Source organism: Diabrotica virgifera, chromosome 3 (assembly GCF_917563875.1).
Source record: "Diabrotica virgifera virgifera chromosome 3, PGI_DIABVI_V3a".
NCBI classification, from domain to species: Eukaryota; Metazoa; Arthropoda; class Insecta; order Coleoptera; family Chrysomelidae; genus Diabrotica; species Diabrotica virgifera.
Genome location: NC_065445.1, coordinates 215,101,595 through 215,173,683, shown reverse-complemented (window position 1 = coordinate 215,173,683; position 72,089 = coordinate 215,101,595). Strand labels below are relative to the sequence as shown.

The 72,089-nt window shown below is 33.1% G+C and overlaps 1 protein-coding gene and 1 long non-coding RNA gene across 3 annotated transcripts; one reads left to right on the top strand and one right to left on the bottom strand.

Annotated features, from left to right (window-relative positions):
* The first annotated feature begins 27,470 nt into the window (after positions 1-27,470).
* On the top strand, positions 27,471-37,023 carry LOC126882364 (hatching enzyme 1.2-like). Of its 2 annotated transcripts, XM_050647256.1 has the most exons (3): positions 27,471-27,971; positions 34,162-34,284; positions 36,716-37,023. In XM_050647256.1, exons 1-3 carry the CDS (start codon positions 27,572-27,574, stop codon positions 37,021-37,023), a joined length of 831 nt encoding a protein of 276 aa, XP_050503213.1. In that variant the 5' UTR covers positions 27,471-27,571. The 2 variants fall into 2 exon arrangements, 1 of the variants encoding a protein (XP_050503213.1); XR_007697297.1 differs by lacking the exons at positions 34,162-34,284; positions 36,716-37,023 and adding an exon at positions 35,031-35,257 and having other exon boundaries at positions 27,474-28,778.
* LOC126882365 (uncharacterized) lies at positions 28,825-36,586 on the bottom strand. The gene is made up of 2 exons (XR_007697298.1): positions 35,275-36,586; positions 28,825-29,021 (listed from the first exon to the last, which is right to left on the bottom strand). It is a non-coding gene; the product is annotated as an uncharacterized LOC126882365 (long non-coding RNA).
* Positions 37,024-72,089: the final 35,066 nt, after the last annotated feature.

The following is a 72,089-nucleotide window of genomic DNA, read 5'->3' as shown; positions in this document are numbered from 1 at the left end:
TCAGGTTTTGTGATGTTATACGAAGTAGTTTAAAAGATAATTACGTTTTTTTTTTCAAATTTCATAGCAATATTCACCCCCTGTATAATTGTAGTGATTTGACATCAGAAAATCAGTTTATGTTCAAGTGATTTTTAATATAGTCTATTATTGATAAAAATTATTAATCTAGCAAAACGTTTAATTTTAGCTAATACAGGGTTGGTCGAAACTGAATGAGTGTTTTCTCAAAGTTTGAGAGTATGAGTTTTCTCAAACGGAGCAGCCTGTAATGCCTGTAATGAGCACTGTAATGAAATGCTATTGTATGGCACTTGATTATTTGCCACCCTGCCAGTGAGAACTGAATTTATTTTTTAAATCCCTAACTTTATGTCTTTAATTATTTTAAATATTGTAAACGATTAAAAAACAATTAAATTGAAATGAATAACCAGTGTATATCTTCCACATTTACTTCATATTTAACGTAGCCTGTACCATAACATTGCACAGATTATTATCCCTGTATAGCAACGATATACCATGAATGTGAATTCATACTTGAGAAATGTCCTATATCCAGTCTCACAAAAAAAAGGGATTCTTCAAACATAATATATATGCAGACAAAATCAGCCAAAGTGATTTGCGATATCTAATTAAAGGCCGTACCAAGTTGGATTTGTTGAATATAGTATGAAAGCACGACGATACTTTAGTGATAAGCGTATTTTTCGTAGTAGCTATAGTATGTTGTTTTATTTTATATTATGTATTACCTATATTAAATTTGTTTTAGTATGTTTCGTTTATCTAAAAAAATGTAAAACAAACAAAAATTCTGTTTTTCTTGTAGTTGTTTTTTCGTATAGATTGATATTGTTTTATATTGTAGTAAATTGAATTTAGTTTTATTATGTTCCGTTTGTTTGTAGAATTATATTTAATTAGATTTGCTTTAATTACTAAAATAAATAAATTTTCAATTTCATTTTATGTATTTGTGGAAAAGGAAACCTAGCATTAGCGGCCACATTTGTATAACGGCCAATTGTTTTCTATTTTTAGTTGCGGTTATTGGCAGGTTTTACTGTACCAATAATATTTTATTAAATTATGAAATATTATTTAAATAAAAAATTTATAAACTTGACAAAAGAAAGTTTGCTTAGAATTTACTTCTCTATCTAATTATGGGGTTATTTTGAATAAAATGGTGTTCACCCATGAGAAGGGGTAAAATCCACCCCCAGGATAAAAGCGCAAGTTGGTACCACATCATTTTTGTTTCTTGAGGTATCCTCTAACTACTTACCAATTTTCATGAAAATTGATGGAGGTTCAACGAAATCAGGGGTGAAAACCTTCAGTGACTGCCTTTTTGGAAATATAAAAGAATAATTTTTTCGTGATTGTCGATTTGCTAATTTTCTGATTTTTGGTTGCTATAAGGTTTGAAAAATTAATAAAAATTATAAATCATGCACATAAATGTAAAAACATATTTATTTTACTTAATTAAACGAGATTGCTTGAGCCAGAATGCTGAAATCTGCATTTTTATCATTAAAAAAAAGGTGGATTTCACCCCTAAAATGCAGAAAGCGCAACTTGTTGCCATATCACTTTTGTTTTTTGAGGTATCCTCTAACTAATCAACAATTTTCATGGAAATCGATGAAGGTTCAAAGAAATCGTGGGTGAAAACATTCAGTGACTACACTTTCAGAAATATAGAAGAATAAGGTTTTCGTGATTTTCGACTTGTTAATTTTCGGATTTTTGGTTACTATAAGGTTTGAAAAATTAAAAAAAATGTAATTCATGCACATAAACATAAAACAAATATTTATTTTTCTTAATTAAAGATTATTTGCGCCATAATGGGGAAATCTGCATTTTTTACAATTTAAAAAGTAGGGGTGTATTGCACCCCTAAAATGCAAAAGCGCAAGTTGATGCTATATATTTTTTATTGCTTGAGGTATCCTCTAACTACTTACCGATTTTCATGAAAATCGATGAAGGTTCAACGAAAAAGGAAGTGAAAACTTACAGTGACTGCACTTTAAGAAATCTAAAAAATCATTTTTAAAAAAGTGGTGTATTTCACCCCTAAAATGCAAAAAAGCGCAAGTTGGCACTATGTCACCTTTATTCCTTGAGGTATCCTTTAACCACTCACCAATTTTTATGAAAATCGATGGAAGTTCAACGAAATCTGAGGTAATAACTCATATCCACCTTCATTGACTCCACTACTTGCGCTTTAAGAGAATATGTGTTTTGTCCAAGTCAGTCGTCGATCCAGGTGCATTTCTAGGTATTTGGCTCTATCAGATTGTGGAAGTTGACAATCAATAAATTGAACAGGTAGGCACGTTTCTCTGCGGAGGGTAAACGTCACATGTGTTGATTCCAATCCATTTTCTTTAATACGCCATCTTTTTAGCCCGTTTTGGACCTTGTTTAGACTAGTTTGCAGGTTCCCAAAGGCTGACGTTAGGTCAGTGTGGGACGCCAAAATGGCTGTATTATCGGCAAATGTCGCAACAGTGGTAAGTATATCGTCGTTTATGAAGATCTTTTCTTTTACTCTATTATTTTTTTTTTCTACTATTTAACTCAACCAAACATGTTTTCTTTCCCAATTTTTTCGCGATGTGTACTGTTACTTCAGCGCCTATTTCTGTCCTGATAAAGTGTTTCATCGTCTCCGCAATTCTTCCTGTCCATTATTTTTGAAGTTATACTTCTTTAGACGCGATTGAGGGTGAAATTTTATTAATCTGCGCGCATGCGCACACAGACAGTATGGAGTTCGTTACTAAATGTTTTAATGTATGTATGTATCTGTCCAGAAAAGGTGTGGAAAGGATATATTAGTGTATTTAAATATATTTTTCTATAAACGTGTTAAAAATGCAATTTATAGCACTCCATAGGAGCGTTAAAAATTCTACTTTAAAGCACCAGTGCTTTAAAAATTTTAAGGCACTGCAGTTAAAAGTGAATTGTCAAATTGTGAAAAGTCAAAATATTTATATTTCATTTATTAACATTAATATTAATAATAAAACTTGCGCAATTTGAAAAAGGTGGGTTAAAATGTTTTTTAAATTTAATTTAAACTGTATTATTGTTTTTTAACGTTTGTAGAAAAAAACTATTAAAATTTGTTAGAATATATAAAATATGTTATTCTATAGTTGTTATGATTTACGTATTGACAGTATAGGCAGTTTTGATGTAATGTCAAGAAACATATAAAAATGGAATGTCAGTCAAGTTCAAGTAAAAGTTTTTGTAGGTATTGTCCCGTAATTGAGAATGAATAAATTATAGTTGTTGATATATAAGACGTTTGTAAAAAAAATATTGTATGATATAGTATATTTTTTATTACAAAGTATATTTTTAAGGCACTTATGTGAATTGCAGAATGAGCGAAGCGAATCTTTCACATACGTGCCTTAAAATTGTGCTTTTAACATTTATATCATAATTAACTATTATTATAATTTTTGTGTATTTGGACTTATCTACCTCGGGAATAAGATAATAAGTAGGTAATATTTAAAGTATTTTATAATTCACTTTGTATGTTTGTCACTATGTCTGAGAAATCTTGTAGCCCGTATAAACAAAAGGGAATAGCTCAGTGGTAGAGCGTTGGGCTGGAGATCAAGAGGTCCCCGATTCAAATCCTGGTGTTTTCTAATCTGTTTTTAATTTTTGGTATTGTTTTAATAAAAATTTTTGGAAAGTAGTAAGTAAAAATTAATTTAATCTTTAAATAAAATACAAATAAACTGTCCGAAAGTATATCTATTTCATTGAAATCTTATTTAGAAGTATAACTTCTTACATGCGTACAAAGTACACACACATTCTTTTTTTATTGTGAGGCCTCGCACTACTACATTTTTACTCGTTTTTTTTTTTCTATTTTTTCACTCTTTCTTTCATGAGAGCGAGTTCTTTTTTTAGTTGTTTCTTTTCTTTCATGGCTTGTTCATTGACTTTCTTCAGATCTTGTATTTCTCTTTTGTATTCGTGTTGTTCTAATTTAATCTCCTTAACTTATGACCTACATTTTTCATATCTTCTGCATGTTCATGTAGTTCTTCCTTTATTTCCTTCATGCCATTCGTTAGTTGTTTTATAATTTTCAGCATTGCTTCTAGTAAGTTTTCATTTTGTTCTTCTTTTTTGAGTGTTCTTAATGTCTTTGTGTTCTTTTAAATAAATTAATTTCTGACTCTGACTGAAAAAGGTATTCTTCAAAAAGAATTCTGCGTGGTCTTACCGAAGATTCAGCCATTAGATATCAATTTTTTTATATATAGATATTATACCAGGTATTTCAAAAAATATTAATTTCGCTCAAGGATAAAATATTTTTATTTTTCACAATATTGAAAGTTGTTATTCTAAAAAATTGTTTGGAATTAAAAACTATGCTCTACTATAATATGCACTTACATCTAGGCTATTGATTATATTCAAAATAAGATAGCTAAAAGGAACTACAACGTTAACGGGGTTTTATTATTTCATATGGTCAATGGACATCTATGTATAAAAAAACCGCGGAGTGCTACCATTTATAGGGGTGCGTTTTTGAGAAATGGGCACAGGTTATATTAGGGTGAGTTCTATGCACTTTTGGTACAAACATAGCTACATAAAAATTGTTCCTGGTTAAATTTTCTATCTAAATATCACTTTTTAAAGTCAATGATCCTTTTTTTACAAAAATATATTCAAAAGAAAAAGCACAAAGAAACCCAAAAGAGAGAAATTTTGTTTGTTGTCACATAACTTTTGTCCACGAAGATATAGGTATAGATATTGCTTTACAGAAAAAAATCCTACATATTTCTTCTTTAAAATGTTGTTTAGTAGAGGTAATTAGGATTTATAGTTTTCGAAATATGATTTTTCACAGTTCGCCACTCACAGCAATTTTGGGCAATTTTCCTTGTTATTTCGCAAATATTGTTCTGTAACTTTTTTCTACGTAACTTTAGGTATATGCAATGGTACACGTAATAGGAATAGAAATCAATTACCTTTAAAATGGTCTACTGTATAACGTTGTACGACTTTTTTTTAAAGAGATTATGGTTTTTCAAGGTTTTATACTTTTAATGATTTTTTATTATATATTTATTATTTATTTACTATTTATTATATATGTATAATATAATATTATATTATATATTATATAATATATATTATATATTATATATTATATATTATATATAATATAATATTATATTATATATTATATAATATATATTATATATTATATATTATATATTATATAATACCCAATATAAAAAAATATTATTCTCTACATTTTTTTAAGATTATTTTTGAAATTTCTCATTATAACTTTTTTTTTCTTGTTCATGAATATACTATATATTGCTCAATAAAGAGGGCTTACTTTCTGTTCTTTAAAATGGTGTATCATCTATATTTAAATAATATGTAATGGAAACCGAGTTATTCTTTGATATTTTTGTACCTGTATTATTTAAAATTATTTCTTTTACAAAAATTACATAAACATTAGTCTTAGAAAACATCACTTCAGTTAAAATTATTTAAACGTTGACATTTAAAAAATTTTCAAAATCAAAGTCCATCTCTTCATTAACATCAGCTTCAATATCTTCCTCTGACACCTCAGTTATCTTAGAGTTCCCACAATTAGTACCCATGCACATGCACCCTTTGCAGAATATTGAACAACTAATTCCTATCTTCCAACAACCGCAGTTTTTGTACACTCTTTGGTACATTTACATGCTATTTTTTCAAGCAAAGGTTGTGGTGCAAGTGCTTTGACAGTAAATATTGGAATAAATCCATATTTTGAAGTTTGCCCGGCCGAGGCAAGTGGATCCAAAGTATTACCTATAAAAAATAAGATTCAATCATAACACATAATCACATAAAAAAAGTTATAATGAGGAATTTAAAAAAATAATCCTATAAGCAAAAATCGTTGCAAGTACTTATTACATTTTGAAAAAGCATATTATCTTATTCAAAAATATTCCTAGAATTTTTTATAATACACTATTTTAAAGTAAACAGAATAAGCTTTCTTTGTTTATTATATAATATATACCTAAATGTAGAAAAAAAAGTTATAATGGGAAATTAAAAAAATAATCGTAAAAAATATAAAAACTCGTTAAAAGTATAAAGTCTTGAAAAAGATAACCTCTTTAAAAGAAGTGGTATAACATTATAAACTAGAACATTTTAAAGGTAAGTAATTGATTTCTATTCCTCTTACATGTACCATTGCATATGTCTAAAGTCACGTAGAAAAAGTTACAGAACAATATTTGCGAAATAACAAGGAAAATTGCCCAAAATTGCTGTGAGTGGCGAATTTTGAAAAATCATATTTCGAAAACTGTAACTCCCAATGACCTCTACTGAACACCATTTTAAAGAGAAAATATTTAAGTTTTTTTTCTGTGAAGCAATGTCTATACCTATATCCCCGCGGACAAAAGTTATGGGACAAAAAACAAAATTTTTTTCTTTTGGGTTTCTTTGTGCTTTTTCTTTTGAATATATTTTTGTAAAAAAAAGTACGTTTCACTTTAAAAAGTTATATTTAGATAGTAAATTTAACAAGGAACAATTTTTATGTAGACGTGTTTGTACCAAAAGTGCATAGAACTCACCCTTATGTAACCTGTGCCCAGGGACTAATTCACCCATTTCTCAAAAACGCACCCCTTTAAATGGTAGCACTCCGCGGTTTTTTCATATATGGAGATTCATTGACCATATCAAATAATAAAACCCCGTTAACGTTGTAGTTCCTTTCTATAGTACATAATCAATTGCCTAATCCTTCTAATGAAAAAAAACGTTGAAATTTTTTCTCAGATTAGGGATACTCAACAACATTTTGATGTATAACTATTTTATTATTAATTTTTCGAATAAAAGTTATTCCTCATAAAAAGATCTACATAGCCTAAAATCTGAGATTCAAACATAATATATCAAATTTTATTAATTTTATACGAGGTAAATAAAAAAATATGAATTTCGCTCCAGAGTAAACAACCTTTACAGTTCACAATATTTAAATTATAAGGATCTAATTGCAGATTAAAACATAGTTTTTAATTCTTAACAACCTTTCATAATAGCAATTTTGCATATTGTGAAATTAAATATACAGGGTGTCCCGAAAAGATTGGTCATAAGTTATTCCACACATTCTGGGGTCAAAAATAATTCGATTGGACCTAACTTACCTTAGTACAAATGTGCTCATAAAAAAAGTTACAGGCCTTTGAAGTTACAAAATGAAAATCGATTTCTTTCAATATATCGAAAACTAATAGCGATTTTGTATTGAAAATAGACATGTATCATTCTTATGACAGGAACATCTTAAAACAAAATTATAGTGAAATTTTTCCACCCCATAAAAATTTTATAGGGGTTTTGTTCCCTTAAACCCCCCAAACTTTTGTGTACGTTCCAATTAATTCATTATTGTGGTACCACTAGTTAAACACAATGTTTTTAAAACTTTTTTGCCTCTTAGTATTTTTTCCATAAACCAGTTTTTATCGAGATCCGGCTTCTTTTTTAATATGTTTACATACAAATTTTATGGGGGTTTTGTTCCTTTAAATCCCCCAAAAATGTTTGTGTTCATTTCAATTAAACTCTTATTGTGGTACCATTAGTTAAATACAGTGTTTTTAAAACTTTTTTTCCTCTTAATCTTTTTTTGATCCGTCATCTTTTATCGAGATGTGGCTTCTTTTTCAAAATATACCTAAAGATGTAAATTATAAATAAATTTTCAGGTCTAGAATCGTACTTAACCATATAAAAATATGTGTTGGATTCGACAAATATTCAAAATATCTCGATAAACACTGGCTTATCGAAAAAGTACTAGGAGGCAAAAAAGTTTTAAAAACATGGGGTTTAACTAATGGTGCCACAATAATAATTTAATTTGAACGTACACAAAAGTTTGGGGGGTTTAAGGGAACAAAACCCCCATACATTTTTTATGGGGTGCACAAATTTCACTTTAATTTTTTTTATAAGGTGTTGATGCCATAAGAATGCCACATGTCCATTTTCAATAAAAAATTTTTAAGCGTTTTCGATATATGAAAAAAAATCGATTTTCATTTTGTAACTTCCAAGGGCTGTAACTTTTTTTGTGTGCACAATAATTGTAGATAGGTAAGTGAGCTTCAACCAACCTATTTTTGACCCCAGAATCTGTGGTATCATTTATGACCAATCTTTTCGGGACATCCTGTATAAAGTTCTCGTTATGGTAATGCTCGCATTTTTAGCTTGTTTTTTATTGGATTGATTTTTTATTTTGCCTATATGTTTTGTTTACTTTTTTGTTTTTTATTTATTTTTTTTGTCTTTTCCAATTTGTGTACAAGTTTGGTATACATTTTTCTTTATAAACTAATACTCCAAATTCTTATGTTTAAACGGTTTTGTGTTGATATAACAACTTATAAACTTCAACAAATTGTTAGAAACTATTAATCCATAAAATGATTAATTGGTTTTACTAAAAAAATTTATTTTCATAATTATTTCCTTAAAAATATTGGTCTTTATTCTCTTTTTACTACAACTTAAGTTCGAGGGTGCTATATTCTCCACATTTGAAGTTTAGGGAATGTACATACCATTTTTAATTTAAATACGTGTGAAGGTGGAAGTGAATGATGAGATCTGATTATACAAAAAATAATTCTAAATTATAGTGCAGCCGATATGTGAAACAATTGTGGATTTAATGATAGAAATACAGTGATGAGCGCGCTAATAACCGGCAAAATAGCTCAAAAGATGGAAAATGTATTAAGTTGTAAGATAAAAAGGAATGAAACTACTGGAGGTGGGATTTTACCGGTATTAACTTATAATTTACATTACCATTATGGATAGTTTCCACCTTTATACCTTTAAACGTCAGCTAGTTAACTTCGGTCATAATTCTACATAGTATGACGTTCTTTCAAACCTAGTTTCAATAGGTTATGTACGTCTTCTTCTTCTTTGGTTTATTGGCCTCTACCTGCATGAGTATTTGGCTAGTCCATCGTTTTGGCATAAAGAAAAAATCCCTTATTCACCTACAATTTAGAGTTGGTATCGGACAAATACAACAAAGGTAAAAACTTTTCTCGTTCAGGGATAACTGTCGACCATTACACAATCTGCCTCTACTTCTTCTTCTCGTTCTTTAGTTAATTGGCAATTTTGAATTATAATGGGACAAATACAACAAAGGCAAAAATCTTTCTAGCTCAGGGGCAACTGCCGATCATTACAAGATTCCGTAATGTGGCCTCGGTTTCCTTATCCTTTTTCATCTTTCTGATGACCTCAACATTTGTTATTCTATCTACCCAACTTATTTTTAATATTCTTCGCCAGGTCCACATCTCGAATGCTTTAAGTCGATCGCTTATGTCTTTCTTTAAGGTCCAGGCCTCCACCCATACAGCAACACTGAATTATCTAGTCGTACGTAATTTTTGACATATTGTTCAAATTATTTATTATTTTATCAATTTCATTTCCAATATTTTGCTTTCCTCATAACTACGTTTGACGTTAATACGACATTTTTTTTTCGCATAAAGCAAAAATCAATTGAAGACAATAGGGCTTTTCATTCACAGTCATTTGTTTCTAGCTGTCATATGTCGTATAATCTCTGTATATTAATATTATACACAGATTATACAAAAGCTCGAAACAAATGACAATCGATGAAAAGCCCTATAAAGCAAATGTAAATAAAAACAGTTTAATTCATAGTAATTTTTTTATTCTAAAATTAACTTAATTTCTATTTACCATGATTTTAGACGTCTCGGATTCACTCCTGTCACTTCAGAATTGTCGAAGGTTGTTTCAAATCCCACATTTATGACTTTATTGCAATAATTAAATATTAAAATTTGAAATTATGCAGATATTGTTTGCTTTGAATTACTTAACATTTGTGTTAGTCTTTATTAGAAATGTTTAAAGTCTTCTTCTTCATTTTATGTAGACATGACTCTGTCTGTTTTTCAATGTGCCTACCGAAGTTGTCGTTCCATCTTTTTCGTGGTCTTCCCACTGATCGTCTTCCTATTGGGGAACCGTCTCTCGCTGTCCTGACTACTCTATTTGTTGTCATTCGGCTTATGTGGTCGTTCCATTATATTCTTCTGTTTTTCACCCAGTTATTAATGTTGTCCACCTTACATCTCCGTTGTATATCTGCAGCACTGAAGTAGTTTAAAGTAAAACATGAAACGCTTACTGAAAAAACAATGTCATACTTTCGAAAATAAAAAATTCTACAAAAATAAAAAAAAAGTCCTAAATGAATCTGTTTACAAAAAATGTTCAAATAAGCCACCATAAGCAGCGGAACAATAACCCAGCCTATTGTAAAAATTCCGTCTAACATTAGATAATGTTTCTGGACTAATACCTCTCATTGTATCAGAGATCTTTTCCCGTAATTCTTGGAGAGTATTAGGCCTATCGTCCTCAATTCCATATAGTTTGGACTTGATATACCCCCACATAAAAAAATCACAAGGTGAAAGATCAGGTGATCTTGCAGGCCAGAAAATATCTCCGTGGCCACTAATCAATCTATTAGGAAAAGTAGCACTGAGATATTCCCTGACGATGCGAGAATTATGTGCAGGGCAACCATCTTGTTGAAACCATATGGAATCGAAAGGTATTGGTAAATTACGAAGGGCCGGGACAATTTGATTTTGCAGAAGTTCCAAGTATTTCCGCCCAGTCAACATACCGTCTATAAAAAATGGACCTATGACATGATTCCCTATTATGCCTCCCCAAACATTTACTTTTCGAGGACGCTGAGTACGAGCGACATAAATCTGACGAGGATTTCTTCGAGACCAATACCGAGTGTTCATTGAATTGTGACGTCCATGCAGTGAAAACGTACATTCATCGGTAAACAAAACATTCTGTAAAAAATGTTCATCTTGATGTGACATTTCCATTGCATTTTGACAGAATTCTAAACGTCGATATTGATCTCCAGGGAATTGTTCGTTGGATTTATGTAACTTGTAGGGACGGTATCCATGCTTTTTCAAAATTTTACCTACTGTAAATCTTGAAAGTCCAAACTGTTCTCCGAGAAAAGATGTTGATTGAGTAGGATTTTGTTCAATACTTGCACAAATCAAAGTGTCCCTTAGTTCTAAATCTGGGTTTACCTCTCGTCGTCTACGAATTCCTCTTGGAGTAAACACGGATCCATAATTTAAAAAATTACGTACAATAGACTGAATTGTCGATCGTGTTGGTGTTGGCCTATTTGGGTACATATCTCTAAATTGTTGTCTGATCATGTTCTCTGGTAATCCATTAGCATGCCAGACAACAATTTGCACTTTTTCTTCTACCGTTAAAACCATGATTTCCACGAATTGTTTTTTCAGCAAAAAGTTTCTGTTTACCGTAGAAAACCACTTCTCGAACTCGAAGTGTTATAGTTTAATTTAACGTTCACTAGAGCCCACTTCAGTAGTTGTATGGAGGAGAATCAGATTAGAAGTTCGGGAAATGCTTCTAAGAATCAGTGCAGCATTTTCATGTGGCAGTTTATGGAATTTAATATTATTTATTTTATACTTAGTTAATTGGCACTCAGTCAAATGGTTTCGTTATAGGTATTTGTGAATTTGGAAATGTTTAGTTTTAGGACCTGATGCTTCTTGTGTGTTTTATTATTTTAGTTTGGAATAATCGACAGTTTTAGTTTGAAATTAAATTTCGGTTTGACGTCTATTTGTGTCAGATGAAAGTTTTTACCTCTGTTTTATTTGTGCCATAACAACCTAAAATTGCCAATTAATCAAAGAAGGTGAAGAAGAAGTAGAAGCAGATTATGTAATAGTCGGTAGTTATTCCTGAGCGAGAAAAGTTTTTAACTTTGTTGTATTTGTCCGATATTAACTATAAATGTAGATGTAGATTATTAAGGGATTTTTTCTTTATTCTGAGAGAATGAGCTGGCCAAAATACCCATGCAGGTAGAGGCCAATAAACCAAAAAGAAGAAGAGGTACATAACCTGATAAATCCGAGTTTGAAGAAACGTCATACGTAGAATTAGAATTATGACCGAGGTAAACTAGCTGACGTTTAAAGTTATAAAGGTGGAAACTATCCATAATGGTAATGTAAATTATAAGTTAATACCGATAAAATCCCACCTCCAGTAGTTTCATTTCTTTTTATCTTACAACTTAATACATTTTCCATCTTTTGAGCTATTTTGCCGGTTATCAGCGCGCTCATCACTGTATATAATTTGAACCACATATACTACACATATAAAGGTTAAAATTTAAATAGGAGGCCATCTCAGATTTTGTCTTTTACAAAAATGGCGCGCATTCAAAATGGCGACTATACATGTGTGACTAATAGCACGATAACTTTTGAACGAGACGTCAGATTTCAACCAAATTTGGTGTATAGGTTCATTTTTTGATATATACCAAATTTGGTTGAAATTTGACGTCCCGTTCAAAAGTTATCGAGCTATTAGTCACATATGTATAGTCGCTATTATACTATAAGATGGAGGTCTTGAACCGGCAGAATCGGTTTACCAGAAGTTGTGTTTTTTCTGGTTTTTATGTAAAAATATGTTGTTGTTATTAGAATTGTTTCACCCTTTATATATTAATTTTTCAAAAAGTTAATACCGCCATTGAAAATAGCGTAAAATATTTTTTAGGAAATATTTTGAAGTTTTTATTTATGTTAATTACCCTTTAATAAATGCATAACATACCTTCACATGTACCTATGTGCGGTAGATGCTTGCAAATATTATAAGAATTATTGTGCATTTAACGGTAGAAGCACATAATTTGGACCACATATATTACACATATAAAGGTTCAAATTTAGATGTGAGGCCATCTCAGTTTTTGTTTCTTTTACAAAAATTGCGGGCATTCAATATGGCGACTTAGTCCAGAGAAATGACGTTTTTGTCGGGACACTTGAGCAGCCAGGTTGCAAATGGATTTTTGGGTACTATATACCTAATACCATCTAATACATTATAAATACAAAAATGCCCGTCACAGTTCGGACGAGAAATTTAGTTATTAACAAATAAGGGTCAAAAATAGGAGTTTTTTCGTTTAAATCGCTACAGGTAAAAATAGGGTAATTATGTATATTATTTAGAGTATTCGTATTTTAGTAGATCAGTCATGGTTTAAAATGGCACTTTTTGAATTTTGGTCCTATCATTTTTTGCTCCGGAAATTGCAATATAAGACTAAATTTTAAAAATAAAAAATGTGCTATAACTTTTGCAAAAATGAACTTAAGACTTTCATATTGCAAGAAAAGTTGAGTCAGACATTCCATATAATGCATAAAAATTTTTAAGACGATTCGTGAATTAGTTTAAATTTTATTCAATTTGTTTATTGCAATGTTATTGTTCAGAAAATAATAATGACATAGCAATTCTGTGGAAACCACATGCAAGAAGAATAGTTATATTTTCAAAGTGTTGAAAAAAATCATTAAAAAGTCGTTTTTATCACTCCGAAAAAAAATTAGTAAAATAGAGTCATTTTTGGCTTACAAACAATTTGAATAGCTTTGTTAATATTGACTACAGAGTAAATCTACTTTAGGATTTTAAAAGCTGGTATTTTTACACGAATTTTCAGAAAAAACTTTTTGCCTAAGTTAATTAGGCTCAAAGTTGGTCACTTTTCTTATTTAGTTCGCAGTTACTTCTATATACATCAAATTCTCCTGTAGCAGTGTACCACCATACAGTGTCTCCACCATACTAGTCCGAAACGGCTTGGCCGATTTTTATGAAATTTTACACTTATATCTTGTAGGAAGGAGGAGATGTTTTAATCTATTTTTTATACCCATAAGTTATAAGGGGGGCTGGCCCTCTGACATTTTTTTTGTATTTTTTTGAACAAAATTATCTACCTTAATTTTATATGATATAGAATTAGAAAATACATACAAGCCCTAATTTTCACTCTTTTATCACCAACCCCTATTTGTTAATAGCCATCTATATATTTACATCTATAAAATTCTCCTGTCACAGTGTTAGTTTCCATACTCCTCCGAGACCGCTTGACCGATTTTTATGAAATTATATATGTATATTTGGTAGGTCTTAGAATCGGTCGTAATCTATTTTTCATATCCCTGAGTGATAAGAGGAGTTCCCCCTAACATTTTGTAATATTAGGCGGGGATGTGTGTAGATAACGTACTCTATAAGACTACGAGTACAAACAAATTTTAAAAATTATGATCAAAATCCATCAACAAGCTCCGATATGTTTGCAGGACTAGTTTCATTTTTTGAGTGCATGGAATTTATTAATTCCCCTTCACCGAGCACGAATTAATTCCGTTCGGACGCCATTTCTAAAACTTTATTAACCACTCTGTTGAGGTTCAAAGTTTACTCAAACTTTTACACATAAACTATATATCTTCAACTTCAAAATAGTTCAAGTTAGGTTGCTTAATTGTTATAAACAAAGTAGCGGTCAATTAAATAAAAAAAGTGGCTAATTTTGACCGCAATTAACCTAGGCAAAAGTTTTTCTTTGAAAATTCGTATAAAGATACCAGTTTTTTAAATCCCATTGTAGTTTTAGGCTGCAGTCAATACTAACAAAGTTATTCAAATTGTTTATAAGCCAAAAATGACTCGATTTTAGTAAAATATTTTCTGAGTAATAAAAATGACTTTTTAATGATTTTTTTAAATGCTTTGAAAATATGACTATTCTTCTTTCACATTGTTTTCACAGAGTTGCGATATCATTATTATTTTCTGAACAATAACATTTCGAAAAAAAAAGCTCTTGCGATAAACAAATTGAATAAAATTTAAACTAATTGCCGAATCGTCTTAAAATTTTTTGTGCGTTGTGCGGACTGTTTGACTCAACTTTTCGTGCAATATGAAAGTGTTGGATTCATTTTCACAAAAGTTATAACAATTTTTTTATTTTCGAAATTTTAGTTTTGTTTGCAATATCCGAAGCAACAAATGATCGGACCAAAATTCAAAAAGCGCTATTTTAAACCTTGACTTATCTGTAATATAGTTAGGACAACCTACATAAATTAAGTTGTAAATATTTTTATCAAAATATAATGTTGTGTATTAGCCAGGCCCGAAAACAATGACTCTTGACCGTGAATTAATGCGTGAGGTTTACATATTATGTCGTGTATAAAAATGCAGCGTAGGTAAATTCAAGAGCTGTTATAATTAGATACTTGATATGTACAAATGTGTGGTATAGGTAATGATTTGTATTTGTAAACAACTATGGTTGAATCACCGTTTATACGATGTAAATATAAAGTTACCCAAACAATAGAGTTTTAATTAATTTGGACCAAAAAGACATTAACATCACACTATTTATTACATGGCGACCCTATAAATTAATTAGGAGCATCTTCTGACAATGGGCGACAAAAATTGGAAACACCGACGGCGGAAAATGGACCAGACCAGGACCCAGGAACCGAACCCAGTGAACAAAGACACAAGTGTTAAAATGTAAGTAAGAAATTTAGTCTATATTTATTGAAAATGCTTCCCTCGTATTTTATATATATATGTACATACATATTATTATTGAACATTGAATATTTATCTTTTCTGATTTTTGAATAATTTATGAAGCATCGATTTTTTTTAAGAATATCTATGAATTTTGAAACATGAAGTGATTTTTGAATTGAATATTTTTGTCGAAGTTTATTATATGCTATTATTGAATTTTAATTGAATTTTGAATTTTTATTGAATTTATTTGAAAAATCTCTATCCGATTTCGATTTTTAGGACGGTTATTTTTAAATATTTTATGGAATATCGAATTTTGAGATACAAACTGATTTTGAATATTTTTATCAAACTTTTGCATATGCTATTTTGAATTTTTATTGAATTTTTGTCGAATATGTATACTATTATTGAATTTTTATTAGCGAGTTGTTTTTAATATTGATATTTATTGATTCTATAGATACATTTTCATCCATTTTGTGTTAAATTTTGTATGAGATGAACCTGAATTAATAATTTTTGTGCGATAAATGATATATAAATGATATATAAATTATTTTTTTTTTAATGAATAATGATTAGTGATGACATACGTTGATATAAGAGCTTAAGATAAACATTGCTGTAAGCAAGAAATATACTTTTAACGAACCGACCTGATGAGTCGAGATAAGGAATTTGAAGAAGAACTATATAGATTAGAAGAAGAACTAACAATATTATAAGCTAAATATTATGAGGCAACTATAGACAATAAGAAACCCACTGCTCTTGTCAAATTAGGAAGGTACTAAGTGATTTATAGAAGCTTGAAAGCTTATTAGAGACCCACTCTGTGTTTTGAAGGGTACCTATTTTATTCATGATTATTCGTGAATAAACAACGGCCTCAAAGCAAGGGATTGAGGTTGTGAAATTTGTAAAAGAATTTGATCTAGCCAACGATGTTATACCCGCTTCTATCAAGGTAGATTGTAGAGGTTTCGTGGTTAGTATTAGTATTGAGTATTATGATTGAGGTTATGAAATATGTAGAAGAATTGGAACTGTCCTCTCGAGTAAAGCCACTTTGACTAGTCGAACGTAGGCATTGAGGGATAAGTAAAGGAAGTGATTATTATGATGTTATGTTATGAAATGATAGATGAGATTAATTATATATGATTGTTATATGAAATATGTATATGAAGATGAATTATTTACACTGTAGAAGTGTTATTATATGGAAAAAATGAAGAAATATATAGTTGTAGTACCAGACAAGAAGAAGAGATAGAAAAAAGAGAATTTTATTAAAATATGTGGGAAAAATGAAAGAAGAAACAAAAAATTTGTCAGAAATGTCAAAATAAAAAAGCCGAATTAAGAATAATATCAAATAAGTAGCTAACAATAAAACACTGAAAACGTTTGTTTTCTATACTTCTACAAAATTTATTATAACTAAGTGACTACAACTGTTTCGGCGGAGTGCCTTTCTCAAGTGATATAGTTTACAATGTGTTTGCCTTTTTAAGTCTTCAACTGAAGAGGTTGAGGAGTGGGGAGCTGTTTGTCTCGAGTTGGTCATTCAGAATTATATCTGTATTTTTCAGTTTATTAATTTCCATAGATTCTAAAAAAGATAGCTTAAGGCCTTTATTTTTATTATGTAGAATTTGAAACTCTTCATTGAAAGAATGATTATGATCTAAAAGGTGAAGTGCGTATGTAGAAGTGTCTGTTTTTCTATTGTTGAATGCCTTTTTGTGTTCTGCTATCCGTTTGTCAAAAGTTCTGCCAGTTTGACCGATGTACGTTTTCGGACAGTCACCACAAGTTAGTTTGTACACACCACTCTGTATTTGCTTTCTCTTTTGGCTTTTATTGTTCTTAATATATTTGCTTAAGTTGTTGTTAGTTCTGAAAGCTGGTGGTATTCCTTCCTTTTTTATGTATCTGGCTATCTTTGTTGTTCTTTTGTCAGTATATGTGAGAGAGCAGAAGGTACTGGGTTCTTTCTGTGGTGGTGGATACACTAATTTCAGGGCTTTCTTTTGGAAATTTGGTTTAAAATTTTATTAACTGTTTGTTCGTTATAGCCGTTGTTTACTGCTATTTGTTTAATGATATTTAGTTCTATCTCGAAGTTATTTTTTGTCATGGGAATTTCTGTCAGTCTATGTATCATGCTATGGTAGGCTGCTAATTTGTGTTGTGTAGGATGGGATGATGAATTGTGTATAGTTGTGTCAGTATGGGTAGGTTTATGATATACGGAGAACTCATGTTTGTTGTGTAGTCTGGAAATCGTTACATCTAGAAAGTTTATGGAGTTATTCTGTTCTGTTTCTATTGTAAACTCAATATTATTATGAAGTGAATTAATATATAATAGAAATTGGTCAAGTTGTCTGTTAGTTCCTGTAAAGCATATTAGTATATCATCCACATATCTACACCAGTATAAGAACTGTTTAAATACGGGACGTTTAGAAATTGTTGTTTCAAGTTGGTTCATAAATATATCTGATAGCAATGGGCTTAGAGGATTACCCATAATAAGTCCTGCACTGTTGTTTGTGTATATTTGATTATTGAATTCAAAATAGTCTTGATTTATGCAAATTTCAAGAAGGTGTAAAATTTCAGATGCAATGATCGGATTTGTACTATTATGGTCTAAAAGATTCTTAACTAAAACAAAAGTTTCTGTAGGAGGAACTTCATTGAATTTTGAATTCAATAATCAAATATACACAAACAACAGTGCAGGACTTATTATGGGTAATCCTCTAAGCCCATTGCTATCAGATATATTTATGAACCAACTTGAAACAACAATTTCTAAACATCCCGTATTTAAACAGTTCTTATATTGGTGGAGATATGTGGATGATATACTAGTATGCTTTACAGGAACTAACAGACAACTTGACCAATTTCTATCATATAATAATTCACTTCATAATAATATTGACTTTACAATAGAAACAGAACAGAATAACTCCATAAACTTTCTAGATGTAACGATTTCCAGACTACACAACAAACATGAGTTCTCCGTATATTATAAACCTACCCATACTGACACAACTATACACAATTCATCATCCCATCCTACACAACACAAATTAGCAGCCTACCATAGCATGATACATAGACTGACAGAAATTCCCATGACAAAAAATAACTTCGAGATAGAACTAAACATCATTAAACAAATAGCAGTAAACAACGGCTATAACGAACAAACAGTTAACAAAATTTTAAACCAAATCTCCAAAAGAAAGCCCTGAAATTAGTGTATCCACCACCACAGAAAGAACCCAGTACCTTCTGCTCTCTCACATATACTGGCAAAAGAACAACAAAGATAGCCAGATACATAAAAAAGGAAGGAATACCACCAGCTTTCAGAACTAACAACAACTTAAGCAAATATATTAAGAACAATAAAAGCCGAAAGAGAAAGCAACTACAGAGTGGTGTGTACAAACTAACTTGTGGTGACTGTCCGAAAACGTACATCGGTCAAACTGGCAGAACTTTTGACAAACGGATAGCAGAACACAAAAGGGCATTCAACAATAGAAAAACAGACACTTCTACATACGCACTTCACCTTCTAGATCATAATCATTCTTTCAATGAAGAGTTTCAAATTCTACATATTAAAAATAAAGGCCTTAAGCTATCTTTTTTAGAATCTATGGAAATTAATAAACTGAAAAATACAGATATAATTCTGAATGACCAACTCGAGACAAACAGCTCCCCACTCCTCAACCTCTTCAGTTGAAGACTTAAAAAGGCAAACACATTGTAAACTATATCAAAGTCCTAACAAAACAAAAATTATCTCAACCATCTCATCTGTTGGTCAACAATCACATAGTCAATTCCCCAGAAGGGAAAGCCGAAGCATTCAAAAATTCGCTTCAAAACAATTTTCAAACGCCAGATAACCCGAACTTTGATCGCATATTTAAATTCAACACAGAATACATTGTAAATGTTACTCTCAACCACCACATTCCAGTCTATGATCCTATCATGGACCCCCTCACAGACAGGGAAACGGAGAGCTTTTGCCAAATCGGCAAAAACAGCGCTCCCGGACCTGATGGCATCAACCGAAGGTGCCTCAAAAAACTTCCAGAGAGTATCATCCCTCTTCTAACTAAAATATTCAATGCATGTCTCAAAAACAGCCATTTTCCTACTCCTTGGAAAGTGGCCAACACCATCATGCTTTTGAAAAAAGGCAAACCCCCAACCGACGTGGAATCCTACAGACCAATTTCATTAATCAATACTCTGGGTAAAGTTCTTGAGCTAATCCTAAAGGAGAGGCTCAATAACTTTCTCGAAAACCACAATATCATACCAAAATTCCAATATGGATTCCAGTCAGGTAAATCTACCAAACATGCATTAATAGATTTCACTACCAAAGTCACTCAAACCATCAACGATGGTTCTATCGCCATAGCCACATTTCTGGATGTGCAGAAGGCTTTCGACCAGGTCTGGCACGACGGGCTTGTTCGGAAACTTCTGGACATCGGGCTTCCATTGCAATTTACCAAAATTGTACACTCCTACCTCCACAACCGTACTGTCAGAGTGAAAATATGCGATCAAAAGTCCACCCCCTTCACTCCACAAGCTGGAGTTCCCCAGGGTTCAGTCCTAGCGCCGCTGTTGTACATCATCTACAACAGCGACATCACTAACCAAAATATCCCAGGTACTCGGCTGTTTCTCTATGCAGACGACACGACTCTGCTCTCAACTACCTCTCGATACAACCCAAGACTCCTCTTCAGAAGAGCACAGGCTCTGTTGGACGGTGTCGGCGAATGGTGTTGTAAGTGGAGAGTCACGCTCAACGCGAACAAAACAACAACAATTGTGCTTCGCGCCCCTACTGTGTCAAATAGAATCATTCGCAATGAAGACGACCAATATCCTCTGAGTTTGTTGGGAGAAAGGCTTGTTGTTAGCCCGACTGTGAACTATTTGGGAGTACTGTTTACCAGGACTCTCAACTGGGACGCAGATCTAAAGGCAACTTTAGATAGGGTAAGGAACAGGGCCAGACTTCTCAACGCTCTCTCGGGAAAAATTGGCAAGACACACAAGAAGACTCTCATTCACACTTACAAGACCTTTATTCGACCCGTCATGGAGTACAAATCATGTATCTACTCTCTTTGCTCAAGACAAAAACAAGAGAGGTTGTTGAGGACGGAGCGCAGAGTCTTGCGTAGATGTAACTATGAGCACTGGCGATATCCCTCAAACGAAATCCATAACATCTCGAACATCCCCAAAATCACCGAGAGAATAAACTCTCTGAACAGGAACTTCACAATCAAAGTAATCAACGGCCCCCCTTCCGACACACAAGAATCTCTCAAATGTTCCTGTTCATCTTCCGGCCACGTACTCTACCGAAAGCCCAAACGCAAAAAGATTCACGTACCGTCCGCTCTAATGCAAACATGCATTGACGAACTCCCGGTAGAGTACGAAAACATCCTTGAGGCTACCCCGTTAGCCTTCCGTACCCACCTCTAACATTTCCTCTTCCTTACCCCGAACAGGGAGAAGTTGGTTTTTTGCGGTTTCCCAACTTCATTGCACAATTATACCTGTTCGTCCCAAGAAAATAGCCGCAACTATTTTCTCCACTCGAACGCTCACTGTCCACGCTGCGCTCAAAGCCACCTCCTGACCGCCGACGAGGGACGCAGGTTCGCCTGTCGTTGTACAATGGTTTCTAGGGAGCTTGGTCGAAAGCAAAGCACGGACAGTACACGTAAATGTCTATGGAACCAACAACAATCCATCAAACTTTCTTCTCTGTTGACTTCTGGCCTTCTGGACAACACCGTCTGGCATAACCCAGGATCCAAGAACACCAGGACACGGCGCTTGCCCCGGTGTGGTTTTCGGACTGTTTGCTTTGCTGCCAACACAATACATTCACCTCAAACCCTGAAGAGGACAAAATCCTAAACGGGGAAGCACATTGAACGCATTTCTTCTAAACATTATCTAGACAAGCAAATCAAACAATGTGGCATGGCAAGTAAACTATATCACTTGAGAAAGGCACTCCGCCGAAACAGCTGTAGTCACTTAGTTATAATAAATTTTGTGGAAGTATAGAAAACAAACGTTTTCAGTGTTTTATTGTTAGATAAAATGAACTTCCATCAAGTAACGGTCGAATCCATCAATTAAATAAGTAGCTAATCATTGAATTTTGTCTAAGAATTAAAGTTGTAATTTTTTTTCTCTAAAATAATGTAAATTATAAATAACTTATTTTTAAATGTATATAATGAATTCATGTTAAATTTTCGCGGAAAATGGAAGTGTTTGAATTAAGGATAGACAATATCTTACAATAAGTGTTAGTAGATAGTAAGCAAAGGGACACAGAAAGTGAAATTTTTAGACATCCAGCAACATAGATTAAATCTTTATTATAGGTACAAGAGAGTTATTGAAAGTTTTATAAAGACGTATTAGAAGTTTTTAGAGAGATTACCTTTTTATTATAGGTAACATTATTTTAAAGTTAGTAAGGAGTATATAAATAAAGCAAAAGAAGACTGAAATATGAATTATTAATGAAGTAAAGGTTACATTTTCATTAATTGATTCGAGTAATATTAGCTTAGCTTAGGACTTTTAGTTAGATACGTGATTTTTATAATTATTTAGGTAGATTAGAGTATTCCCCTGCTTATATGAGATGCTTATAGGCACTAAAAGACTATGTTAAAAATCACTACACTATTTTTATGTGGACACTGTTTTTTTGTGAATGGAGAAAAGACTAAAAGGCAAGACGGAACAAAAAGTGAATTAGTGATAATAATAAACAATTTTTTAGTATTAGAAAAAACCGGTTTAGAATAGGAAAAAGAATATACATGTTTAGGGTATTAGGATAGTTAGGAAATTTAATTTTTGGAAAATAGTATTAGGTAACCATAAACATTTTGTAAAAGGGAAAGAGGAATATATCTCATTTTAAAACAGGGAGATGTAATATAGTTAGGACAACCTATATAAATTAAGTTGTAAATATCTTTATCAAAATATAATGTAGTGTATTAGCCAGGCCCGAAGACAATGACTCTTGACCGTGAATTAATACGTGAGGTTTACATATTATTATTATGTCGTGTATAAAAATGCAGCGTACGTAAATTCAAGAGTTGTTATAATTAGATACTTGATATGTACAAATGTGTGGTATAGGTACGGTGACCATATGTACTTATTTAAGTAGGACAGTACTTATTTTTAAATATTGTCCTAATGTACTTTAAAACCTTTCTAAGGACACGCAAATGTACTTATTTTTTCTAAAAAAATTAATATTTTTATCTTTTACTATTTTAAACAAATATCTTTGTATACTGTTCTCAGTACGTTTACTTAAATTACAGCAGATAACAATAACACAAATACTAATTTTGGTGGAATGAAAAGACAAGGTATTAATAATTTATTTACTAAATTGACTAATTCTTACGGGAAACCTTTAATCGGTATTGGATGTATTGCTCACATATTCAACAATTATTGTATTCAACGTGCTACTGATGTTTTACCAATTTATATCGAAGTCATAACAGTGAAAATTTATAAGCATTTCTATATTTACACTGTTAGAGTTGATAAACTAAAGTCATTTTGTGAATCGGTCAATTATGAATACAAAAAAATGTTATCATTTTCAAAAACACGATTTCTAAACATGATGCCTGCAATTGAACGGATTTTACAAATGTTTGAACCACTTAAAGCTTATTTCCTATGATATGAGAATGGTCCCACAATTTTGGTACAATTTTTTATTGATCTCATTTCAGAGATGTGGATGTGGCTCGTTCATAATGTGGCGTCGCAGTTTCATGAAGCCATTCGGAAAGTAGAAGGTGGTAAAATAAATGCGGCAGATGCTGCCCAAGAATACTTTAATCTTAAAAACAAATTACAACATCGGTTGGACGCATTATTTTTGCCGCTTAAAGTGAGAGAATGTCTTGGTAAACTTGAAGACGGGCAAGCCGCTACTGAAAACTTCGGTACACAAGTGAGACATTTTTATACACAATGTGTAACCTACCTAGAAAGCTGGAGTACAAAATCTTCATGAGTTCAAACTTTTCAAATGGATGGATCTAGAAATGAAATAACATGAAACGATGTTTGCTATTCTCTCGAAGCTTTTAAACTGTATATCAAGGCAACCGTTTTAAATGAAGATCGACTCTTTGACGAACTGGGAATTTTGAAAGATGTGGCTACAAGTGAAAAAATTGCTGAGTGGAACAGAGAAGAAAAAAATAGTCAGGATTGATGGCTTGAAGTTTTTAAATGTGTAGATCAATTCAAACTGAAAAACTTACAAATATTATGCAAATTTATTTTTCGTCTTCCGGGTACTAGTGCAGCTATCGAGCGTTTATTTGCTGTAATAAATAATTATTGGACGTGTCGGAAAAATCACAAATGTCCATTTCCACTCTCAAGGCAGCGATACAGGAGTACACAAATTTTGATGAGACTTGTAATGAAATGTTTCATTTACTTCAGTCGAAGCCGGACCTTTTTAAATTAATTTTAAGTTCAGAAAAATATGAATGGTACAAAAAAACCGGAAGAAGATGAAGCTATTCCAGGTCCCTCATCTAAAAGCTTTTAATTACAGTCTTCTAACTTTTTTAAAGTTAATATAATGTGTTATGTTTAGTTTAATTGATATAATTTTTTATGTTTAACTACATAGTTTATTTGTTTTTATTGGCAAAAAGTTGTTTATCCAATAAACAGATACATTTTGCGTTTTTAATACATTTTTGTTTTTTTTGTACTATTTTTTCTTTAAAAAGATGTGGTCACCGTAGGTATAGGTAAGGATTTGTATTTGTAAACAACTATGGTTGAATCACCGTTTATACGATGTAAATATAAAGTTATCCAAACAATAGAGTTTTAATTAATTTGGACCAAAAAGACATTAACATCACACTATTTATTGCACATCTACTAAAAGACAAATATTATAAATAAGATGTTTAATTACCCTATTTTTACCTGTAGCGATTTAAACGAAAAGACTCACATTTTTGGCCCTTATTTGTTAATAACTAAATTTCTTGTCCAAACTGTGACGGGCATTTTTTTATTTATAATATATTAGGTATATAGTACCCAAAAAACCCATTTGCAATCTGGTTCATCAAGTGTCCGGAACATGGTATATTATTGCCTTATTTTCCTGGTGTATCTATACAATGTAACTAATAGCACGATAACTTTTGAACGAGACTTCAGATTTCAACAAAATTTGGTATATAGGTTTTTTCTTCGATGAATAAGATCGAGGTCTTGAACCGGAAGAATCGGTTTACTAGAAGTTGTGTTTTTGCTGTTTTTTATTTAAAAATATGTTGTTCCTTTTTCAATTTTTTCACCCTGTATAAATAAATTTTTCAAAAAGGTAATACCGCCATTGAATAGAATATAAAAATATTTGTTGGAAATATTTTGAACTTTTTAGTTATTTTATTAGTTATAACCATATTACAATAAATGCATAACGTATGTTCACATGTACCTATGGGCGGCAGATTCATTTTGAATGCCCACCATTTTTGTAAAAGACAAAATCTGAGATGGCCTCATATCTAAATTTAAATCTTTGTATGTGTAGCATGTGTGGTCCAAATTATATGCTTCTACCATTAAATGCACAATAATTCTTATATTATTATTTGCACCAATCTGCCGCAGATAGGTACCTACATGTGAAGATATAATATGCATTTATTAAATGGTAATTAATATAACTAAAAAGTTCAATATATTTCCTAAAAAATATTTATACGCTCTTTCCAATGCCACTATTACCTTTTTGAAAAATTGATATGTACAGGGTGAAAAAATTGAAAAAATAAACAACATATTTTTACAAAAACATAAGGAAAAACAAAACTTCTGATAAACCGATTCTTCCGGCTTAAGTGCTTGATCTTACACATAAAAAAGAAGCTATGTACCAAATTTGGTTGAAATCGGATTTTCGTTCAAAAGTTATCGTGCTATTAGTCACATATGTATAGTCGCCATTTTGAATGCCCGTCTTTTTTGTAAAAGGCAAAATCTGAGATGGCCTCATATCTTATTTTAAACCTTTGTATGTGTAGTATATGAGGTCCAAATTATATGCTTCTACCATTAAATGCACAATAATTCTTATAATATTTGCACGAATGTGCCGCACATAGGTACATGTGAAGATAAGTTATGCATTTATTCCATGGTAATTAACATAACTAAAAAGTTCAAAACAACTCATAAAAATATTTTTATGCTCTTTTCAATGCCGGTATTACCTTTTTTAAAAATTAATATATACAGTGTGAAAGAATTGAAAAAGTAAACAACATATTTTTATATAAAAAATCAGGAAAAGCACAACCTCTGGTCAATCGATACTTCCGGTTCAGGAGCTTCATCTTTTACATTAAAGAAAAAATACATAAACCAAATTTGGTTAAAATCGGACTTTTTTTGTTTAATAGTTATCGCGCTATTAGTCACATATTTATAGTTTCGTTTTGAATGCCCGCCATTTTTGTAAAAGGCAAAATCTGAGATGGCCTCGTATCTAATTTTGAACCTTTATATGTGTAGTATATGTGGTCCAAATTATATGCCTCTATCATTAAATGCACATTTGTTATAATATTTGCACGAATCTGCCGCACTATTATATCTTTTTTTGCTATACAATTAAAAAACCATGGTCTAGTAGGAATTTTCAGCTGAATACCTTTATAAAAAAATTCCTTTGGTGGAATGAATACATTTATATTCATCCAATAGTTTAAAGGTCTTCTGGATTGACTGTTAATTTTACAATATTATCCGAATCTTATGCTTCCATGGTGAGCATGTCTAGTTTTTCATTATGGATAATCCCACAATGACCACTTTATCCCAAACAAACTTAACTATTTTTTAAAAAATACTGGATCCTTTGTAAAAGGTATATTTAAAAGACCCCAATAAGGGTTACATCACATTAACAAAACGTTTTCGGATTAACAAATAATCCGTCATCAGTGTTAAAAGCCAATAGCATGCATGCGTGAGCCACCAAAAAGTTATGGGTAAAAACCCTTTAAATGTTACAAAATTTTAAATGGTACTACATATTGTTAATGTAACCGTTATTGGGGTCTTTTAAATATAACTTTTACAATGGATCCAGTATCTATTGTGATTTATTTTATACAGCCAGCTACAGGAATTTTATTTTTGCTCGTGGATTTTTTCATTATTACCGAATGTCATCAGTTCAGTGTAGTAAGACAACAGCTCAAACTCAAACCGCAGCTATGTGACATTCTAAGTGATACCAAGCAGTTAGAGAGAGTTCTTCAGTTTTTAAAAAAAAATATCATTGTATCAAAAACTTTAATTTTTTTTTATGACATAACTTGTTAATGCTCTTTAATTATACCTCTTGTAATCTTGTTTGTAATCGTCCCGTGCGAGTGGCGATAGTTGCCGAGCACGTTAATGTAAATAAAAAAAAAATATTTTTCCTTCCCCGTACAAATTTGTAAAATTAACCAATAAAATATTTAGTAAGATATAATTAATAGAACCAATACGTGGATTATGTGGTAATATTGATTAACTCATTTTTTATTTGGTATATAAAAATGAAAATAATAAAAACGCTTATAACTTTAGTAATTAAATTAGAAACCAATTACTTGTTCAAGAAAATCAAATAAAATCGAGGTTTTCGAGTTTATTAAATGTATTGTCTGTTAAAGTGCACTCAAAATAGATCAAACATTGAAGTATGTACCCTTTATTGGTTTTAGTTATATTACATATGGCCAATGGTGAGTTGAAGACAAAAACTCTTAGTATTGATGAATTCAAAGACGTCAATCCTCCTATTCCTGAATTACCCGAAAAAAGTGAAAGTGCAGACTACCAATTAAGAAATGGTTTGATAAATCCTAATTATCTATGGAAAGACCGAAGAATACCATATATAATTAACGGATATTTTACAGCCCGCCAGCTTAACATGATCGATTTGGCAATGGATCATTTCAGACACTTCACCTGCATTAAATTTGTACCGAGAACCAATGAAGATCATTATGTCCAAATTAATAATTTTGTACCAGAAAAATGTTTCTCTAATGTTGGTAAGCAACCTCTGGCTATTAATGTTATAAATCTTAGTGAAGGTTGTTTTTATGGAGTAGGCATTGTGATACATGAACTGATGCATACTGTTGGATTTTATCACGAGCAAACTAGGTTCGACCGGGATCATTATGTCACTATTAATTATAATAATATAGAACAAGGTACCGAAAATAATTTTCGTAGAAAACATGGTGCAATGTACAATCTACCTTACGACTATGATTCAGTTATGCATTATTCTCCTTATACTTTTAGTATACACGGAACGGGGGGAGGTCAACGCTTCATGACTATTGTTCCAAAAAACTTGAGTATGAATTGGCACCGATTGGGACAATATGAGGGTTTCAGTAAGCTGGATATAACAAAAATAAACATCATGTATAATTGCAAGCAAAAGACTGCTCAGTTGAATCTTGAAGATGGATTATATTATACCCTTCAAGATTATGCAAAGAGAAAATAATAAAAAACTTACTATATAAATATAGTTTTAAAAGTTATGCATCACCTAAAATTATGCTCATTTCCATCGTTGATTTTTTAGTGAACAGATGAACGGATTCTGCTATTTTTTTATTATCTTAGATTTTTCTGTGGTATTTACAAACTTTGGTAAATGTCTACTCAAACTTCTGTACTGTACTGTACTCAAAACAATGTGCATGTGAGTATACATCGAAATCGTACTAGTGTCTTAGGTTTTGTGAACATTTTTTTTGAATGTCCCTGATATCTTCTTTGTATATGTTCTTTGAAAAAAAAATATACAGTTTTATTGTTTAACATGTGTTTCAACTGAAACAAAAGTTTGAGACACCCTGTAGGGAGGAAATGATACAAAGGTGGGTTATACATCGAAATAATGTTGTAGTCTCATTTTTGTGAACATTTTATTTTTTTTTGTTTGTGTGATTTCTTTAATAATAAAGAACCTAGACGGTTTAACTGTATATTACGTGTTTTAACTGACGACATGTGATACGTGAAGATTCCATGTCGTATTAAAGACTAAGATGATCTTATTTTCATATATTATAGTGTGAAAGAAACAAATTGTTCAGAGAGAGAAAATCTGCGCAATGTACCTCTCTCTATTTAAATAGCTTCCACGTAGACACCAAATCCGTACTTACTCTTAAGTAAATTCCACTCCTAAGCATCACAGAGCCTCCATTAAACAATCTAGTCTCTATTATGTTGCGCTGTGCGTCTTTCTCACTTGGTCGACAAATAACTCTTATGGTGTCTTTTTAAAGAATTGTTAACTGGTTTTTTATTGTTAATTTAGTTTTCTTTCAGTTAAAACATATCATGTTAAAGAATAAAAGCGTATATTTTCTTTGTTTCTAAAGATATCAGCCATTCAAAAACAGAATGTTTACAAAACACCAAGACTCCAATACCATTTCAATGTATACTTATATCCACACTTTTATCTCATCCTGCCTACAGGATGTTGCAAACTTAACATAAGATAAACATTATTTTTCTTCCTCCTGGTATAAGTTTCAAAAAGAAGTTTGAGTAAACCTTTGCCCAACTGTCTAAGAAAAGAATATGTATACTCACCAAAGAATGAAGTCTATATTTATTGGTGTAGTACCAAAGAAAAATCTAAAATAAAAAAAATTAGCGGAATGAGTTAATCTGTTCACCAAAAAATCAACTCTAAAAATGACCATATTTTTAGGTGATGCATAACTTTTGAAACTATGTGTATATTGAAATTGTCAAATAAATAACTAATGTTATTGCCGTATTATTTGGTATTTGTTACAATATTAATTTATTTTTATTCTATAATCATCTATTTGGTCCTATTTATTTGTAAATGAACTTAAATAAAATGAATGAAAAATAAATAGAAATTAAATTGTAGTATTATTCTGTTCCATTCTAATATTTTGTATTTTGCAGGCTTTGTAGCCCGATCAAAGAACAATCTGACCAAAAAAAAAATAAAGGAAGAATGAAAATTTGGGAATAGGTAGTTGAAATTGTCTATTATTATATACGAAAAAGTTTACAATTCTACATCCCCTCCATTTTACAAGCATGGAGAGGAACACCCCTTCTCGGTGGTGAAAAAATATACATTCAAAATAAGTCCGGAATTGGACAAAATGACTAATTCTAAGCAACTTTTGTTCTATAGAGTTTTTCACTACGTCAATACTTTTTGAGTTATTTGCGAGTGAATATGTTCATTTTTAACAAAATAAAAACATGTTTTTGGACGTGTTTTCGCAAATAACTCAAAATGAGTTAGTGATGCTCTGACTTGAAATTAACTATTTTCGCCCCATATGCCCCCGTATCTGAAGAACAACATATCTAAGTCAGAAGTAGTTAATGATGTTGACACAGAAATAAACCACTTAGAAAACATTAGGAAGGAAATATTAGATCAATACCTGCGACCGAAAAAGACAGAAAAGAAAAAAACATGGATGACCGACGGTATATTACAGATGATGGACAGAAGAAGAGAATCCAAGCGAAAAGATTACGTTGCATATCAGTTTCTAGACAAAGAGATAAAAAAATCTGTCAGAGAAGCTAAAATCAGAAATCTGGAAGAACAGTGTGAAGAAATTGAGATATTGGAACGTAAACACGATTCCTTCAACCTCCGCAAAAAGATCAAAGAAGCAGCAGGCATCTATAAATTAAAAAGACCGGGACACTTAACAGACGCTCAAGGAAATCCAATAGTTGATATTTAAGAAACAAAAACAACATGGATGAACTATGTGACAACAACATTTGCAGGACCAGACGAGTTCTACTCAGAATTTTTGAAAATTATGGATAAAGACGAAGTAAAAAGACTTACCTTGATCTTCAACAATATATACCAAAGTGAAAAAATACCCCAGCAGTGGCTAAGATCAACTTTTATAACAATCCCTAAAAAACCCAATGCCAAAATATGTGAAGATTATTGAATAATAAGCCTTATGAGCCATCTCCTGAAAACGTTTTTAAAAATTATACATAAAAGAATATATAAAAATGTAAAGAACACATGACAAACACACAATTCGACTTCAGGGATGCATTGGGTACTCTAGAGGCACTTTTTGCAATGCAGGTTCTCTTTGAAAGATGTAGAGATGTGAATTGTGATATATATGTGTGTTTTGTTGATTACCAGAAACCGTTCGGTAAAATAAAACATGACGAACTGATGAAAATATTAAATTCAATTGGTCTAGACATAGTCCAGGGCGCAACTGTTTTGAGATGGACGTTGAGAGGTGACTAAAATTTTTTGCAGAAATTGCTTGAAAATAACTCAATTAATAATATTTGAGTTATCCTCCCTCTCAAAAAGGTCCGGAACATTGTTTAAATAATCAAAATGTCAAAAATTGAAGGAAAAATTCGATTTTTTTCTTGGTTTTTTGATTATAACTTTAAAAGTATTCATTTCCGAGAAAAGTTGTAATGACATAAAAGTTGCGTAATTAAATTTCCTACAATATAGAATTGGCTAAAAATTTAAAAAATAGTTACCCTAGTTGCAAAATAGCAATAATTGCGAAAAAAAACCATACAAAAACAAGTATTCGTATTTTAAGTTTTCAACCATTTATGCTAAACTTAGGACCTTCATATTTCACCCTGAAAAACTTTATGATACAATAAAACAACACTGTAAATTTCATTAAGATCGGTTCAATATATTTTGCAAAATAAATTTTGCAATCCAGCTTTCGCAAAAAAAATTCATTTTTTCAAAATGTTACAGGACTGAAAATAAAGCAGATAGCAAGTTGAAATTTTTTTTGCTTATAGAAGTGTACTGTACCTTTCATTTTCAATTTTCAAAACTAAAATCGATTAATTACCACGGCGTCAAAAAATTTTTTAAATAAACAATAATTTTTGGTGCTACGCGCAGGACAGCGGTGTTCGATTCACACAAGTTGATTTCCACCAAAATTTCTTCCAATCTTAACTAATATATTATTTTCTTACTCTATATTTTGTTGTATTTTAATATTTTAATTCCACAAAAATCAAACTAATTTTATTATTGTTTGAGAAATATTGTTTAAACAATTGCATATGTTTAAAAATAATAAACTTTTATTATTTAAGTTAAAATATATGAACAAAGAAAGTTTTTGCTAATAAAAGTGTTATTTCAAAGGATAGAGTATGTATGTATGATAGAGTATTTTGCAATAAACAAATTTATTTATTTATATCGAAATGTAATAAAAATTAAAATGTATCAATCATTATCAAAGGTCATTGAATGCCCAATCAGAGCAAACTATCCGCTGTCCTGCGCGTAGCACCAATAATTAATGTTTATTTAAAAAAATTCCTGACGCCGTGGTGTTAATCGATTTTAATTTTGCAAAATTGCAAATAAAAGGTACAGTACACTTCCATACGCAAAAAAATTTTCAACTTGCTATCTGCTTTATTTTCAGTCCTGTAACATTCTGAAAAAATGAATTTTTTTACGAAAGCTGGATTGCAAAATTTATTTTGCAAAATATATTGAACCGATCTTAATGAAATTTAGAGTATTGTTTTACTGTATAATAAAGTTTTTGAGGGTGAAATATGAAGGTCCTAAGTGTTGCATAAATGGTTGAAAAACGTAAAATGCAAATACTTGTTTTTGTATGTTTTTTTCAAAATTATTGCTATTTTGCAACAAGGGTGACCATTTTTTAAATTTTTAAACAATTTTGTATTATAGGAAATTTAATTACGCAACTTTTATGTCAGTACAACTTTTCTCGGGAATGAATACTTTTAAAGTTATAATCAAAAAACCAAGAAAAAAATCGAATTTTTCCTTAATTTTTTGACATTTTGATTATTTAAACAATGTTCCGGACCTTTTTGAGAGGGAGGATAACTCAACTATTATTATTTGATTTATTTTGAAGCAATTTCTGCAAAAAAATTTGAGTCACCTCTCAACGTCAAAATGTACTAATATTTTTACAGATGCGCCCTGGTCTAACAGCAGAGATCGCCGTATAATAAACAATATCTATTACGAACAAACTTCAGCTGTTAGAGTAGGGGATCAGTTTACAGACGACATAAAGATAAAAAGAGGTGTGCGACAGGGATGTATATTGTCCCCATTATTGTTCAATACATATTCAGAGCACATTATGAACCTAGCGCTAACGGACATAGACGAGGGAATACTTATAAACGGAGAACGATTGAACAACATAAGATACGCTGATGATACTGTCATTTTGCAGACAGTCTTGAAGGTCTGCAGAAACTTGTCTCTAGGGTGGCAGAAGTAAGTAGCAGGTTTGGGCTTGATTTTAACATCACAAAACCCAAATACATGGTTATAAGCAAAAATAGGATACCACCTGGTCAATTACTAGTTAATCAACAACCTATAACACAAATCACCAACTTTTGTTATTTGGGTGCAAACTTAAATGAACAGTGTGACTAATCGACGTAAATTAAAATAAGGATCGAGATGGCAAGATCAGCTTTCGTTAAAATAAAAAAAATATTTAACAGCCACGATATAAAATTGGAAATAAAAGTTCGTTTACTAAAATGCTACGTATTCTCCGTTCTTTTATATGGCGTGGAGTCATGGACCTTAACTGAAGCATCACTGAAGAGACTCGAAGAATTTGAGATGTGGTGCTATAGACGCATGTTGAGGATTTCCTGGATAGACAGAGTTACAAACGAAGAAGTTCTACATAGAATGGGTAAAGAGCGCGAACTAGTCGTAACCATAAAATGTCGCAAAAACGGGAATACCTGGGCCATATAATGTGCAATGAACAACGATATTACCTACTTCGGACCATACCTCAAGTTAAAGTTCATGGGAAAAGAGGTCCAGGACGAGGAAGAATATCCTGGCTGCATAATCTGCGATAATGGTTTAACTTAACCACTACCGGACTTTTCAGGGCAGCAGTCAACGAAGTCAGAATAGCCATGTTTTCAAAAATGGTTTGAGAAATCCTATGTGTCTATGGACAGACGGAAGAATACCATACATAATAAACGGATATTTTACAGCCCGCCAGCTTAATATTATCGATATGGCAATGGATCATTTCAGACACTACACCTGTATTAAATTTGTACCGAGAACGGATGAAGATCATTATGTTCAAATTAATAATTTTGTACCAGCAAAATGTTTCTCTAATATTGATAAGAACCCTCTAGCTGTTAATGTTATAAATCTTAGTGAAGATTGTTTTTATGGAGTAGGCGTTGTGATACATGAACTGATGCATACTGTTGGATTTTATCAAGAGCAAACTAGGTTCGACCGGGATCATTATGTCACTATTAATTATAATAATATAGAACAAGGTACCCAAAATAATTTTCGTAGAAAACATGGTGCAATGTACAATCTACCCTACGACTATGATTCAATTATGCATTATTCTGATTATACTTTTAGTATACACGGAACGGGGGGAGGTCAACGCTTCATGACTATTGTTCCAAAAAACTTGAGTATGAATTGGCACCTATTGGGACAATATCAGGGTTTCAGTAAGCTGGATATAACAAAAACAAACATCATGTATAATTTCAAGCAAAAGACTGCTCAGTTGAATCTTGAAGATGGATTATATTATACCCTTCAAGTTTGTGCAAAGAGAAAATACTAAAAAACTTACTATATAAATATAGTTTTAAAAGTTATGCATCACCTAAAATTATGCTCATTTCCATCGTTGATTTTTTAGTGAACAGGTGAACGGATTCTGTTATTTTTTTTATTATTTTAGATTTTTTTGTGGTATTTACAAACTTTGGTAAATGTCTACTCAAACTTCTTTCATGTACTTACTTACATCGGGTGGAACGAAAGAAATGTTTTCCTTATGTTAAGTTTGAGACACCCTGCAGGCAAGACAATGTACATGTGAGTATACATCGAAATCGTACTAGTGTCTTAGGTTTTGTGAACATTTTTTTTGAATGCCCCTGATATCTTCTTTGTATATTTTCTTTGAAACAAAAAAAATATACAGTTTTATTGTTTAACATGTGTTTCAACTGAAACAAAAGTTTGAGACACCCTGTAGGCAGGAAATGATACAAAGGTGGTTTATACATCGAAATAATATTGTAGTCTCATTTTTGTGAACATTTTATTTTTTTTTTGTTTGTCTGATTTCTTTAATAATAAAGAACCTAGACGGTTTAACTGTATATTATGTATTTTAACTGACTACATGCGATACGTGAAGATTCCATGTCGTATTAAAGACTAAGATGAACTTATTTTCATATATTATAGTGTGAAAGGAACAAATTGTTCAGAGAGAGAAAATCTGCGCAACGTACCACTCTCTATTTAAATAGACTCCACGTAGACACCAAATCCGTACTTACTCTTAAGTAAATTCCACTCCTAAACATCACAGAGCCTCCATTAAACAATCTAGTCTCTATTATGTTGCGCTGTACATCTTGCTCACTTGTTCGACAAATAACTCTTATGGTGTCGACCAGAATTGTTAACGATATATGCCTTTCCGTTTTTAAAGAATTGTTAACTGGTTTTTTATTGTTAATTTAGTTTTCTTTCAGTTAAAACATGTCATGTTAAAGAATAAAAGCGTATATTTTCTTTGTTTCTAAAGATATCAGCCATTCAAAAACAGAATGTTTACAAAACACCAAGACTCCAATACCATTTCAATGTATACTATTATCCACACTTTTATCTCATCCTGCCTACAGGATGTTGCAAATTTAACATAAGATAAACATTATTTTTTTTCCTCCTGGTATAAGTTTCAAAAAGAAGTTTGAGTAAACCTTTGCCCAACTGTCTAAGAAATGAATATGTATACTCACCAAAGAATAAAGTAAAAACTTTTGTTATTTGGGTGCAAACTAAATTAAGATAAGGATCGGGAAGGCAAGATCAGCTTTCGTTAAAATAAAAAAAATATTTAACAGCCACGATATAAAATTGGAAATAAAAGTTCGTTTACTAAAATGCTACGTATTCTACGTTCTTTTATATGGCGTGGAGTCATGGACCTTAACCGAAGCATCACTGAAGAGACTCGAAGCATTTGAGATGTGGTGCTATAGACGCATGTTGAGGATTTCCTGGATAGACAGAGTTACCAACGAAGAAGTTCTACATAGAATGGGTAAAGAGCGCGAACTAGTCGTAACCATAAAACGTCGCAAACTGGAATACCTGGGCCATGTAATGCGCAATGAACAACGATATTACCTACTTCGGACCATACTTCAAGTTAAAGTTCATGGGAAAAGAGGTCCAGGACGAGGAAGAATATCCTGGCTGCATAATCTGCGATAATGGTTTAACTTAACCACTACCGGACTTTTCAGGGCAGCAGTCAACGAAGTCAGAATAGCCATGTTTTCAAAAATGGTTTGAGAAATCCTATGTATCTATGGACAGACGGAAGAATACCATACATAATAAACGGATATTTTACAGCCCGCCAGCTTAATATGATCGATATGGCAATGGATCATTTCAGACACTACACCTGTATTAAATTTGTACCGAGAACGGATGAAGATCATTATGTTCAAATTAATAATTTTGTACCAACAAAATATTTCTCTAATCTTGATAAGAACCCTCTAGCTGTTAATGTTATAAATCTTAGTGAAGATTGTTTTTATGGAGTAGGCGTTGTGATACATGAACTGATGCATACTGTTGGATTTTATCACGAGCAAACTAGGTTCGACAGGTATCATTATTTCACTATTCAATATAATAATGTAGAACAAGGTACCGAAAATAATTTTCGTAGAAAACATGGTGCAATGTACAATCTACCCTACGACTATGATTCAGTTATGCATTATTCTCCTTATACTTTTAGTATACACGGAACGGGGGGAGGTCAACGCTTCATGACTATTGTTCCAAAAAACTTGAGTATGAATTGGCACCGATTGGGACAATATCGTGGTTTCAGTAAGCTGGATATAACAAAAATAAACATCATGTGTAATTGCAAGCAAAAGACTGCTCAGCTGAATCTTGAAGATGGATTTTATTATACCCTTCAAGATTATGCAAAGAGAAAATACTAAAAAACTTACTATATAAACATAGTTTTAAAAGTTATGCATCACAAAAAATTATGCTCATTTCCATCGTTGATTTTTTAGTGAACAGATGAAAGCATTCTGCTAATTTTTTTTACTATTTTATATTTTGTTATGGCATTTACAAAGTTTGGTAAATGTCTACTCAAACTTATTTCATGTACTTATACCGGGTGGAAAGAAAGGAATGTTTTTCTTATGTTAAATTTGAAGTACCCTGTAGGGAGGACAAGGTATATGTGTGAGTATACATCGAAATCATATTAGTCATATGTTTTGTGAACATTTTGTTTTTTGATTGTCCCTGATATCTTTAGAAACAAAGAAAATATACGGTTTTATTGTTTAACACGTGTTTTAACTGAAACAAAAGTTCGAGACACCATGTTGGGAGGAAATGGTACAAAGGTACATCGAAATAATGTTGCAGTTTCATATTTTGTGAACATTTTATTTTTTTTGTTTGTCTGATTTCTTTAATAACAAAGAAACTAGAGGGTTTTACTCTATGTTATGTGTTTTAACAGACGGCAAGCGATACGTGAAGATTCCGTGTCGTATCATACACTAAGATGAAATTATTTTCATATATCATAGTGTGAAAGGAACAAAGTGTTCAGAGAGAGAAAATCTGTGCAATGTCCCTCTCTCTATTTAAGGTACTAGTACACTTTAGAAGACCAAAAATAAGAATTTTTTCAAGATTTGTTTTCTCGGAACCTGTATTAAAAATGAGCATCAAACTTTTTACATGTTAATATCTAACTCTTAGAGAATACAAAATATACAGTATGACCCTGTAAGCTGTATCCATATGGAAAACTGTTTTATTATTCATTTTATGAAAAAAAAAGTTATTCTTTATAAAAAGTTCTGCATGGTTCAAAATAGAAGATTCAACCATCACCATCAGATATCAAATTTTATGAATGTTATACAAGGTATATCAAAAAGTTTGAAATTCATTCAAAAATAAAGTAGCTTTATTATTCACAATATTGAAATTTGCTCGTATTAAAAGTTGTTTGGAATTAAAATCTATATTCTAATAGGTATGCAATTACATCCTTCAAACTGAAATTTTTTTTTTTTTGAAAAATTATGGAAAATTTTCAGTTAGGTATATCAATTCCGATAGCTCTTTTATTATTAATTTTACTAAAAAAGTTATTCTTAATAAAATGTTCTGGATAAAACATAAAATGCAACCATCTTATATCACATTTTATCAATTTTATCAAATTTCTTGTCAAAAAAGATAAATTTAGATCAAAAGTAAAGTACCCTTATAGTTCAGAATATTTCAAATTGAAGGATGTAATTACATACTGAAACATAGTTTTTAATTCTAAATAACTCTTCATAATAAAAATTTTCCATATTGTGAAAAATAAACGTATTTAACTCTTGACCGAAATTCATACTTTTTGACATATCTCGTATAAAATTGATAAAATTTGACATAAGATATTTGTATGTTAGGATTTGGACCATGCAGAATTTTTTATTAGGAATCACTTTTTTTCGTAAAATTAATAATAAAAGAGTTATCTGAATTGAAATAACTGAAAATAATGTTAGTTATCCATTCTTCAAAAAAATTCAATTAGGATGTTATTGCATACTAGAATATAGTTTTTAATTCCAAAAGACTTTTCATAATAGCAATTTTCAATATTGTGAAAAATAAAGCTACTTTACTCTTGAGTGAAATTCAAACATTTTGACATACCTCGTATAATATGTAAAAAATTTGAAATTTGATGGATAAATCTTAGGTTTTGGACCATGAAGAGCTTTTTATCAAGAATAACTTTTTTTTAAATTAATAATAAAAAAGTTTTCCATATGGATACAACTTACAGCGACATACTGTATATCTTTTTTTATTTATGCACGTACACTAATATTGTAGCGGGCGCCAAAGCCGAGGCCTCGAAAAAAAGTAGTTCCGATGGCGGACAGTTAATCTCAGGATTGGGATCTCCCAAAATAAAAAAAATCGTACGGCATTTGAAAAATGAAAATTTGTAACATGACAATTTACCGCTGTTTGTGAAAAAATCTGCAAAAAAAAGATTTTACCGAAATTTGAAAAAAATTTGTGAAAAAATCGCCCGTTTATCTTTAGTTTTTCATGGTTAAAAAATATTTATTTTTAATTTTTTTGTCAAATTGTGGTAAATGTTCACGTAAGAAACCTTCCTTTTTCAAATGCAATACGATTTTTTTATTTCAGATATCTCAATCCTGAGATTAAGTTCCGCCACCATTTTTCGAGGCCACGACTTTAGTGCCCTATAGAATAATATTGTACGTGCATAAATAAAAAAATATATATTTTTTGTACTCTCTAAGAGTTATATATTAATATGTAAAAAGTTTTATGTCCATTTTTAATAAAGGTTCTGAGAAAAAAATTCTTGAAGAAAATGATTATTTTGGTCTTATATAGTGTACTAGTACCTTAAAGAGTCTCCAGGTAGACACCAAATCCGTATTTACTCTTAAGAAAATTCCACTCCTAAACATCACAGAGCCTCCATTAAACAATCTAGTCTCTCTTATGTTGCGCTGTGCATATAGCTCACTTGGTCGACAAATAACTGTTAAGGTGTCGACCAGAATTGTTAACGTTATATGCCTTTCCATTTTTAAAGAATTGTTAACTGTTTATTTTTATTGTTAATTTAGTTTTGTTTCAGTTAAAACATGTCATGTTAAAGAATAAAAGCGTATAATTTCTTTGTTTCTAAAGATATAAACCATTCAAAAAACAGAATGTTTACAAAACACAAGACTCCAATACCATTTCAATGTATACTTATATCCACACTTTTATCTCATCCTCCCTACAGGATGTTGCAAACTTAACATAAGATACAATTTTTTTTCTTCCACCTGGTATAAGTTTAAAAAAGAAGTTTAAGTAAACCTTTGCCCAACTGTCTAAGAAAAGAATATGTATACTCACCAAAGAATAAAGTCAATATTTTTTGGTGTAAGTACCAAAGAAAAATTTAAAATAACAAAAAAAAAATTAGCGGAATGAGTTAACCTGTTCACGAAAAAATCAACTCTAAAAATGACCATAATTTTAGGTGATGCATAACTTTTGAAACTATGTGTATATTGAAATTGTCAAATGTATATCTAATTTTATTGCCGTTATATTTGGTTTTTGTCACAATATTAATTTATTTTTAAAAATGAATAACCATTTTCAATTTCGTTGCAAAACGAAAATACAGCCGAACCGTATTCAAGTCCAATCATAGAGTACCGCAAGCACCTCTACCGGTTTCGAAACTTATTAGTTTCTCATCAGGAGGCACATATGCTGCTCTCCCTGATCCAACCAAAACAAACCCCAGCCTGCAGTCCCGGATTGCAACGAACGAAATGGCATAGATGCCCTAGCGGCAACTGCTACCAAAAAGAATAAGTTTTCACTCTAATGGCATATAAAACAACATAATGCTATTCTACATGCTATTCTACATGCTATGTTGTTTTATATGCCATTAGAGTAAAAACTTAGTCTTTTTGGTCATCATCTATCTGGTCTTAATTATTTGTAAAAGAATTTGTGCACTTATAAAAATACAGAAAAATAAATACAAACTAAGAAATTAAATTGTAGTATTATTGTGCTCCATTCTAATCTTTTGTGTCTTGCAGTCTTTGTAGCCCGATCAAAAAACAATCTGACAAAAAAAAATAAAGGAAGAATGAAAATTTGGGAATAGGTAGTTGAAATTTTCTATTATTATATAAGAAAAAGTTTACAATTCTACATCCCCTCAATTTTACAAAAATGAGAAGGAATACCCCTTCTCGGGGGTGCAAAAATATACATTCAAAATAAGTCCGGAATTGGATAAAATGACTGATTCTAAGCAATTTTTGTTCTATAGAGTTTTTCACTACGTCAATACCTTTTGAGTTATTTGCGAGTGAATATGTTCATTTTTAACAAAAGAAAACATGTTTTTGACGGGTTTTCGCAAATATATAACTCAAAACGTGTTAGTGATGCTCTGACTCGAAATTAACTATTTTCGCCCCGTATGCCCCAGTATCTGAAGAACAACAAATCTAAGTCAGAAGTAGTTAATGATGTTGACACAGAAATAAACCACTTAGAAAACATTGGGAAAGAAATATTAGACTAATACCTAGACAGAAGAAGAGAATCCAAGCGGAAAGACTACGTTGCATATCAGTTTCTAGACAAAGAGATAAAAAAGCTGCCAGAGAAGCTAAAAACAGAAATCTGGAAGAACAGTGTGAAGAGATCGAGATATTGGAACGTAAACACGATTCTTTCAACCTCCACAAAAAGATCAAAGCAACAGCAGGCATCTATAAATCAAAAAGGCCGGGACAATTAACAGACGCTCAAGGAAATCCAATAGTTGATATTGAAGAAACAAAAACAACATGGATGAACTATGTGACAACAACATTTAAAGACGATAGGAATGTCACCACCACACAAAATAAAAATGACGATACCGGACCACCTATTCTCGAAGCGGAAGTAGAAGCTGCTATAAACAACATTAAGGAGGGAAAAGCCGCAGGACCAGACGAGTTCTACTCAGAATTTTTGAAAATTATGGATAAAGACGAAGTAAACAGACTTACCTCGATCTTCAACAATATATAACAAAGAGGAAAAATACCACAACAGTGGCTAAGATCAACTTTTATAACAATCCCTAAAAAACCCAATGCCAAAAAATGTAAAGATTATCGAATAATAAGCCTTATGAGCCATCTCCTGAAAACGTTTTTAAAAATTATACATAAAAGAATATATAAAAAGTGTGAAGAACGCATGACAAACACACAATTCGGCTTCAGGGATGCATTGGGTACTCGAGAGGCACTTTTTGCAATACAAGTTCTCTTTCAAAGATGTAGAGACGTGAATTATGATATATACTACTTACTCTTTGCTCGTTTATCCTGACTCCTTCTGAAGAGTGCGATATTGCATTCGCACACATTACCTCAGAGAAGACGTTAAACATTATCAGTTATAGCACACAACCCTGCCTGACACCTCGTTGTATTTCAATAATAAGCCTTGACGTGTTATCATTGGTCTTAATGATTGCTGTATGATTCCAATAAATCGCTTCTATAATTTTAAACTTTCTTTTGTCAACTATGATGTGACAAGTGACCTCGCGACATCTGTATATTCTGTTCTGTATGTTCGCAAGAAAAGCTTCAGAATGTGATTTAGTAGACTTATAAGGCGGAAGTCCTGGCATTTGGCGTTTTAATAATTAAACAGGTATAAGATTTTAAAATATTTTCAATATTATTGAGTTGCGTTCATGAGACGACTTTATTAAAACATAGTTCATTCGATTTCGTGAAATCAACTTTAACCTATCATCAAAGAAACATGAAACGTAAATTACGTTTCATGGAAATAAAACACTGCTAAACAAATATACGTCCGGAATCACACTCGTTTCATTGGTAGGCGGACTTTTAGATTTGTTTAGCAGTATTTTATTTTCATGAAACGTAATTTACGTTTCATGTTTCATGTTTTTCGTTTCATGTTTCTTTGGTGTACGGCTTACCTAAGAACACCCCAAGTAGCAATTTTTCGACGCATTGGTTGTCAGTACAAACAAATGCACTGTCTACAACGTTGCCCGAGAGCATTTTCAGTTGTTTCGGCCAACGTCCCCTACCCCGACTGACATTACGATGTTACAACCTGTAGTTATACGGGCAACTAATTTATTACCATTTTGACAACTACATATCACACTTCAGTTTTTTCAACAATCGCAACGACTTAAAAATGTTATAATGCTAAACTAATTATTATATATTTTATTTTGATGGAAATTTTCGATTTATTTAACAACCTGTTTATTTGTTTTTTTAATAGCTGGTTTCCATTCCATTGTTTTATCAGTAGATTTGAGATTTGATAACCATCTTTGTATCTGCTTTGGTAGACAGGGTTGCCAGGTCAGTTTTAACTCTTTCAGTAGTTTTGTTTTCAAAAAATCAGTAGATTCTTTTAGGCCATGTAAATATACAGTAATACAGTGATATGCACATCCGTCCTAAATGTCCCAAGAGCAATTCCACAAAATTGGAAACCTAATTATTCCAAACCACCAACTGGTAATTATCATTTTTTAGCTAAAATCTACTAAATCAAAAACTAAAATAAACTTAAGTATTTTTGGGATATATTTGGGATTTTTTATAATAAAAACAACAGCTAACTTAAGGGGATAGGCGCAAAATGTCGTCTGTTAAAATGTTCTATGTATTTTAAATGTTTTCGTTTTTTGCGAATCCTTAGAAAACTATTAAGTATTTTTGAAAAATTTAAACGCACAAAGAAAGATTACGTTATTGCCGAGGACCGATAGTCCCTGAAAACTCCTATAATGTTTATTTTAATACGTTACAGGGGTGAAAAAAAGAAAAAATTTAGTGACTTTTAATTCCAAATATCTCGTTCAAAAGAAACGTTTTGGTTTTTCTAAATAATGCAGTCTTTCATTCTGCGTTTAAATTTTTCAAAAAGACTTATTATAGTTTCCTCATGATTCGAAAAAAATGGATCAAATTCTGTTCAAATATACCAAAAATCAACTAAAAAATATTGCCTACTAGAATTTTTTAAAAAATATCAAAAATCTACCAAAAAAGTAGAAATCTACTAAATGTGGCAACGCTGTTAATGAGAATGATACACTTTTGACACTGGTCACATGACCTCTGTCACCCAATAAGAGGGTGCGTTCTAAAATGGTTTTGATAGTCGGCGCGGCTGGGTTTGGTTGGCGATTGGACTTCTAAGTTGTCTTATCCGTCTAAGGTTGGTAATTAGGTATTTTTTTAGTAATATTGGTAATATTGTTTAATACGCCATTTTGGTTTTACTTGAGATTTTTGGGATGTAAAGAAAATGAAAACACAGAATATAAAAAATGCAGGCATTTTCTGATAACTTTAAAAGCACCATCAATACATTAAATTTATACAGAACATCTTTAACATAAATTTTGACTTTTATATTAAAATTTGATTTTTTAAATTTGCATATTTTTTGTCAAAAATGTCATAAAAAAAAGCAGCGCGTGTGTTTTTTAAAGGTGAAAGATCCATATTTGACGGTAATCTGAGATGCGTTTATAAATTTCACATCAGGTAATAAGTCCTTTATGTATTTATATCATATAAATTTAAATACCCAAGACGATATCAAAACAGTTTACTTTTTGGTTTTCGCATTCACCATACAGGTGTTAAAAATATAGGTAAAAAAACATAACTAGTCGGAAAAAAACATAACTAGTTGTAAGGAAAAGTTGCCACGCAGTAGACAACGTTGTCGCGTCGACAAATTGCTACTTGGGACCCGTCAAACAAATCATAGCATGTAATTTGTCTTTAAATAGACAACCTTATACAGTAAAATTCTCCTGTTAGTGATCCCATAGTAAATCATGAGGAAAAAAACAGAAAAAGTGAAAGTCACGATAATAAAAACAATTTTTTGATATTCACACATTAATTTTATTTGCCTTTATAAAAATTGAAACAATAAAAAGGTGTTTATTATTTGTTAAAATCTAATTAATTTTTAACTGCCATTTTTATTTTAGTGCACTTAAAATTATATTAAATATTGAATTATGCACCTTTTTTGAATTTAATTATATACCTATGTTGCCAATGCTAACACTGTACCGTTAAAAATTGGCCGCATTGATGGATTAAGATAAACGGCGTATCCTCCTGTACCGGAAAGGTCTTTATATACAGGGTGTCCAGAAATTCTTCAATCAAACGAAGACCGGATATTCCTCAGGTAATTTTTAGATAATTTAACCCAATTCATCTGGAACGAAAATGATTCCTAAGGGAGCTAGAGCTCTTTTAAGATAGCGTCTTGTAATTAGTTTTTGTTTAAATTAAAAAAAAAGAAAACTGGTACGCCTATTTATCTTTCAGAGATAAAGCGACTCTCTTAATTGTGAATTTCTAGTACCGGTCATAGGCGTTCACTTTGAGTAGGGCAACGGTTATTTTACCGCATAACTTTTTTGTCTTTAACTTATGTATTTTTGATACTAAATTATTAAATTCTGAGGTGTCCTAGTATTAATAGTTACTCTTACTTTATATTGTTAAGATGCACCGTTTTCTGGAAAAATCAATTTCAAAATTATTCGCGATTTGAATATAAAAATAATTTTAAAAATATTTTCAAAATAAAACGATGCAAGAGTAACTTTTGGTACTAGAATATCTTAGAATTTAATAATCTGGTATTAAAAATGCTTAAAAATTAATCACGAACCTATAAAGCGGTAAACTAACGACTGACCTACGCAGAACGGACGCCTATGACCAGTACTAGGAATTCGCAATTGATAAAATCGATTCATGTCTAGGAGATATATAAACGTACTAAATTATTTTTATAAATATTTTTTTTTCAAATTCAAAACATGAAAAATTTTCAAATTGATTTTTCTAGGAAACGGTGTACCATACCGACCTAAATCAAGAGTACCTTTTAGTACGAGAATACCTCAGAGTTTAATAATCTATTGTCAAAAATACTCCAAAGTTAAAGACAAAAAAGTTATGCAATAAAATAACCATTGCCCTACCCAAAACGACCGCCTATGATCGGTACTAGAAATTGATGGAATCGATTTATATCTGGAAGATAAAGAGGCGTCTTTATGACGAGCTTGTCTTTTTTCGACATTTAATTCGACGACATTTAAGAAGAGCTTGTCTTTTTTTTTAATTGGAAGCGTTTTGCATATATAGCTCTCTGCATTTTCCATTGTTTTTGTTTACTCTACAAATAATATGTATAGTAGTAGGGGAGGAAAGTATGCTATTACTCAAGCCTTATGGGGACCTATTGGGTTGTGAAGATTAAGTCCTAAAACCAAAAAACCTTAAGTTCAGTTTCCCATTTTAGTGCGGAATTTTCATTTTTTAATTTAATTTTCGATTTACAACAATCGGTTTTTCCGATTATGGCGCCATCTATCCATAATTCGAAAAAATGTATCGAATACAAGGGGCACGCCAGGTTTACCCAACACGACTCTACCTTATCGGTAGAGTCTACGAGAAGTGTACGGTAAATTGAAGCTGTAATTACAAAAGGAGAAATATGTATGTATTTTTACTCACTTTATCACGCTCAAAAAATTACGGGATCTGGATTTTAATTCATATTTTTTTTTTGTAATTCTCGTATCGAAATTACGCGTGAAGTTAGTCGTACGGATGACAGTTGTGGAAACATGGGCGACCCGAATACAAGTTACTTATTTTTACCAACAGTTGGTCTGTGTTCATTGAACTGGTAAGAACCACGCGTTCTATTCGGACAGGAAACCATGTTGCCCTTTGAGTATTAACAGTATATAATCCAGAACATCTACTTGGAGACGATATATTTCGTACAATTATATTATTTAAACCATATGTGGCAACAAGCCACCGATCTTTAGAAACTGCAGAAATCACTCTCACGAATGACCTATCCATCCTCAGCGAATACCTTAAGAAATGGAGACTACAACCAAGTGCTACAAAAACTGAAGTATCAGCTTTTCATCTCAACAACAAGCTGGCAAACAGAGAATTGCGAGTGTATTTTGATAACAAGCTGTTAAAACACAATAAATACCCGAAATACCTTGGAGTTACTCTGGATAGAACGCTCACATTCAGAGAACACCTGACGAAAACAGCAGCAAAATTGAAAACACGCAACAATATAATACAGAGACTCTGCGGCACTACATGGGGGTCCACAGCATCCACTTTAAGATCCTGTGCTCTTGGCCTGATATATCCGGTGGCAGAATACTGTGCACCAGTGTGGCTAAATAGCAAGCATACCCACCTGGTCGACACTCAACTGAACCGTACTATGCGTATGATACCGGGCACAAATAAGCCCACCTCTACAATGTGGCTACCCACCCTTAGTAATATAGCATCACCCAACCTACGCCGCCAACATGCATTGGTTAAAGAATACAACAAAATAATGGAGAGTCGCCAGCTTCTAGTCCACAACGACATCCCTGATATTCTTGGAAACCGACTCCGATCCAGGTTACCCCCTCTACAATCTGCTCAAGCGCTGCAGCAATCCAACTTTGAATTAAATACCCGATGGAGAGAAGATTGGGAAAGTAAGACAGATCCGCATTACCATAGCCTACCGGACTTCATAGAAAAACCTGGCGAATTTGAGCGTCCCCGTAAGATTTGGACAGCCCTTAATCGAATTCGAACAAACTGTGGAAGATGCGCCGACTCCCTCTACAGATGGGATAAACTTCCCTCGCCTTCTTGTGACTGCGGCGCTGCAAGACAGACGATCAGACTTCAGGACTGCCCACGCAGAGCATACACAGGCGACCCTATAGACTTTGTAATGGCAACCGAAGGGTCAATCGAATATATAAAAAAATTGGACATCTGTTTGTGATGCATTGTATAATGCATAAATCTAACTAATATTCTGTGATGTACTTAAGTCATACGCTAAATAAATTTAAACCATATATTTCGATGTTACCACTTTTTATAGTGTGCTAGTTTCATATACTTAACCTAATTCACTGAAGATGAGCTGAATCAGATCGAAAACGTTTTGAAATCCATTTGGATGACATTTTCAAAAGTTTTTATTAAACATTTTATACCAATACACAAATCGAAGTGTTTGACGTCTGTATTTGAATCAATTTATCTCTGGAAGATAAATATGCTTTCCAATTTTTGTTTTTGTAAATATAAGTGTTCTGGAGATATTAAAAAAAACTAATTACAAGACGCCATCGTCAAAGAGATTAGGCTTCCTTAGGGAGCATTTTTGGACTAGGTGAATTGGGATTAATTGTCTTAAAATTATTTGAGGAATCACTTGTCTTCGCTTTTCAGTAGAGTTACTGGACACCCAGTATGTGTTTTAATATTTTTGATAAAATATTTTATCATTTTTCATAAACTAATAGTTTTATCGATTGGCAGAAAATTAAAATAATAAAACTTATTTTATTACTAAGTAGTTAAAAACCATCACATCTTTTTGTATATAAAAGCGGTACACTAAATTAATATTAAAATAAATTTTTTATTAAGTGAATTTAAAAGGGATTAAATTTAAAAAGTATGCAATATTTATTGCTTTTTGTTGTATTATATGTTACCGATGTTAACACTTTGGTGCTAAAAAATTACAAAGTTGGTGAGTGCACATATTCTAATATTTATCAAAAACTCCAAAATCCATTCGAAGATGATGAGAGTTACATCATGTTAAGAAATGGTTTATCAGATGCTTTTCGCCTATGGGATCATGGACATGTACCATATGTATTAAATGGAAATTTTACAGAATACGAGATTACAATTTTGAAACTAGTTATTGACCTTTACAGCTATTACACATGCGTTAATTTTGTTCCGAGAACAGATGAGAAATTTTATGTACAAATTAACAATAACAATATGGGCTGTTTCGCTGACGTTGGTAGAAACATTTTTACTGGTTTTAGCAGAATAAATTTCGAAAAAAGTTGTTTTGGTCGTGTTGGAGCTATTATACATGAATTTATGCACGTTCTTGGATTTTTTCATGAACAGAGCAGGTCCGATCGAGATGAATATGTCAGTATTAATTGGAATAACATCGAACCAAGTCAAACCCGTAATTTTGATAAAGTGAACGTCAATAATTACAATGTACCCTACGACTACGATTCAATTATGCACTATAATTCTTATGCCTTCAGTATATATGGACCTCCCTACATGACCGTTGTTCCAAGGGATATGAATGAGGCGTACCGTCTGGGACAGTTCTGCGGATTTAGTAAACTTGACATAACCAAAATAAATAACGCGTATAATTGCCCGCAGAAAACTGCCGAACTAAACCTTCAAGATGGAATTCTTTACGGCTTGGATCTGACAGCTGTAGGACCACCAGAATATGTGTGACCACCACTATACTAAGAACTAATCTTTTAGATACTGGTTAAAGGTAAAATTTACATTAGTATTCATGTTACATGTTACAATCGAGGGTTATAATTGTAATAATGTAATATTCTAACAATATATTTTTTCTGCATTTTGTCATGTAGTATTATTTCACTGTTATTTTGAGCATATAACGTAGGTACATAAATAAATGATCGGTCGATTATAAATAGGGGAAATTTGGATAAAACGGGACAGTCGGATTAAACGGGATACCTGGCCTAGAGACCCAACTAGTGCTACTATCAATCGGACAACGACGAAAACTCGTTCTCAGTCGTCATTTTAACATTCTAAATTCGTTTTACCTCGATGCCACTATTTGATGAAAAGTTGTTGTGTTTAGAATTGTTTGACTCTATTTTTTTGGTACTTTGTACTTTTAAGTGTGTTGTTTTCTACATTATATTCAGTGGCGTAGCTGACAGGCCCGCAGGGCCCGCAAGGCGGGGGGCCCCGACGTTAGGAGGGGCCCCTTGAAGCCTTCAAGCTAAATACTTCTACTTTCTTTAAATTTTATTTTGGATTGAGGTGGAACGCTCTTAGCAGACTAGGGAAGGTGTCCCTAGTACTGTTGGATTCGGACAGGAGAGGAGAAAAAGCTGGGCCCCATAGACCAGAGTATGGTTCATGCGCCCCGCGTGCCCCCCATAACCAGCCGCCAACCAACTAAAACCACCCCCTCTTCCGACCCGGAACATCCCTGGACGTGTTCATTAGTGAACGATACATAGGGATATTCCGCGCGGTCTGTAAGTAGGTCCCAAGAAGATTTGCATAAGCCCTGCTATGCTATCCTCACCTTCCTAAGAGCGGATAGGAGGATAGGGGGGGATCTTTAAGTGACGTGTTGAATTGAAAATAAAGATAAAGTAGGGGTTGAGGTCATGTGTATCTATGTACGATATTACTAAATATTATTCTTAACGTAAGATAAGGGAATAGGGGTATATCTCTGTATACGATGTTTGTAAATCTTACTGAGAAGAGTGTTGTTCTTTTTGTATTTTTTTTTTAATTTCTTTTATTTTTCTATTTTTTTTTTATTTTTTACTGTTATTTTTATTTCTTCTAATTTTTTATTTTTTTTTCTGCTGACTTTAAGGTCCCACTTCACCCATTTTGTTGTTCTACCCGTTCTAGAGCCGCTTTACGTTTTACGATGGCCGTAACGATGTCAATTATAAATTCAAAATTTATTTTGTTCTCGATCGCGACGTTAATTATATTATCTGGGCCTACCTCACCAAATCTGTTCCTGAGCTCGGCCTGTTCGAGAGCGAAGACGCTACACCGGAAGACACAGTGCTCTGCGTCTTCCCTCACGTGACATGTCCGGCACACGTCGTCATCAGTCTTGCCGATTCTGTGAGTGAACGCCCGGAAGGACCCGTGTCCAGTTAAAAATTGAGTAAAATAAAAATTAACCCTCTTAAACTTGCAAGCATACCACGTCCCTACATTCGGGATGAGTTTTTTGGTCCACTGGGCTTTGTTATGTTCCGCCTCCCATTCTGCCTGCCAGTCCGTGAGAAGCTGCTCTCTGGCAGCCGCTCTTACCTCCGGAAGGTGACCGTTTTGTTGTTCGTATAATGTTTTTCTTTCCCTGGCTAGCAGGTAGATAGGAGGGGCGCCTGCTATCACCTGTAAGGCCGTGGTAGACGTAGTCTTGTATGCGCTGACTACGTTCAACAGAGGTTTCCTCTGCGCCTTGTTTAGCACGTCTCTATATTTCTTATAGCGTAGAACCTCGACCCAGACTGGAGCTCCGTAGAGAAGGGTGGACTGTATAGTGTGGAGGTACAGTCTCCTTTTAGCACTACCTGGCCCTCCGATATTTGGTGTTATTCTTCGGAGGGCCCCGGTTTGTGCCTCCGCCTTCCCTACCACCCTCGTAAGGTGCTTGGTGAACCTCAGTCCACGCTCGAGGTCTACGCCCAGATATTTGGCGCAAGAGGAAGGTTTGACTATGTTATTTCCAAAACGGAATACCAGGTCTGGTCCGCCTCTGGGTGCCTTAAGAACCACCACCTCTGTTTTTGCGCTTGCAAGTTCAAGATCAGTCTCATTCATCCAGGCGTTCACCCGCCCGAAACAGCTTTCCGCTATATTCACTAGCTCCAGGTAGTGATCGTGGGTAACTAGGATAGCTAGATCGTCGGCGTAGGCTACAGCTTCGCAATTCTCTCCGTAGCGGAGATTTAATACACCGTCATAAAGAATGTTCCACAGCGTGGGCCCAAGGACCGACCCCTGTGGAACGCCGACCGTGAGTTTACTTGTTCAGTTTTTGTTCACGATAATAACCCTGTTGGATAGATAACTCTTGACAATATTTATCAAATAAACGGATATGTTGAGAGCTTCCATCTTACTAATGATGTGCCCCCAATTTGCCGAATTGAACGCATTTTTTACGTCAAACATGATCAGTACAGCCCAACCTTTCCTAGTGCTCCCGACGTTTTCCGTGATGCGCCTGACAGCGTCCACCGCCGATCTCGCCTTCCTGAAACCATATTGCCTGTCAGAAATGGCATTTGAGGCATCTAGTTCCGCTTGTACTTTAACTAGTTTTTAACTATATTCTCGAACAATTTGCCTAGGCAGTCAAGAACGTAGATCGGTCGATAGGCGCTGGCCTCTTCCGGGTTTTTTCCGAGTTTTGGTATTAATGTGAGGCGTGCCCGTTTCAGATCATCCGGGAAAACCTGGGACACGAGGAGCCGGGACAGTACTGATCTCACCAACTCAGGTTGAACATTTACTAAAATTTTGATGACCTCTGGCGGCACGCGGTCAGGTCCCGGCGACTTCCCTGCCTTTATCATTTCCACGGCCCTGGAGAGCTCCATGGTGGTGACAGCTTCTGGGTGCTCACATAAAGCCGGCAAGAACAGCAGTTCAGGCCTCCTGGGGAAAAGGATGTTCGCAATGTCTCGTTTCTTTACATCAGTAAGTCTGTAAGCGGTTTCGACTTTAAGGGTTTTTGTGACTAACCTGTAGGCCTCACCCCAAATGTCATTCTCAAGCGCATCACACAGGTTCGTCCAGCAGGCGCGCTTAGACCTGCTGATGATCTTCTTCAGGTCATTTTTTGCGTTCTTATACGCGTCTTTGGCCTGCTGGGTTCTGTTCCTCTGTGCAATGCGCCTCAGTCTGAAACACTGCGTGCGATGATTTTGCACATCCTCATTCCACCAATACGGTACCGTATACGATACCTGAGTGCTGCTCGTGCTGGCCTTATGCGCGCGTATTATGGCACTTCTAAGACTGGATAAGTTCGTGACCTCTCCGCGTAAGTCACTAACTCTCTCGGTGAAGATTGTCCTATTGAATGCCACAACCTTTCGGCCGTCACCGATGTTCCTCTTGGTGCCGACCTCGTAGGAGATATACTTGTGGAATGTGAATAGATTGTCATCTAGCACATCCCACTTCGTGACCCTACTGGCATACTTGTCTGTCACCAGCGTAACGTCGATATGGGTGCGTGAGTCCCCTCTCTCGAAAGTATGCTTGCCGTTGTTCACGGCTAACAGATCGACAGAGGAGATCCACTCATTCCATACCTCTCCTCTACTATCGTTCCTTGGGGATCCCCACAGGACAGATTTCGCATTAATGTCTCCAGCGATAATATAGTCTTTCTCTACCAAAGCCGTTTCCATGATGCCATCCACCTTATCCCGATAGGTCGCCATGTTGATATTGGGAGAGATGTAGCAGGCTATAATAGCCACATCAACCAGGTTGAGTTTTACTACTCCCTCCCTTCTTGTGACTTTATCTACACATATGTTCTTGTTGATAAGGTGGATAGCGACATCGCAGAGCGTATCCGATATCCATCCGAAATTCCTGACAATATTCTTATTCGGCTCTGGAATAATTATCAGATCCGCCCCGATGTCCAGGGCTTTCGCATGGACCAGGTCGTGCGCCATCTTGGCTCTCCCGACATTTACCTGTAGGATCCTGAGTGGTTTGTTGACTGTTCCCGCCATTTCAGTAATCGAGAGTCATCTATCCCGGGTTAATCCAGGGGTGGGGTAATAGTGGGACTTTAGTCATCATCACCAGACATGGTGACATTGATGATATCGCCGTCTGGGTAGGACGCTGTGTGCTGTGCTGATTTGTCGCTCGTCTCTTTTTCCGCTCTGTGTTGGGGCGGAGACGTGTGATGCATGGGCATCAGCGACCCTTTGTCCATCATATCATCGAGCTTATCCTGCGAGGCTGGTGTGTCATTGCTTCTAAATACTCCTCCATGGAAAACTTCGTCGTCCATCTTCTCTCCCATATCAGTAATTAAAATAGGGGGTAGATTAGGTGTCACACTAGTAGAAGCCTGTAGCTCATCCGTTATTGTCTCTGTATTTGTATGTGTCGTATCAGAAGAGTCCACTTGTTCACTTGTTGTGGCCAATTTATCGGGCTGGGGGGTATATAATTGAGTGGGTTCGGGTGTTCTTTGTTTCTCCGCTGTTCTTGCTCTCTGGAGGGCTTCCCGGAAAGCTGGGCATTTAGCGCTTCCATGCCTATGAGCCTGGCTGCATACCATGCAGTACTCATCGCCTCCGCATGCGTCCATCGCGTGTCCCGGCTTACCTCACTTAAGGCACGACCCTGTGCGATCGGGTCCGTTACATTTGGTAACGTCATGGGAATAACTCCAGCACTTCTGGCACCTTCTCACATTGTATCGCTTTTCGACTTCACACCGAGCCAGGCCCACCTTAAGGAAACCGATGTCTAGGAGTTTCTTCGCAGCCTGCGCGCTTAGAACTAAGGTGGCCGCCTTGGTATTGTTCCTCATGGGCCGAATTTGCTTTATTACAAATGTCGGATCCCATGCACCCAGATATTGTTGTATGGCGGCATTTATATGCGTCTCTTCGGTGTTGGCTGTCATCCCCCTAAGGTGGACGACAGCTTGCCTTTCAGAGCCCACAAGTTTGGCTGTGAGCCCGTTTTCCTTATTTGAGATGGCGTTTTTTATGGCCGTAACTGCCTCTTGGTCTTTGTCCAGAGTTATTAATAACCCCCCGTCCCTAGTCCTACGCAGGCTCTGGATAGCCCCCTTTGCCTGCGTGTCGCCAACGGCCTTCTCCACCCCCTCCAGGAGCTGAGAGTATGTAGCATATTTTTTCGTTACTATAAATCCATATGTGTGTCTATCCTTCCGTGTGACCGTGGTGTGTACCGCCACCTGAGCCACCTCAGTCTTGTGGAAAATGGCCTCAGCCATCTTCCTTAATTCCACAACCGGCATGTAGCTGACGTGGTGGAGAGCTACCGAATCCCCCGCTTTAATCTCCTTTCTGGCACGTCCCAGGGCATTCCAGAGTTGCTCCGGTGTTTGACACTTCAGTCTTATAATTTTTTCTTCCGTGGTGTGTCTTTCCCCCTCTCTCAGCACCGTATAGGTGTGTTCCATAACTTCGTATTCTCCTTTCAGGGCCGTTAGGGTTGGGTATCGGTCCCTGTACAATATCTGAACCGAAAACACCATGTTTGGGTCTTTGGGTTCAAGGGCCACCACTTTAGTGTTACATTTAGATTCTAGGGGGTTTCCAATTCCTATTTTCGTTTTCCGAAAGATCTTCTCGGGCCAGTCGAAACGGGTGTGCCTCATGAAGTCCTCGTATGTCTCCACCCCTTCTAGGCTTGCCATCTTGACCGCCCCAGGGGAGCCATGCCAAGCATCTGTCTGCGTGCTCGTTTCAGCCGTTTTCGGTTTCTGTGTTGACATAGATGGGGTCCTAGACTCAGCGGTACATTGGCATCACGTGCCACATATATTAGCAAAAGAACGCAAAATGAGTTGATTGAATGTTGTAAAGACGAAATTTTGTTCTATAAACTAATACTGCGAATGAGAGTTGGTGGTGGAAGTTTGATTTGTGAATCTGGAAGGGATATTTAGAAAGTAGGGGAATGAATGACAAATAGAGATCAGAATGTTTTGAGCTGTCGAGAAGAGAAGTCCAGTAGTAGACGGTAGTGTACGGAGAGTGAGAAAGCCGGTGTAGTTCCGTGAGTGTGGAGTATCTATCGTGGAACGAGAGGTAGGCCAGGTTGAGAGTAAAAGAACCTCCTTGAGCCAAGAGTTCCCGGTAGCTGATTGCAGTTTCGAAAAAGGTAGAACACAGCATCACGACAGAAGCAGGAAACGAGAGCTATACGAGCTATTTTCAAAGGAGAACATTACTGGAAGCCAGGACGAGGTTTTGATCGCAGCCAAGGATAGCAGGAAACGGGTCTTGTGTGAAGGCATTCTCAGTTCACCAGAAAAAGGTCAGTCTCATTTGTTTGGACATGAATGTATGGGTTTTTCGTATTAAATACCACATTTAAAATTGAAGAAACATAATCAATAATATCAGAAAAGCTTCATCAAACTTAAATAGAATTGTTGCTAATAAATCAGAATAGTTAAATGTTAATAAAAACTTTCAATTGGAAACCAAAAGGAAATAAGATTCCCATGTGTAAATGTTATGTTTAAGAATAATAAGATATAGCAAATATTAAGCAGTGATTGCCATTTAAATAAAATAAACAATATTTTGATTACAATTGTAACCCATATGTGTTATTATTTTACTCTTTTCTTTCCTATCCCGATTAGGAACCATTCAGAAATACTTAGAAGCCACGTAAGTAAGTAATTAATTTTATAAAAAGCCCTGAGATTGAAAACATATTGATATGTGATCTGGTAAATTAATTAGATTATTATTAATGCATTGATTAAATTAAATGACATAAAAAAATATTTTCTCATATCAATAATCAAGATCACATCAATATATATATATATATATATATATATATATATATATATATAATGGATTTCTACGGCTGTCGCCGCCTCTCCATACCCAGCTTCCAATTTTTTCTATCGTAACACGTATCTTCATCTAATTGCCTCGAATCCATTGCGTCCTGAATATTGTCCCTCCAGCTTCTCCGTGGTCGTCCCCTTCTTCTTCTCTCCGGTGGGACCCACTCTAATATTTTTTTCGGCCAGCGAGTCTCATTCATTCTTTTAACGTGCCCGAACCATGTCAGCTGTCTCTTTTCAATATCGTCCATTATAGTTTTTTCCACCTTCATACGTTCTCTAATTGTTTCATTTCTTACATGTTCTAATCTGGAAACCTGACAACTTCTCCTCAAGAAGTCCATTTCTGTACTAAGTAGCTTCTTTTTATTTCTTGCACTTATGTCCCAAACTTCTGCACCGTAGATTGTAGCGCTCTTCATTATACTTTCATATATTCTTTTCTTTGTTTCCTTCCTGATATCTTTGTCCCATAAAATTGAATTGAGGGATCTAGTGATGCTTCTACCTTTATTGATCCTGTGTTGTATTTCATCTTCACTATTTCCTCGTTTGTTAAATATAGCTCCCAAATATTTGCATTGTTTCACACCAACAATATGTCCTTGTTCCAATGGTAGGTTTTCAATGTCTTCGTTTCCCACTATGAAATATTCTGACTTATCCATATTTATTACTAGGGAGCGGATTTATATGCGATCAATTTTGATGGAATATGCGCATATATATGCAGTAAAAAAACTCCGAAATATGCGCAAGATATGCACAAAAATTCAAAAAATGCGCATATCGAGAAACCACAAATTTTCTGTTATATTTTATTCTAGGGGGTTCTTTTAAAGGAAGGGGCGGCAATCTTATTTGTTATCTGTCAAATAAAATCATTATTTTTTATATATGCAATTTATTCACATTTGTTACAAAAACTAATAATTACCAATAGTTACCTATTTAAAATAAAACAACAATATCACTATTATATCTTCGATTATAATTTACTACAATATGTTTTTCCAAATTTTCTACGAGGAAACATTTTCTTTGATCAGATAAAATATTTTTTTGTAACTAGAAAAACTCCTTTCAACATCAACAGAAGTGATTGGGCCTAATTAAAATAATTTGTTAATGCCGAAAATTCTGCACTAAAATCAATTTCAAAATTTCCATTAAAAATTTGGCATATTATGTCCTCCAAAATTTTAAAGCCGTTTAAAGACGGGATCTGATCTAAAGCAAGAATATTTCAATTTCCATTAGAAAATAATAAAACTATGGTTAAAGCTGTAAATTCTCTTAACAATAGGGGATTTCAAAGAGACACCACAATTATAGCTATTAAATTGGGATATAAATTGTACTAAATATAATAAAATTAAATAAAATTTGACTCAGCCTGAATAAAATGAGTACCTTGGGTAAAACCAGGGGTAATAATAGGCGGTTGAAGCGTAGCACTGGCCCTGTTACCTTCCTTGTATACCGTAGGCCCTAGATATAGCAGACTACCCTGCTATACTCCCAAAGCCACGTGAGCGGTATAAAACGGGAGACTATTATTATAAATAAAATTCGGATTTCCTGGTAAACCATCATAATTTTAACATCCTACAATCATTTTATAACGGCGTACTATAAGCACTATAAGTACTTTGTGTAAAGATCGGGTATTTTTTAAGAAAAAATGAAAAGGCAGTGAATGAGCCGTCTCTCTTCAGGTAGTTCTCAAATTAATAGATAGGACAGCCTGCGCGGGGAAATATTTTTTGTCGAATTAAAAAATAATTTTTTTTTACTTAAATGTTTTTAAATATGCACAAAATATGCATGTTTCTTTAAAAATATGCAAAATTTATTAAAGTTCTCAAATATGCGAAATAAGCATGCAATATGCATATAGCATAAAATCCGCTCCCTATTTATTACTAATCCTGCCTGTTGGTAATGCTCATTTAGCTTCCGTATCATATAGCTTAAGTCATCTTATCTTGGGCTATTACAACTTGGTCGTCCGCAAAGTATAATGTAAATAGGGAGTCATCTCCCACTTTCAGTCCCATCGGTTTTACTGCTTTTGTCCACCTCTGTAAGGATTGGTCAAGGTATATTTTAAAGAGAGTGGGAGATAGACAACATCCTTGTCGGAGGCCTTTTGAAGTATTAAATGCCGCAGTGAAATTTTTGCCGTTTTTGATTCTGGTGTTAATGGTCCCATACAACATTCTAGTTGCTTGTATGAGTTTTCCATCGATACCGATGTCTTCCATTGAATTCCATAGTTCTCTAATGGGGACACTATCATAGGCTTTTTCTAGGTCGATAAGAGCGATGTGGGTTTCCTGATTTCTTTGTATTCTTTTTTCTAGTGCTATTTTTAAAGTGAAGAGATTGTCTACCGTTGAACGTCCCGCACGAAAACCAGCTTGTTCTTCAGCTTGCTTTCATTGAATTTCTTGTTCTATTTCATTTCTTAATAGCCTGGAGTATAATCTTCCAATGGTGCTTATGACTGCAATTCCCCTATAGTTTTTGGGGTTATTTTTAGGTCCCTTTTTATGTATGGGAGTAATATGTGATGTTAGCCATTCATCTGGTACTTTTTCTCCATTCAGGCATCTTTCGAAAAGATTTTTAAGCATATCCCATAGTTTGGGTGGTCCATATTTTATTAATTCAGGATTAATTCCTCCAGCTCCGGGTGGTTTCCGGGATTTCATATTTTTAATAGCTTTTTCCACTTTGGTTTTATCTAGTTGTATTTCGTGTTCACTCTGTATATCATTCTCTTTTTCTTGTATTCTTGTTATGTATTGTGGTCGTTTTTCTACCAATAATTCCTTAAAATGTTGTTCCCATTCGGCATCAGATATACTCTTAATTGTGTGCCCACCTTTATGTGATGTTCTGACATTCTTTATCATCTTCCATGCTTCTGAACTCCCAGTTCCTCCTAATTGTTGATCTATGTATTCACATTTTTTGATCCAGGTTGCGTTTTTTCTTTTAATCACTTCTCTTTTTACTTCTCTATTTAGGTCCCTGTATTGTTGTTGAATCTCAACGTTTTCCTGATTTTGTAGACGTTGTAGGTGAAGTTGTTTTTTCTTCTCTATTTTCTCTTCGATATCTTTATCCCACCATTCTGGTTTTTTTTCGTTTTCTAAGTTTCCTAGTGCTTCTTGTGCTGCTTGTTTTATGCATGCTTTTATGTGATTATATTCTTCTTCGGTTGTTCTTTGTTCTTGACTTAGTTTCTGTTCAAGTCTGTTACGGTACAGATATTGTGTACTTTCATGTTGTAAGCTATTAATATTATATTTTTCTATTCCTGGATCATATGAATTCCTTTTGTGTTCTTTTTCTTCGGAGTTATTTTGTTTTGGTATAAATGGAACATAAATTTTACCGATTACTAAGCAGTGGTCTGATCCGCAATCAGCCCCTCTGAAAGCTCTAACATCCTGGATGCTAAATTTTGCATTTTGTCTCGAGATTAGATAGTCAATGATTGACTTAAGTCCACGTGTTGTATATTTTAAGTTCATACTCCTCGCATAGATTGATCAACCTTATCCCATTGTCGTTAATTCTTTCTTCTCCATATTTTCCCACTACATTACTGTGGTCTTGTTTGCCTACTCTGGCATTTAAATCTCCTGCTATAATCAATTCGTGCGTATTCGGAACCTGTTCTATTTGATCTTTTAATATTTCTTCAAAATTGTCTTTTACTGCTATCTGGGCATCGTCAATTGGGAGCATTGTGAAATAAATAATGTATTTTATTGACTTAAAATCATAATTTAGTGTTTAAATGTTACAAGCAAGTTTTGAAACGAAAGTCAGTCGCCTTTTTTTAGATAAATTATTCACAACCAAATTCAGTAAAATTTGGAATTTCTTGAATCATTTTTTTTTAATTGAAAACATTGCGAGTGCAGTTAATAGATCTTGGCCCACAGCTATTCTAAGGAAAGTTTTGATACGTTTCAATGCAGAGAGACATCGTTCTGTTTCTGCAGTTGTCACTGGCATCGTAACAAGTAATTGAAGAATTCAAATTATTTCAGAAAAACCATCTTGTAAATTATTTTCAATCAAAAATTTAGTTAAGTAGACTGCGCCGGATAGTTAAAATCGTATCTTCTATTTAATTCATTGTGCTTCCTCTTCCCCAAATATGTGCTTCACACCTACACAATTTGTAAGTTTGTACACAAATCTCCATTTTAAATAATCATTTATAATCCCGACCTTTGAACTTTGGTACCTACATTTTTAATTAACAAATTTGGTTTCGACATTTTTAATTTTTCTTCTAAATATAATGAAGCAAATTTAATTGATTTTAAATATTCCACGCTAACATTTACGTCCACTTTTGCTGTTTTTGGAGTAATATACATACTGATTAAAAAATAGAATACCTGATTTTGATTTTTATTGTTATTTGACAGAAAAAAGGTTTCTATTTAAGTATAGATATCTACATTTTAATGGTATTATAGTATTCACGATGTTTTCCACTAAACTGTTAATACTTAAAAAATATTACCGAAATTTCTGTAATAAACGTAACGGTTTGCTTACTATAGGTATATATTAATAAAAAAAAAAGTCAAATAACCGGCTATTGAGATGGTCGGAACCCCGCTCAATTTTGCTTATTTCTCTCTAGTAATAGTCCACACCACATTCCTTAGATGTATGAAATTAGATTTTTAAAAAGCATCTAAAAATATAAAAATATGCAAGAGATTCATTAAAATGATAAACTATACTGAACTTGCTTGAATCACCCAGTACATTAAAGTTTATCCTGAAAATTTACAGCAATTTTTATAATTTCTAAAATAAGGACACAAACAGTTTTATTCCATAAGTGGTTTCCCCACTTTACTCCACAATTCTGAAAACTGACGAACTAAACCTTCAAGATGGCATTCTTTACGGCTTGGATATGACAACTGTAGGACAACCATAAAATTTACTATACTAAGAACTATTCTTTTATTAGATACTGGTTAAAGGTAAAATTTACATTAGTATTTATGTTACATGTTATAATTTTAAAAATGTAATATTCTAGTAATACATTTTTTGTGCATTTCGTCATGTTGTATTATTTCACTGTTATTTTGAGAGTAACGTACATAAATAAATGATCGATCGATTATAAATTATACGATCGAAAATATCTACCAGAACAACACAATAAAAGTAAAATTATAAGAACTAACTGACCCTATTTAATTTAGCAATGGGATAAGACATTAGGATTTCATTACACTATTGTTTAACCTCACCAGTGGATGAAATAATAAGAAATGAAGAAGTAAAATTGAATAACAACTGAGATAAAAACAACCTATGCACTCTTAACCTCTCAAACTGAAGTCGATTTACAATATTTGCTAATATAAGAGCCAGAAAATCAAATGTTTTTTTTTTATTGAAAATTTACCGCATCCACCAAGAGGTGATTAGCGGGAATACAGTCTAGGAGTACAGTTCCAATAACTTAGAGTCTACAATATAATTCTATGAGTTTTAAATAATTAGCGATATTATTATCTATAATTACAGTATGTATCTAAAATTAAGAATATAGTGTAGGTATAAAATTCCAGTAATTTAGGTTCTATAATATAGTCCTATACATTTTAAATAGTTTGCGATATTGTCATAGTAACCATCTGTGCCTAAAAGTTTGTTGATGTTGTTAGGAATATTGAATCTAATTCGTTCTTTTGCAAAAAGTGGACAGTCAATTAAAAAATGTTTTTCATTGTTTATTTCGTCACATATTTCATATTTAGGGGGATCGTCTCTTGTAAACAGGTGAGAGTGCGTGTATCTTGTGTGACCTATACGCAGACGTGTGATAACAGTTTGAAGTTTTCGGGTTCGTATTCTCGATAGCCGCGGGTGAACATTATCCTTGATTGTTCTTAAAGATGTCTGTGAATATTTATATTCTTGATTCCACTTACACGTGATTAGATTTCTAAACTACGATTCTATGTCACTCGCGAGATTTCGACATTCCGTTACCCCTGTTTCGACACTTTCCGACACTTAACGGGCGCACTGATCTACTGCTTCGTTTCCATCAATACCAATATGAGATGGGATGAAGGTAATGCGTCTGGAATTTTCTTGAGCCTCTTCTAGTTCAGATTTTACCATTTTCTCTAGGGGGCTTTTAGGATACACATGATTTAAAGTTTGTAAAGCACCGAGTGAATCGCTTAGGATCAAGCATTTTGGTATTTTGTTTTTGTTGACATGTTCAAGGGCATTAAGTATTGCATAAAGTTCAACAGAAAAAATACTGAAATATTTGGGAAGTCTAAAATGATATTGATTGTTAGGGGTTACATATGCAGCACCTACTCCTGTATTACATTTTGATGCATCTGTGTATATCTTGTAACAATTATCTCCATGTTTGGCTATAATTGAATTAAGGTTATTTTTAAAAACAGCTGGATTTTTTGAGTGCTTACTAAATGCAGCAAGATTATAATTATTTATTTGGGGGGTATCAGTTTTCCAAGGAGGGGGATGGTCCAAATTTATTAGGAATACAGGGTGAGGCAGATAACTGGCCTATTAGAAATATCTTGAGAACTAAAGGCAACAGAATCATGAAAATTGGAATACAGGGGTTTTGAAGGATGATCTATTAAATGAAAATATTTTCATCTCTTTGCAGCTTCCGGTTATACTGGAAGTTGCTTATAACTTCGTTTTTTTAAATGGGACACCCTGTATATTTTTATATTTTTGGATTCTCTTCGACGTCTTCTTTCCTAAAATATAAGGTTTTGTAATGTAATACAGGGTATTTTAAAAGATAATTACGTTTTTTTATTAATTTCGTAGCAAAATTAACACCCTGTAGAATTGTAGTAGTTTGACATCTAAAACTCTACTTATGTTCAAATGATTTTTAATATACTCTACTATTGTGAAGAATTATTAGTATAGCTCAATTTTTAATTTTAGTATACAGGGTGGGTCGAAACTCGGAATGAGTATTTTCTGAGTTTTCTTAAATGGAACACCCTATATTTTAGTATTGTAATGAAATGATATTTTATGGTACTTTTTTATTTCTTAAGCATTCCCTATACCTAACTGCTTTAATTTGTGCTTAATTGTTCATCGCACCAACAATCTTAACTAAGTAGGTATTTCGATAGCTAAACCATTATTGGTAATTTTAAGGACCAGTATGGATTAATATGTATTTATTTCTGAAAAATTATTTGGGATTGAGTATTTTCACGGCCAACCTAATAAAATTTTACGTATTTTTTGTTGCAATTCATGTTTAGCTTGAATCACCAATAACTCACAAACTAAAGCAGTTAGGTATAGGGAATGCTTAAGAAATAAAAAGTACTGTAAAATATCATTTCACTACAATACAAAAATATAGGGTGTTCCATTTAAGAAAACTCAGAAAATACTCATTCCGAGTTTCGACCAACCCTGTATACTAAAATTAAAAATTTAACTATACTAATGATTCTTAACAATAGTAGAGTATATTAAAAATCATTTGAGCGTAAGTAGAGTTTTAGATGTCAAACTACTACAATTCTACAGGGTGTGAATATTGCTACGAAATTAATAAAAAAAACGTAATTATCTTTTAAAATACCCTTTTAAAAATATTACAAAACCTTATATTTTAAGAAAGAAGACATCGAAGAGAATCCAAAATGTAAAAATATACAGGGTGTCCCATTTAAAAAAACGAAGTTATAGGCAACTTCCAGTATAACCGGAAGTTGCAAAGAGATGAAAATATTTTCATTTACTAGATCATCCCTCAAAACCCCTTTATTCCAATTTTCATGATTCTGTTGCCTTTAGTTCTCGAGATATTTCTAATAGGCCAGTTATCTGCCTCACCCTATATATCTGGAAAGTTTACTTCTAAATATCTTAGATAAAATCGAATTCTAACATAGAAAGGTTTGTGTGAAATATGTCTATTTTGAGACGTATATTTATTATTGAATGTATTATCAAAAAGAGGTCTGTTTTGATTTGAAGCTATAGAAGTTGCATGAGTTAATGTTAAATAAATGCGACGGTGGAATAAAGAAGGTTCTCCGGTTTCACTATACACTATAAAATCAAATGTTAATTTCCTTAAAAAACACAAAATATAGTTAAATTAGCATATTTTCAAAGATGTAACTGAGAGCTAGAGGTTCAAATAATAGAACAAGTGATGGATTTTAAATATGTAGTCATCACACTATCTATCTACGGAAATTTTGAAACAGAAGTGAAAAATCATGTGAATAGATCAAATAAAGTCGCAGATAATAGATAAATAAATAAATAAGAACAATATTTCCCAACATATTTGTCGGGCAAACATTTTTCCATATGTATATACATATATCACGTTGGCTATTGAATAAATTTAAAAACGACCTGATACGTTATACGATAAAAATGACACGTTTAGCACGTTCCACAATTGAAGACCTTGGGACCAGAAGGGGGCATGCCATCAAACAATATTTTGGAGAAAACATCATTTTAAACTTATTTTCAAATCCTGAAATCCAATTTTTAAATTTTTCTTGGTAGTAAGGCCCATAATCGTTTGGAAATATGATATTAAGTACATAATAAAAGTAACACAAATGTTTATTTAACGATTTTTGAGCTTTTGAACATTTTTTGAAAAAATATGAGGCTTATCCCCTTTTGTATAAAAAATTATATTCTAAAATATGAACATAAAATGCAACAATAAAATAATTCAGTTGTCAAAATTTTCAATATCTGAAAAGTCGTCCAAATGTTCAATGTCTTCCAGTGGTTCATTATTCTCAATATCTGGTAGAATCTGTTGGCAAGCACCAATAATTTCTGCCTACACTGTTTTTTGCAACCGCAAGGTGCACCTAATTTTTTTGATTCTATTTTCTTCCCTTTTGTATTTATATACATATTCGTAAACTAGATTTTTTTCAGTCTTACGCCTAATTTTTTATGTCGTTGGGTGTCTTGTGTCTCCATCTAGAAGGCGCCTTCTTTTCTGGAGTTTGCAAGAGAACTAGAATGTGGGGTATAAACCTATTCATTGTCCTACATTAAAGTAGGTATTTTACTAAAAAGGGATAAGCCACAAAGAACCTTTAGAACATTCCTAATATTTTTAGGTTCGAAAAATATAACATAAGGGGACAAGCCACACATTTAATAAACTTACTGTTCCTGAGTTTATATTTTCTCAATCGCTGAAACTTCCGGATACTGTATGGTCTCTGTCATCTTCGCTTTAATTTAAAAACGGATCTTGATCACTGTGTTCAGAATCAAACTCAGATAAGTCTATTTTCCGTTTACATGCACAGGAATGTTCCGCCGCTATGTTGATTACTACTGTGGCTTGTCTCCTTCTGTTGTAATATAAAGTAATGGTGACACAACGGGACTTAACTACAGCGGCGCCAACTATGAGAAAACTGCTGAAATTTTCTGTTTGGGACATTAATATGGTCTTAAAGTGTGCGATTTCTACTTTAACTCATTTTTGACGAAATTGTGGCTTGTCCCCTTCTGGTCCCAAGTTCTTCAATTATTAAAATTTCCTCTGTTCCAGTGTTCCCGTATATCAAAGTTTGTCTGACTAGACACCGGTAAGCTATTAACAAATTTTCAGCTTGCTATTAACCTTTAACTACACGCGCTGGCGTATTTTGTACGCCAGATATAAGAATGCTACTGCAAATATATTTAAAAATTTAATTTTTGACCTTGTTTATCTCTCTAACCTAACACTGTAATGTGCTTTACAATTGGTTTTAGTTTCGCTATAATCGGCGTTCTGGTAAGTTCGTAATTTACAGTTTATTATTTGTTGTTTCCAGTGGTGGACAACATACGCCACGATTATCATGTCAAAGATGCCACAAGTACATATTTTAATTGTTTCTTAGTTATTATGGCACAAAATATACTATTCTTTATAAACAATACTTTTTTCATGTAAACAATCACATTTCAAAAAAATTTTTTTTAGTATTTTTATTTATCGTGGAATTAGATTCTAATTCTAAATCCCAATTGGCTTACTAAGAAGAAACTCCAAGTATTCACTTATGCCGAATAAGGTCTATAACAAACAACTAAGCGTAGTTTTCAAAAAAGAAAAATAAACAAATCCGCTGTTTTGAAAAGTATTTTCTTGTGGCGTATAAACTACGCCACGCGTGTAGTTATGGTATAACTTGATGCGCGGGTAGTTAAAGGTTAATAAACTTTTTTTGGTACGCGTTTTATCCATGACTATTACTCTAATAATCGGTATATTACCAAAAACAGTCCTGATATTGATATATTGAGATGTCCCGAACCCACTCATATTTTGTTAATTCTTAACATTTTTTAGTGACTAAAATATCTGCATACAAATATCTGGCTACACTAAACTAAATTTGATTCAAGTATATGCACCAAGGACGGATGCAACAGAAGATGAAGTAGAAACATTCTACCAACAAATTGAAGATGCACTGAAAATGACAAAGAGCAGGGAAATCACGGTAGTTATGGGCGATTTTAATGCAAAAGTCGGCATGGAAAGTGCTGGAACAATAATGGGAGATCAAGGACTAGGGGAACGTAACGATAGAGGTGATCGTCTAATACAATTCTGCCAAGAACAAAATCTAATAATCACAAACACGTTCTTTAAATTACCTTTGAGACGGTTATATACATGGCGCTCACCAGCAGATAAACCGAAAAAAGTGATAAGAAACCAAATAGATTATATACTGATTAAAGAGAGATAATAATAATAAATCGTAACACCATCAAATCCATTAAAACATATCCAGGAGCAGATGTGTCACATCAGACCATAACCCACTAATCGCTAATGTCACGCTTAAGTTTAAACGTATTAGAAAACCCCAAAGAACTCCAAATATAGATGTTAGCAAACTGAAAGAAGTTGATATAAAAAACAAACTTCAACAGAAAATATACGAAAACTTGGATAAATTAGATACTAAAAACTACGAGGTAAACCATCAATGGGAAACACTAAAAAACTGCCTTCTTGTTCCATGCGAAGAGATATTAAAAGAACCGATAAGAAATAGAGACAACTGGATGACCGACGAGAAACTCGGCATGATGGACCAACGAAGGCAAGCCAAGAACAAAGACAATCACAATTACAAAATAATTAACAATGAAATCAGAAAAAAATAGAGAGACAAAACAAACTTACTATGAGGAAAAATGTAAAGAGATAGAAGATCTTCAGAACAAATATGATCTATTCAACCTGCATAAAAAGGTTAAAGAAATGGCAGGGCTGCAAAAAAGAAACCACAACACAAGTCTCTTAGACAAAAATTGAAAGAATATTATAACGACTCACGAAAAGCTAAAACGATGGAAAGAATATATGGAAGAGCTTTTCGACGACGAAAGAGGAAACCTACAAGACATATCTTTCGAAAACAGGGAAACAAGTGTAGAAATTACAAAGGAAGAAATATTGTAGGCACTAAAAAACACCAGTAACGGAAAAAGCCCGGGGCCAGATCAACTGCCTATTGATATTCTTAAAATAATAGAAAATGAGTACATAGATGTCCTCTTAAAGCTATTTAATGAAATTTATCAGTCGGGTAGCACACCCAATGAATGGTTGACCTCAACATTTATTTGTCTCCCAAAAAAGAACAATGCTAGAGAATGCACCGACCACCGTACCATAATCCTGATGTCTCACACACTTAAAATGTTTTTAAAGATCATTCATAAACGCATTTACCAAACACTTGATATGGATATTGAAGAAACGCAATTTGGATTCCGTAGAGGCGTAGGTACCCGTGAAGCTCTCTTTGCATTCAACGTACTAATCCAGAGATGCTTGGACGTGAACCAGGATATGTACGTCTGTTTCATAGATTACAAGGCTTTCGATAAAGTCCGCCACAAACAGCTAATGGACGTCCTCAAAGCAAAGCAAATACAATACAATGACCTTCGAATTATAACAAATCTATATTATAAACAGTAAGCACACATACGCATTAACGAACACACATCAGAAGAGTTCGAAATTAAAAGAGGAGCGCGACAGGAGTGTGTATTGGCACCACTACTATTCAATGCATACTCTGAAGAAATTATGAAAAGAGCTCTTGAGGGAGAAACAGCAGGACTAAAGGTAAATGGAACGCCAATTAACAACATTAGATATGCGGACGATACTATCATAATAGCAGACAACCTTAAAGATCTCCAAAAGCTAATAAACAAGATAGTTGAGTATGGAGAAGAATATGGAATATCAATAAACATCAAGAAAACTAAATTTATGAGGATATCAGAAACCCAGAATAATGATGAAAGCCTGACAATTAATGGTAAAACTTTAGAACAAGTAGAAAACTATAACTATCTTGGCACAATAATTATTCACACAAACGATTACTCCAAAGAAATCAAAGATCGAATAGAGAAAGCAAGAACAAACTTCAATAAAATGAGAAAGGTACTTTGTGCAAGAGAACTGAAATTAGACTTGAGAGTTAGGCTGGCAAGGTGTTTTTTCGACATGTTTGACATTTTTTCGACTCTGTTTTACGGGATAGAAGCATGGACTCTTAACGCATCGACTACTAAAAAGTTGGAAGCATTTGAACTGTGGGTGTAGAGAAGAATCCTGAAGATATCATGGACCGAGCATATAACAAACAACGAAGTCATGAGAAGAGTCAACAAAAGAATGAAAATATTGGAAACCATCAAGACACGAAAGCTGCAGTACCTGGGGCATGTTATGCGTAATGAGAGATACAACATACTTCAGTTGATTATACAGGGGAAAATCCAGGGCAAGAGAAGTGTAGGAAGGAGACGAATTTCGTGGTTGCGTAACTTGAGGGAATGGTACGGATGCACATAAACCGAACTGTTTAGAGCAGCAGCATCTAAGATCAGAATAGCCATGATGATTGCCAACCTCCGTCGCGGAGATGGCACGTGAAGAAGAAGAAGAAAATATCTGACCATCATGTTCAACAATAATATAAACAAGTTAATAACTGAAAACAGAAGTGACGTAGTCATAGCGATTATAGGTCAGTGGTAGAGCATTCAACTGCAGATTGAGAGGTGCCCGTTCAAACTCACGGGTGTTTAAATTTTTTTTTAATGTTTGGTACTTTTTTAGTAAAGTTTTTTGAAAAGTAGTAAGTATTAAAATTGATTTAATATTTAAATAAATTACAAATAAACTGTTTAAAGTATATTTATTTCGTTGAAATCATATAATAGAACTATAACTTCTTACGTGGGTACAAAGTACACAAACATTCTTTTTATTTTGAGCTTTATTTTTTTTATTTTTTTTTATATCATATGATAGGATAAAACGCTGGTCAATATTAAGTAACGTTAAATCGGCAAGATATAAAAAGAATGTCCTACTAGTGTTTTCAAGGTACGATCTTTTATAGGCTATAAAAAAATTATTTACTGATTATAATGAAAACTTTACATGAAATACATTTTTTAATTTCTACTAAAAACGACGAACGTGGTAAATGTAAAAAATATAATTGAATCGCTTATTTCAGAAACCAGCTAAGTCATATTTTTGCGATTTTGACTTTATTTATTAACATGTTTTTCTGTGGGACTAAGGTGGTTTCAGAAGTATATAATGTATTCAGAAGTATATTATATATATATATGTATAATATATTATATAATATAGTATATTGTTGTAGAATTGTTTTTTTTTGTAAAGAAATCCAGAAAAAATTAAATTTATATCAACGACCATGAAATCATAGTTTTTCATCACCCTGTATATCACCAAAATTGTTTAGAATTTAATTTTGCTATTAAGCAAGTGTTTCGGGAAAAAGTGAAACTACAAATAAGTGATTCGACGAAATGCATAGGACATGAACAAACAATGCGGTGATTAGATAGTGGAGATCGTGGTCGAAAACAAAGACGGTTTTAAGATCCTTCCGTAAAGGTATTTTAATGTGGTAAACAAACTGTATTAGGTTTTAGTTGTAAAAGTAGAAAGTAGTAAAGAACTAATTATGATATTCTTTGAAATTTGACAAATTGTAAAAGTTTTTGGAAGATTATTTGGTTTCTTAAGAAATAAATGGTTTGAGAGAGGTTGTTGTCTATTGGATGGAAAATATCAGGAGAAGGGATAATGAGTGTGAGAGTATGGATTTGAGAGAAAAATAAAAACACTGTGGAATTGACATCGGAAGAGAGCAGTCCAATTTTTTATAAAGTGTAGAATCAGTGTAGAGTGGTGTGATCGGCCTTTGCGAGCAGAATCAAGTTGAAACCAAATCGTCGACCGGTTGAAGAGTTAATTTTCCTGGTCCGAGGGAGATTCCTTTGTTTTGTCTAGAACGAGTAGCTGATTATTATCCGTTTGTGCACAAGATATTCGAGCAAGTCCTGTGTGTTTTTCTTGGAAGCAGTTTGGACGAGAGGGACTTTTTCGCAACATCCAGAGAGTACGTGTTGGGAGAATCAAGGACGGCGCAATCCAGAAAACGAGGGAGTGAAGCATAAAAGGTTAGTCAAATTATTTGTCGGAATTGAGAAAATTTATTTATATCAAAACCATATTTGTTTATTTGTTTATTGAACAATTTTTTAACGCAGTTAGTCATTTCAAATTTGAGAAATCAATTCAAAAGAAGAAAAGTAAAATTCATTCAATTTAGTATGAGTAAATAAGAAACTAATCAAGTAAATATTTTGTCAAAACAAGGAGATATCAGAGTTTTGACTCTTGGACTTGCCACCTTCGTATCCGGACTAGAGAAGTTAAAATTATGTTGTTATTTCTGACTAAACACGTTCATAGCAGTAATTAATTTATAGAATGGTAGTCGAGATCGCTGGCTAACAGAGGGGACAAGAAACTCATTTTCTGCCAAAATTGACATAGCACCTTCTTTGCCTGTACCCTTCAAATAATGACATGATTTCAAAGTTAGTTAAATATGATATATTTCACTAGGGCGGTATTTTTCAAAATAACATCCTAGGGTATTAAATTTAAATAACTAATTAAATATTATCAAGTTGAGAAATAACAACCTAAGTAAAACTATGGTTACCACAATAATTATGCCTGCAACTATAGACCTATTGCCTTACTACCGGTACTCTCCAAAATTATTGAGAGACTCATTAAAACTCGACTTATGTCCTTTATCGTTGATAACAACATTTTATCTCAAAATCAGTTCGCCTTTTTTAACTAATAAATGTACCCCTGATGCCATGTTTCCTGTACTACATGAGGTTTATCAAGCACTAAACAATAATCTTTATACTACCACTGTTTTCTGTGACTATGCCAAAGCTTTTATTTGTGGAAATCACGACATCTTGATTAAAAAACTAAATTTCTATGGAATTAGAGGTATTTCTTTGAATTGGTTCCAATCCTACTTGAATATTAGGAAACAACTAGTTAGAGCAAATTATACTGACTCCAGTCTCAAAAACATGGTATGTGGAGTACTGCAAGGTTCAGTATTGGGTCTTCATCTGTTCCTTATCTTTATAAATGACATCACTAATTTAAATATCAATGAGAAATTTTTTTTTTGCTGATGATACCAGTATCACTTGGAGCAACTTAACTATTGCATCTCTTCATGAAACTATAACTTTGGATCTACTGACGATAAAGACCTGGTCTGGCTCTAATTTACTCTCTTTTAATGTAGATAAAACAGTAGCATTATCCTATAAAGGAGCTCTTCAACCGTTGCCTCTTAATAACAGTCAGATCAGTACTGTTGATTCTGTAAAATTTCTCGGTATTTTTTTAGACATCAATCTCAAATAGTCCCTTCGTATCGATTCGTTAAGTAAGAAACTCTCCTCAGCTTGCTATGCAATAAGATCTGTCTTAAGGGAACTCAATTTAGCATCTTCTAAAATAATATATTTTTCATTGTTCTTGTCTCATCTTCGATATGGTCTTTCTTTTTGGGGTTCTAGTATAGCTGCTCATTTTGATGTTATTTTTAAATTG

Excerpts from the sequence above, each read along its gene's own strand:
- LOC126882364 (XM_050647256.1), top strand. The coding sequence starts at position 27,572 with ATGTACCCTTTATTGGTTTTAGTTATATTACATATGGCCAATGGTGAG. Across the intron at positions 27,972-34,161 it reads TGTTATAAATCTTAGTGAAG|ATTGTTTTTATGGAGTAGGC; the intron begins GTTGTTTTTATG and ends ATCTTAGTGAAG. Across the intron at positions 34,285-36,715 it reads TTATAATAATATAGAACAAG|GTACCGAAAATAATTTTCGT; the intron begins GTACCCAAAATA and ends ATGTAGAACAAG.